At 54.5% G+C, this 68541-nt stretch overlaps 3 protein-coding genes across 9 annotated transcripts; 2 read left to right on the top strand and 1 right to left on the bottom strand.

Moving 5' to 3' along the window:
- The first annotated feature begins 15360 nt into the window (after positions 1–15360).
- On the top strand, positions 15361–27060 carry SLC1A5 (solute carrier family 1 member 5). Its single transcript, XM_082607097.1, has 8 exons — positions 15361–16562; positions 18884–18926; positions 19369–19416; positions 20631–20797; positions 22660–22893; positions 23669–23863; positions 24007–24141; positions 26205–27060. The coding sequence occupies exons 1-8, from the start codon at positions 15994–15996 to the stop codon at positions 26437–26439; spliced, it is 1626 nt and encodes a 541-aa protein (XP_082463223.1). The 5' UTR covers positions 15361–15993; the 3' UTR covers positions 26440–27060.
- Positions 27061–33450: 6390 nt separating this feature from the next.
- On the bottom strand, positions 33451–42020 carry FKRP (fukutin related protein). 5 transcript variants are annotated; one of them, XM_082606474.1, is made up of 3 exons: positions 42002–42020; positions 40373–40434; positions 33451–36238 (listed from the first exon to the last, which is right to left on the bottom strand). In XM_082606474.1, exon 3 carries the CDS (start codon positions 36196–36198, stop codon positions 34711–34713), a length of 1488 nt encoding a protein of 495 aa, XP_082462600.1. In that variant the 5' UTR covers positions 36199–36238; positions 40373–40434; positions 42002–42020; the 3' UTR covers positions 33451–34710. The 5 variants fall into 5 exon arrangements, with proteins under 5 accessions (XP_082462600.1, XP_082462602.1, XP_082462601.1 ...); XM_082606476.1 differs by lacking the exon at positions 42002–42020 and adding an exon at positions 41246–41304 and having other exon boundaries at positions 33451–36264; XM_082606475.1 differs by lacking the exon at positions 42002–42020 and adding an exon at positions 41246–41304.
- STRN4 (striatin 4) lies at positions 41645–67588 on the top strand. 3 transcript variants are annotated; one of them, XM_082606472.1, is made up of 18 exons: positions 41645–41943; positions 48988–49091; positions 49585–49658; positions 50615–50693; positions 52527–52724; positions 54964–55105; positions 58592–58751; positions 59336–59449; positions 59809–59903; positions 61709–61884; positions 61990–62037; positions 62377–62498; positions 63713–63883; positions 64032–64172; positions 64625–64723; positions 64904–64990; positions 66319–66554; positions 66825–67588. In XM_082606472.1, the coding sequence occupies exons 1-17, from the start codon at positions 41662–41664 to the stop codon at positions 66486–66488; spliced, it is 2262 nt and encodes a 753-aa protein (XP_082462598.1). In that variant the 5' UTR covers positions 41645–41661; the 3' UTR covers positions 66489–66554; positions 66825–67588. The 3 variants fall into 3 exon arrangements, with proteins under 3 accessions (XP_082462598.1, XP_082462597.1, XP_082462599.1); XM_082606471.1 differs by having other exon boundaries at positions 59788–59903; XM_082606473.1 differs by lacking the exon at positions 63713–63883 and having other exon boundaries at positions 59788–59903.
- The last annotated feature ends 953 nt before the right edge of the window (positions 67589–68541 follow it).

The raw sequence follows: 68541 nt of genomic DNA, 5'->3' as shown, positions 1-68541 counted from the left end.
TCTTATCCATTTAAATTAATAAATGACATTATTTTTAAAAATTAGCCCAGCACCTGGCACGAAATGAGTCAGAAACTGGAAGTGATGTGATTATAATGATGGGGAAACAACTGGGCCCCTTGGCTAGTTCCACATGCTGCCCAGCCCCCCTTCCATTCTCCATCTTGGAACACTCAAATCTGGGAAGCTGAGTCTCCTTGGAGCCTCCCTGACACTGGCCCGGCCCAAAGCCAGCTCTAGAGGTGTTTGATCTGACCACTTCAGAGCCTTCACCTTAGGCCTGCAGCCCATCAGAGGTGGCTGGCGCTGGGAATCCTCCCCAGAAGGGCCTTTGAGGATAAGATGAAAGAGGATGGGCATCCTCCCCAGATGAGCCTTTGCGGATGGGATGAAAGAGGCTGGGCTGGGTCAGGAAGAGGCATAGGCAGAGGGGAGGCAAGGAGGTAGAGAAGGCAAGCCTTCCTGGGGATGACCAGGGCATTTTCTGAGCACCTGCTGTGTACCCAGGCATGTGCTGTGCGGTGCTGGGAACACAGTGGTGACTGGCTCTGCCCTCAGAGGGCAGTGGGGCAGACAGGCCTGTGACCAGACAGCTCCAACTTAGAGTGAATAGGGTTAGGGTGAGTGTGCCTGACGCAGTCAAGGAGGGCTTCCTGGAGGAGGAGACGCCAAGCTCCTCACAGAGTCTCTGACATCCCTCATGGAAACCTACCTTTTCGGCCGCATCTGATGACACTTTCCCTCACTCCCTCAAATCTAGCCACACTGGCCTTTTTGATTCCTGAACTCTCCAAGCTCATTCCCATCCTCAACAGCCATTGCACTTGCTGTTCCCCAGTTCCTCAGCAGGCGGGCTCCTTCTCCTCTTTCCGACTGTAGACAACTCATTCTTGCAGCACTTAACTGTCTTTTAAGAATTCCCTTGTTTCTAGTTTCTGCTGACTACTCTACGCCCTGCCCTTCCCAGTTAGGATGTGACCTCTCAGCGCCTGCTCCCTCACCCCTGGCAGGGCGCCCGACCTTCGATGCCTGGTAAATCTTTGTGACGTGAAGGAAGGAAGCTAAGTTCTCTGGGATAAAGCAGGGGCCAGTGAAGAAGTAGGGGAAAGGAGTTCCAGGCAGGGGTAACAGCACGGGCAAAGGCGTGGAGCAGAGAGAGCGCTGGTGTTTCAGAGGCGCTGGGGGAGGTGGTGCGTGGCTGGAGGGAGGAGCCGGCGGAGGGAGGGGGAGAAGGAGGATGGAGGAGGAGGTGGAGAGAGGAGGGAGGGCAAGGGGAGGGGAGGGGAGGGGAGCCGGAAGGAGGAGGGAGGCTTTTATCCACCGGCCGGTTGCAGAAGGTGGCATCTTATTGGGATCTTTTTATGTAGCGGCGGAGGGGGTGGCTAAGGTGCCTTTTTGGGAGACCCGCTTTTCTGGCTGGCAAAAGCCAGGCCTGAGGGACAGGCCTCCCCTCTCAGAGCCTTCTAAGGGCTTCGTGTAGAACATTCCACAGCTGGACCTTCTGGAACAGGCCGTGAAGTACTGGCAACCCCATCCGGTCCCCGCTCCCAGGTCACTGCCCTGGCCTCCTGGCCCAGGCTCGCCCTCTTCCAGGGCCCAGCTCCCCACACCAGCCTGAGGGGGTGCTTTTAATAGAACACTTGAAAAAATATTAATAGGTAATTAAAGGCACATGGCACAGATTTTTAAAGGTACACGAGAGGATACAGTGAAAGCTTTCTCTTCTCCCTTCCCCCCTGGAGCCCTTCCTGGGAGGCACTGGGGCCACCAGTTTCTTGGATTTTCTCCCAGAGGTAGTCTATCATTTGTAAATACAGATAGGGGAATATTATTCAGGTTATTTACATGATTCGGCACCTTATTTATTTTATTTTACTTATTTGTTTTTTAAATTGAAGTATAGTTGATTTACAATGCTGTGTTAGTTTCTGGTGCACAACAAAGTGATTCAGATATATATATATATACATATACATGTATATATATATATATATATGTATATATATATATCTTTTCAGATTCTTTTCCATTATAGATTATTACAAGATATTGAATAGAGTTCCCTATGCTATACAGTAGGTCCTTGTTGTTTATCTATTTTATATACAGTAGTATGTATCTGTTAACCCCAAACTCCTGATTTATCCCTCACCCCACCCCCATTCCCCTTTGGTAACCATAAATTTGCTTTCCACGTGTGAGTCTGTTTCTGTTTTGTAAATAAGTTCATTTGTATCTTTTTTTTTTTTTTTTTGGCAGCACCATGTGGCTTGTGGGATCATAGTTCCACAACCAGGCATTGAACCCAGGCGCCAACAGTGAAAGCACTGAGTCCTAACCACTGGACCATGAGGGAATTCCCCATTTGTATCATTTTTTTTTTTGAGATTCCACATATAAATGATATCATGTGATATTTGTCTTTCTCTGTTTGACTTACTTCACTAAGTATGATAATGTCTAGGTCCATCCACGTTGCTGCAAATGGCATTGTTTCATTCTTGTTTATGGCTGAGTAGTACTCCATTGTGTATATATACCACATCTTCTTCATCCATTCATCTGTTGATGGACACTTAGGTTGCTCCCCTGTCTTGGCTATTGTAAATAGTCTGTGCTTTATTTTTTCCTTAAGTTTAGTCAACAAATATTTATTGAGCACCTACTATATGCCAGGCACTCTTCTAGGCACTGGGGATACAGCAGAGAAGGAAACAGTCAAAACGCCCTGCCTTCATGGAGCTGACATTCTAGTGGGGGAGACAGACAGTCGATAAATGAAATGACAAGTACATTTTAACATTACATAGTAGGTTAGATGGTATAGTCAGTGCTGCTGATAAAACAGAGAGCAGTCAAAGAAACTGGAGTGTGGAGGCGGCAGGAGGGCTTCTACTTCTTTACAGGATGCTCAGAGAAAGTCTTGATAAAGGTGACATTTGAGCAAAGGCCTGGAGGAGGTAAGGAAGCAAGTCATGTGGTTATGTGAGGGGAAGAGTGGAACAGCAAGTGCAAAGGCCCTGAGGTGGGTGTGAGACTGAAGTGTTCCAGATCCAGGCTGGAGAGGAGTAAGTAAGGCGGAGAGTTTGTGTGTGGGGGTGAGATACAGTCCTGTAGATCCTTGTCCATAAATTGGCTGTGCTGTCCCATCTTGGAGCTGTCTCAGTGGTGTGCGGGGGCTGGCTTGTAACAGTTTGTGAGGGCTGATTGCTAAACTTCCGGGAATTGTGCAAGCCTGTTGTTAAACATAGCTTTTACTAAAACTTAAATGATACAAACTTACAACTGAATACATTCTATTACACAAGACGATGAGAAGTAGTCAATTGATCACTTCCTAACTATTCTACTACATTTTAATGCTATCTCTGTTCTAGAGGTTACGAAAATCCCACATCGTGGTGAGGTATTGAGGATATCTTCCAACTCTGCATTCAGTGAGGTCACATTGGTAAGCTTAAAATCAGCCGTGATGGGAGTATTTTACACCACAGACGTTGGCAAACACTACAGATCAGGACTGTTTTCTCCCCAAAGAGCCGATGGTTCAACGTTTACCAGCACACCACCGAAATGCATATAGATCTGGCTTACTCTTTTTTTTTTTTTTTTTTTTTGCAGTATGCGGGCCTCTCACTGTTGTGGCTTTTCTGGTTTCAGAGCACAGGCTCCGGACGCACAGGCTCAGCGGCCATGGCTCACGGGCCCAGCCGCTCTGCGGCATGTGGGATCTTCCCGGACCAGGGCACGAACCCGCATCCCCTGCATCGGCAGGCGGACTCTCAACCACTGCGCCACCAGGGAAGCCCTGGCTTACTCTTTTGTAAAGCTGCATAGTATTCCAACTGCATGGATGGGTCATAACGTCTTTTGCTGGTCCCTTCCTGATGGCTGCTTGGCTGGCATCCAGTCTCTTGCAAACACAAACAGCACTAATTTCCCACGTGTGCGACTATAACTGCAGAATCAACCCCTTGAAGAAGAACTGCTGTGTCAGAGGGCATGGGACCTTCTAACGTGAATGCCTGTTGCCTAATGCCTTTCCATGGAGGCTGTACCCATTTCCACAGCCACCAGCAAATGGGTCAGAGTGCAGAGGCTTCTAATAAGGATGCAAATTTGATTGTATCACTCTGCTTCTTAAACCTTCTGATGACCTCCTGCTGCTCCTAGGACGAAGCCTTCAGGTCCTCCCAAGGCCTAGGCCTCCCATCGTCAGGGCTTGCCCCTTTCTTTTTGCAAGTGGAAGGTTGCACCATGACCCCACTGTGACCCCTCATAAATTCCACATTGCAGCCACCTTGATAATCTGTTGTCTGTCCCCTGAAATGGGCCATGTCCCCACCCACTCTTGTTTGTTCATGCCTGTCCCTTCTCTGGGAACTTATTGCCCAGCACCTTAATCACCAGGCTAGCTCCCACTCCACTGGTTCTGTCCCTTTTTTTTTTTTTGGCTGGCGCCACATGGCATGTGGAATCCTAGTTCCCCGCCCAGAGGTTGAACCCATGCCCCCTGAAGTGGAAGCTCGAAGTCCTAACCACTGGACTGCCAGAGAAGTCCCAGTTATGTCCCTTTTTGTTTCAAGAGGCTGAAAACCCCAGCGTAACTGTCTTCGGCAAAATCAGGAATTGATTGGCTCATCTGAGTGAAAAAATCATCGAGTTGGCTGGCTTCAGGCATAGCTGGTTTCAGGAGTTCGGACGATCCCATGAAGCCAGTCTTGGCCTGTCAGTTCTGTTCTCTTCCACAATGGGACCCTTTGGCAGCTCCTGCCTTTAGAAATCCCCCTCATGGTCACAGGAGGCAAAGAGCTGGGAGGTGGAAGGGAAGGTTCCAGGCAGAGAAAACAGTCCAGAACTGGTGCTAGTAAACCCAGATCCTGGACGGGCATAGCGGACAACCTGATAGCCGCATAGCATCCTGCAGGCTGAACTCCAAGGGGAAGACAAGTTCTCGCCCCCATGCTAAATTCTTCAACTGAGAGGCAAGGTAGGAATAGCTGCTTGGGCTCTGGAGGTAGAAAAAAACTGGGATCAAATCCTGGGTTGATGAAAAAGTTTCAGAACTAGATAGTGGTGATGGTTGCACCACCCTGTGAATGTGCTCAAGGCCACTGAACTGTATACTTCAAAATGTTTAAAAGTGTCAGCAACATGTTATGTATATTTTACCACAGTACAAAAATAATGAGGCTGGGACTTTCCTGGTGGTCCAGTGGTTAAGACTCCACGCTTCCACTGCAGGGGTCACGGGTTCAATCCCTGGTGGGGGAACTAAGATCCCACATGCTGTGTGGCTCGGCCAAAACAAACAAACAAACAAAACAGGCTGACGGTGCTAAAAAAAAATAATAAAAATAAAAAGGAGAGAGAAAAGCCTGACTCTACCACTTACCAGCTGTGTGACTTCTCTGTACCTCTGTTTATTGGACTATAAAATGAGGACAATAAAAGAACCCCACACACCTGCTTATTGAGAGGCTCAGGTAGGTTAATACATGCACAGTCCTTGGGGTAGTACCTGGGATATAGTTAACTGTTCAATAAGTGTTAGTTATTATTGTTAAATCAAAATATTGGGTGGATTGCCCAGTGAAATAAGCCAGATGCAAAAGGTGACTGCCTTAGCTTGTTCGGGCTGCTACTATAACAAAATACCACAGATGGAGTGGCTTATGAATAACACAAATGTATTTCTCACAGTTCTGGAGGCTGGAAGTCCAAGATCAGGGTAAATGGTTGGGTGAGGGCGCTCTTCTGGGTTGTAGACTTCTCACTGTGTCCTCACATGGGCAGAAGGGGCGAGGGATGTCTTGGGAGCCCCTTTTATAAGGGCACTAATCCCAGTCTTGAGGGCTCCACCCTCATGACCTAACCACCTCCCAAAGGCCCCACTTCCTAATACCATCACCCTGGGGAGTTAAGTTTTTTTTTTTTTACATACATATATATCTTTTTTTTTTCAGATTCTTTTCCCTTATAGGTTATTACAAAATATTGAGTATAGTTCCCTCTGCTATACAGGAGGTCCTTGTTGGTTATCTATTTTGTATATAGTGGTGTGTATATGTTAATCCCAAACTCCTAATTTACCCCTACCCCCTTCCCCTTTGGTACCCATGTTTGTTTTCTATGTCTTGGGTTCATTTCTTTTTTGTATATAAGTTCACTTGTATCATTTTTTTTAAGATTCCACATATAAACGATATCATATGATATTGTCTTTCTCTGTCTGGCTCACTTCACTTAGAATGACCATCTCTAAGTCCATCCATGTTGCTGCCAATGGTGTTGGTTCATTCTTTTTTATGGCTGAGTAATATCTCATTCTTCTTTATCCATTCGTCTGTGGATGGACATTTAGGTTGCTTCCATGTCTTGGCTATTGTAAATAGTGCTGCAATGTAGGTTTCATCATACAAATTGAGACAGAGGACACAAACACTCAGACTATCACGATCCCATATTGTATGATTCCATTTGTATGAATGTCCAGAATAGGGAAATCCATAGAGACAGAAATCAGATTAATGGTTGCCAGGATCTGTGGGGAGGGGATGGGGAGTGACTGCTGAATGGGTGTGGGGTTTCCTTTAGGAAAATGATGAGATGATTTGGAACTACGCAGAGGTGATGATTGCACAATGCTGTGAATGTACTAAATGCCACTGAGTCATACACTATAATATTGTTAATTTTTATGTGAATTTCAACTCAAAAATTCTTTTACGGGCTTCCCTGGTGGCGCAGTGGTTTAGAGTCCGCCTGCCGATGCAGGGGACATGGGTTCGTGCCCCGGTCCGGGAAGATCCCACGTGCCGCGGAGCAGCTGGGCCCGTGAGCCATGGCCACTGAGCCTGCGCGTCCGGAGCCTGTGCTCCGCAATGGGAGAGGCCACAGCAGTGAGAGGCCCGCGTACCGCAAAAAGAAAAAAAAAAAAAATTCTTTTACATTGGTACTTTGTTTTTTGTTTTTTTAATTAATTAATTAATTAATTAATTTTTGGCTGTGTTGGGTCTTCGTTGCTGCACGCAAGCTTTCTCTAGTTGCGGCGAGCGGGGCTACTCTTCGTTGCGGTGCATGGGCTTCTCACTGCGGTGGCTTCTCTTGTTGCGGAGCACGGGCTCTAGGCATACAGGCTTCAGTAGTTGTGGCATGCACGCTCAGTTGTTGTGGCTTGCAGGATCTAGAGCGCAGGCTCGCAGGCTGTGGCACACAAGCTTAGTTGCTCCGTGGCATGTGGGATCTTCCTGGACCAGGGCTCAAACCCGTGTCCCCTGCATTGGCAGGCGGATTCTTAACCACTGCCCCACCAGGGAAGCCCTTCATGGGTACTTTGAAAAAAGAAAATTGGATGGAATGTAGCCTGATGTCCTTCTCAGGCTGTGAGACCTTGAAGGTTTGTTATCCTGGATGGTTCGGGCCCTTCTCTCTTCCAGGCCTGGTACCCGACCTCCTCCAGGGGCCTTAGCTGGCATGGCTCACGGCTCCTCCCCTGGCTCTTGCAATAATTTGCTGCGGGTCTTTGAACTCAGTTTCCTTGTCTGTACCAAGAGGGCATTGGACCCACTGGTTTCTTTTCTTTTTTCTCTGTTTTTGTTTGTTTGTTTGTTTTGGCCACGCCGCCAAGCTTGCAGGGGATCTCAGTTCCCCAACCAGGGACTGAACCCTGGGCCACGGCAGTGGAAGCGCTGAGTCCTAACTACTGGACCGCCAGGGAATTCCCTGGACCCACAGGTTTCTAACATGTCCTCAGATTTCATGGGCCCAGGCCTTACTTGAGCCCAAGGTGGTAACCCCCTTCACCCTACCCTTTCCACCCCCAAGTGCTGACTCTCTCCCCCAGCTCTGGCAGGACTTTGCCCAGGGACTGTTAAACGGCCTTCAGACCACCGCCCTCATCTGGGGCTGCAGACTCTTAACACCTCTCAAAGTCAGGCCGCTGGCCCCTCACTCCCCTCAGAAAGTGAGGCAGGGGCTCTTTGGGCTTTCCTCCTGGGATCCAGCCGGCTGCGCACGGTGAGGCGAGGCGAGTGACCTCCAGGTCTCTAGCCCCAGGCAGTCAGAGGTGGGAATTGTCTGCAGACTCACAACGTTCTAGGCCTTCAGGCCAGCCGCCCTCAGAGGTGGTGCCCACACAGTCCCAGGAACACGCTGTGTGACTATCTGCCCACAGAACTGGCTCCTGCCAGGGCCTCGTCCTTCACACCCCCAGGGCAGGCCTGCGTCCCCTCGGCCTCCCCCTTGCACGGGGCCTGGCTCGCCTCTGACCAGGGCTCTCTAAAGGGAAATGCTAATGATCACAGGATTAAAAGCCTCCCCAATATACCGGCTCTTATTACATCGTCCAGACCCATGCTAAGGGCTTTTGTCATGTGGTTTCGTTTCATTCCCCTGCCACCTCTGGGGTAGAAACTACCTTCATCCTGTTTCAGACCTGAGGACCTGAGGCTCAGAGGCAGAATCCTTTGTCCAAGGTCAGCTAAGAAGTGGGAGGGCTCATCTCTCTGGCCCTACGCCCATGCCCTTGCCCATTAGCCTAGCCTGTCTCCCTGGAAGCATCAAATGTCTTTCTCTCCAGGTCACCCGAGCCCCTGGACACCTCTGGGGTCCCAGGGCAGGGCCTGGAGTGGTGGCAGGGGCAACTGCCTTGGAAAACAGCTCTTATGGCCTTGGCTGGATCTGGGGGGAGGTGTGGAGGGCAGTGCCAGACACACCCACGCTGGGCCTCAAGAAACCCGAGTTACACGGTGTACCACAAGCCACAGGGGCTGGACAGCCTGCAGCTGGGGGAGGCGGGGCAGAGCAGCCCAGACAAGCCAACTTTTAAATAAATAATTAGAAATGTAGGAAGGGAAGGTCTGGGCCAGTCTCCAGTCCCCCAGGCTGCAGCTTCCCAGCCAGGCCAGAATGCATGACGTTCCCATGATTCTTGGCCCGGATGGACCCAAGTGTTCCGCTTCCTCCTTTCCTTCCTGTTTCTAAAAGACTCAACCCACATTCCCAGAGTCCCTACTGTGTGCCTAGCCCCATGCAGGGCAATGCTGGGGGGACTCAGCGGTGGTTGTGATGGTTCCCATCCCTGGCCCAAGGGAGGGCACAGACCCATCCCCAGATAGTGACCACCCAGAGTGGGCAGGGCTGGGATGGGGGCGTCCAAGGGGCTGGAGGAGCCTTGAGGGACACCTGAGCCAGCCTCAGGGTCTTGAAAACTCAGGGGATTCCTGAGTGGAAATCTGAAGATCTTGGTAAAGTGAGGAGAAAGGCATATGAGGAAAAGAGGACTAAAAATTTAAGGAGGGGGCAAATCACGCAGGGGTCCACAGACCACTGTTTTTCAAACTGTTTTGAATTTGAGACGGTTGATACACAATAGAATGTATATTTTGCTTGCAACACAGTATGTGTATGAACAGGTGTGCACACACCCATGTAAATTAAAATGTCGCGATACAATAATTACTTGTACAATATGCTCTATTTGACATTTTAAAAAATTAACTGCTTGAGACTCCCTACTTTATTTCATGCCCTACTAATCGGTTGACACCTGAGGTTGGAAAATATAGATGTCCAGGCTGTGCTAAGAATGCTTGGACTCCAATCAAAGGAGCAGAATTCTAGAATCAGCAGGTGTGATGTCTTCAGGGCTGTTCACCGATGCTCCCATCCTCCTCTCCTTCTGGGCACCTGGTGGGACTATACTTGCCTCCCTTTGGAAGGTAGCCTTGGAGCCCAGGAATCTGCATTTTAACAGACAATGGGAGCTGTGAGACTTGGGAAATTTAAGAAACAGTGACATAGGTGATAAACTCCATGAGGACAGGGCAGAACCCGCCTTGGCCACCGCAGAGACCCCAGCAGGACGCAGCACAGAGCCAGGCGCTTAGGTAAGATGTGTTAAATGAATGATTTTTTAAATTTTTATTTATTATTTATATATTTATTTTGGCTGTGCCGGGTCTTCACTGCGGTGCGCAGGCTCCTCTAGTTGCGGCGCACGGGCTTAGTTGCGGGTATATGGGATCTTAATTCCCTGACCAGGGATCAAACCTGGCTGGGCCCCCTGCATTGGGAGCGTGGAGTCTTAACCACTGGACCTTCAGGGAAGTCCCTAAATGAATGATTTTAACTTCAGTCTTTTTATTTCTGTCTACCTGATCTAGCTCACCGTTCCAACTTCATTTCACAGCAGTTTTCCCCAATTTCCACTGTGACCAAATGGAACTATTCTTCGTTTCATAAATTTCTCATCTGCAGGTCTTTGCCCTTGCTGTGTCCTCTGCCCATACCTTCCCTTTTCCTCCTCCCTTCACTGGCTGGCTCTGATACCCTTCCAAATTCAGCTCCGATGTCCCCTCCTCCAGGGAACCTTCCCTGACCCCACTTCCCAAGCTGCGTTTCCCCTCGGAGCTCCTCCATTCTAGCCCTGCTCACTCTGCATCATCACTGTCTGTCTGTCCTGCTGACCTATGAACCTGGGAAGGTGGGAGCAAGGCTCGTCTCAGCCACTGCTGGGTCCCCAGTACCACTCAGCACAGGGCTGGGCACACAATAGGTACTCAGAAAAGGTTTGGTGAATGCATGAATGCAAATTTGAGAGGAGAGGCTTGTTCACAGGTCTGATGGAGAAGGCTGGAGCCCTGGAGTTTACTCAGTCCCTCCTGCTGTCAGACACTCGTTCTTCTCAGGGAGGGCAACGTTCACAATACCCTTTTCACAGGTGGCAAACTGAGGCCAGCAAGGGCCTTCTTGCTCTGTGGGGTTCAGATTCCCACCGCTCAGCCCAGCCTCCTCCTGGACCCTCTTACCTCCTTCCTGGAGTCTTTTTTTTTTTTTTTTCTGATGATGAAATCTGAATCTGGGTAGGAGGTCTGGCTGATTGGGAAGAAAGCTGGCTGAGACCAGTTGGTCTATTTCTCTCTCCAAGCCTGAGGAGGGCAGGGGGTGGGACATGCATGGCCAATCCTGAACCAAACCCTCAAACCTTGCCCTCTTGGCCCGGACCCACTCTGCACTTCCTGAAGGTTCTGGGATTCTAGGGTCCCCTGAGTCCTGGAGGCTTCTCCCTCCCTTTCCTCCCTGACACCCCTGTAGGTGGGCAGTGACTAGACTAAGCCCGGCCCACACCCCTGTCACCCAACTGGCAACATGGGCCACTTCTCCATCCCCGGGGGGCCCTGATTACCAGGAGGGGTGCCAGGAGCTTGCTGGCCCCCAGCCTGGCCACCAGCTGCCGGGTCCCAACTGGGGCCTCTCAGGCTCCTTTGCTCAGTGGTCCCTGGGGCCTGAACGTTCCTGCGGAGGAACACCAGCCTGTGAGCCTGTGGGAACTCAAGGAAGAGGACCTTTTTACTTTCACCCTTAGGTATAATGTTGATCTCAAAGGGTCATCACAGCTTAAAATACAATGAGGCTGTGATTTGCCAGGCACCAACCAAAGTGTTTTATACACATGAACTTGGTTCACCCTCCATGACCCTGGAGGCAGATGCTACCCTTTAACCCTATTTCACGGTCAAGCAAACTGAGGCTGGAGGATTGAGTGACTTGCCTGAGGTCATTCAGCTGCTAAGCCGTGAGACAAGAAGACAGTTTCAGGATGCCAGTGCTGAACTGCAAAGCCACAGATTTCCTTCCTGAAAGCTCCCATTCTGAGCAGTTTCTGTAAATTCTTGCAGAGATAATCAATGCATTTGAAACAGAGGTTGTTATATATAGTTTTTTCCCACAGGTGATAGGGTGCCCTGTCCTATATTCCCCCCCCACCCCGTACCTTGTCTTTACCTCCTTAGCAATATTTCTTAATTTCTTAATTAATTAATTAATTAATTTGGGGCTGCATTGGGTCTTCGTTGTTGCACTCGGGCTTTCTCCAGTTGCAGCGAGCTGGGGCCACTCTTCGCTGCGGTGCGCTGGCTTCCCATTGCAGTAGCCTCTCCCATTGCAGAGCACGGGCTCTAGGCGCGTGGGCTTCAGCAGCTGTGGCTCTCAGGCTCTAGAACGCAGGCCCAGTAGTTGTCAGTAGTTGTAGCACACGGGCTCAGTTGCTTCGCGGCATGTGGGAGCCTCCCGGACCAGGGCTCGAACCCATGTCCCTTACATTGGCAGGTGGATTCTTAACCACTGCGCCACCAGGGAAGTCCCTTAGCAATATTTCTTGACCACCTGATTTGGTACTGAAACCTGCCCTCCACCCATTTCCCCATCTGTCTCATTCTATTTGATGCCTCTCAGCATTCCGTTCACTAGATGTGGTTTGTTGAATGATTGAAGGAATGTAGTACTGAATAGACAAATGCCTGGCTAAAGAGTTTGGACTTTATCCCCAGGGAAGTCACTGGGGTTACTAGATTAGATCTGTGCTTTCGAACATTCCAGGCCCTTCTCAACTCTGAGGCTGTGCGTGTACTTGTCCCTTTACCTGGAATAATACTCTTTCCCTGGGCTCGGTCCAAACCCTCCCTATCCCAACTGGGATTCCTCCTTTTCCAGGAAGCCCTCCCAGTCCTGGTCAAGCATCCCTTCTGGGCTCCTTCATCCCAGCCCCACTCACTCTGGGTTGTCACTGTCTGAGGATGGGTCTGTCACCCGCTCTGGACTGTGCTTCCCCAGAGGATAGGGCCAGGACTGTCTTGATCGTTGCTGGGTCCCTGGCACCTCCCAACAGAGGGCCCAACGCTGATCAGAATAAACTATGGTCCCTTGAAGGAAATGTCCCTGCTTGGGGAGGAGCCAATTGCAGGGTAGCTGGCGTGTCAGATAAGGGTTGAGGATGCAGAGACACCTGAGGTCAAATCCCTGCCCAGGTTGCGGTTAGGCCACAACAAACCTCATTATCCTGTCTGCTTCCAAGTCACTAAAACAGGATTGATCGCAAAGATTAATGAAGATATGATAACGTTTTTTGTTTTTTTTTTTGTGGTACGCGGGCCTCTCACTGTTGTGGCCTCTCCCGTTGCAGAGCACAGGCTCCGGACACGCAGGCTCAGCGGCCATGGCTTACGGGCCCAGGCACTCCGCGGCATGTGGGATCTTCCCAGACTGGGGCACGAACCTGTGTCCCCTGCATCGGCAGGTGGACTCTCAACCACTGCGCCACCAGGGAAGCCCCCTGGGTTTTCATTTTTAATTTTTTTCTCACTGTGGAATCCCCAGAACCTTAAACAGCAGTTGGCCCTTAGTAAGGGCCCGAGGAATGTTTGTGGAGTGAATAGAGTGCTCAGGAATTGTCCCCTCGTGTTTTGATCGAGGGTCACCGTGTGCACCATCAAATTTACGCTCACACTGACTCTAGGACAAATGAAGAACCTGATGCTTAGCTGGTAAGTAGTGGCGCAAGGATTCGAACCAATGTCTGTGTGGCTTTAGTGTCCGTGTTCCCGGTGCCTAGCACAGAGCCGAGCACGTGGGAGTTTAACGTGAGCTTGTTGAATGAATATGACCTCAGACTTGGAGGGTGGAATGGGGAATGGGGGCTTTCTGAAGTAGGTGGCATGGAAGCTGGGAGAATTTGGGAGGGGAGAGTGTCCAGGAGACACAGGAAGGAGGTCTGCAAGGCCACTGGTGCCTGGGTGGTAGGTCCATCAGATCCTGGGCAAATTCTCAGCTTGTCTTGGCCCCTCAGATCCTGCACGGTGTCACCACAAGCTCTCAAAGCTCCTTCCCAAGCAGGTCTAGGGCTAGGGCTGGCAGTGACCAAGTGACAAATGCCCAGCAGTGTCTGGAGCTGGTTGGGGCCCAAACCATGTTCTTCAATAACAACGACAATAACGATAACAGTAGTGGTAGTTAACTTTATTAAGGGCTGACCTATACCCTGTCCAAATGCTTTGAACATGGGATCTCATTTGCTCTTCAGCACCCAAGGAGGTCTGAGCTACTATTATTCTTCCCATTTTACAGATGTGGAAATAGGCTCATAGAGGCAGTGACTTACCTAAGGCCCCACAGCTGCTTCAGAAGGAAGCCTCTGATGATCACTATCGATCTTCTTTGAGCAAGTGTGAACACCTGATATGTTATCAGAGAACAGGCCAGGTGGAGAAGGAATTAGGATTTCAATATTGCCAGGAGGAGTAGCCAATCACAGCTGATTCCCTCTAAGGTTAGGGCCTTGAGAGGCAGGCTTGCAACTCCCAGCCTCCCCAGGTGTGGCCTCAAGGTGAGTGACTTCCTCTTGCCATAAGCCCCAGTTTTGCCCATCTGGAGAATGGGTAGAATAGTGGGCCCAACCTCACCAAGCAGTTATGAACATTCCAGTGAAATCAGGCATATGCATTTGTCAAAAATCAGCAGATGTCACTTACGGTTTGTGCATTTTGTGAAAAAGAGGACTGCAGACAGGTAATTCCCTGGCGGTCCAGTGGTTAGGAGTCCGTGCTTTCACTGCCCAGGGCGTCGGTTCAATCCCTGGTCAGGGAACTAAGAAGACCACATAGAAATATTGAACTCTGATTAATAAATGCATACATACTGAAGTGTTTAGAGGGAAAGTGCGCTGGTATCTGCAACTTTGACATGCATCAAAAGGAGGTAAATGGGTGGATGGCTAGAGAGATAGATGAATGGATAGAAATTTTATATAGAAGTACCGTGAAATAATTGTAGACGCTAGGTGGTGGATATATGGATGTTCACTCTAAAATCCTTTAAACTTTTTTGTAGGTTTGAAATTTTTAATTAATTTTTAATTTTTAATAATTAAAAAAAGGAGAAAATATCTGGTGAAAGCAAAAGCATTAGCACAGTCATTAAACTGAATTATAATTTTTTAATGGATGAATTGCAAATTGCGTACCTAGGGGGAAGTGGATTACAATCCTAATATAATAACTGCCATTAATTGATACGTGTGGGGCTCTGAACTGAGAACTTTTATTTTGAAAATTATTAACATTATTAAGTAAATCACTCCATCTCATTTAACTCTTACACCGATCACGTGAGGGATCTGTATTTTACATTCGAGGAATTGACGAGAAGGGACAAAAGACCGGAATTTAGGGAGGAAGAGAAGTTTCAGGCTAAATTGATTTGCAGACCCGCGGATCACCTGGCACTTTCTAGAGACCCTCGCGCCAGGCACTTTTGTGGCTTAAAGGCCCCCAACACAATACCCTATCCTCCGGCAGGGAAAAGCCTCTTCCCAACGCCCCGCCCCCTTCGGACCCTCCACCCCCACCCACCCGGACCCCGCCCCTGAATGTAACCATTGTTTTTCTGCCTTCTATCGGGGTGACTTGGCCCTACTCCAGCCAAAGCCCCGCCCTGGAGGGCCCTGAACCCGACCGAGCCAATCGGCACCGGTGGGTTTGTCCCCGTTCTCTCAAGCCTCGCCCCGGGTTCTTAATCCCGGCAGCTTCCGCCAAGCAGTCTCAGAGCCACGCGGCGAGCCCGGGAGGTCCGGTCTCGGCTAACAGCTGATTCTTCCCGGGATCCCGGGCCACCGCCTTCGGCACCCAGGGGACCGGATCTTCCCGCCTGGACCCAAGAGCCTGGCCCCCCTCTTCCCGGAGCTCCGTCTTCCGGCCCCCAGACTCAGGCTCCCCAGCTCTCCGTTTCCAGGACCCAGGCACCCCAGGTCCCCGCCTCCCGGATCTGCGCCACCAGGACCTAGCCTCTTGAAGACCTCTGCCGCCTGGGCGCCTTCAGCCTTCCGGAGCCAAGGACCCTAGGTCCCAGCTTGAGAAACTCCCGTATTCCTAACCCCCAGGGTAAAGAACCCCAGGTGCTCCCACCTCCCAGCTTTCAGCGCCGGGCGCAAACGAAGAGCAGAGGAGCCCCAGCGCCCAGCCTGGGGAATCTCAAACACCCCAGCTTCTAAGAGACAAGGAACTTAAGCGCTGTGGACTTACAACTCCAAGGAACCCTCCAAAGTTCCAGCCTCCAGGCTCTGTTAACTCAACAAAGTTTTAAGGAACGAGAGCGTCCTGGGAAGGAGCCCCAAGCGCTCCCAGCTTCCAGGCTCTGAGGAACCCCGGGGCGTTCATCATGGTGGCCGATCCGCCTAAGGGAGACCCCAAGGGGTACGCGGCGGCGGAGCCCACCGCCAACGGTGTCTCGGCGTTGGTCCCCCTAGAGGACCTCGGCTCGGCAAAAGGCGGCTGTTGCGGCTCCGGGGACCAGGTGCGCCGCTGCCTTCGCGCCAACCTGCTGGTGCTGCTGACAGTGGTGGCAGTGGTGGCGGGAGTGGCTCTGGGGCTGGGGGTCTCGGGGGCCGGCGGCGCGCTAGCGCTGGGCCCAGCGCGCCTGGAGGCCTTTGCCTTCCCGGGCGAGCTGCTGCTGCGCCTGCTAAAGATGATTATCTTGCCGCTGGTGGTGTGCAGCCTGATCGGCGGCGCGGCCAGCCTGGACCCGAGCGCGCTCGGCCGCCTGGGCGCCTGGGCGCTGCTCTTTTTCCTGGTTACTACACTGCTAGCGTCGGCGCTCGGCGTGGGCTTGGCGCTCGCACTGCAGCCGGGCGCCGCCTTCGCCGCCATCAACGCCTCGGTCGGGGCCACGGGCTCCGTGGAAGAGGCCCCCAGCAAGGAGGTGCTCGATTCGTTCCTGGATCTTGTGAGGTCAGACCCCGCCCTCCCGGTGGGGAGGTTGGAGGAAGGGGGTGGGTGCTTCAGCCTCGTGGGGAGGGGACGCGTGTTAGGGTTGGCCGGAGTCGCCACGTGGACGGAAGGGGGGTTTTGGGTCCTCCGTGTCCGGGACATCCCCAGGGCCTCAGGAAAACAGGATGGGATAGTTGGGGGGGAGCTCTGGCCCCTTGAGGGTCAGGGTACAGAGGGTGAGAACAGGCTCCTGGAGGAGATTTCTAAACATGGGGGCCTGCGTACATAAGCGGGACCCCACAGGAGGGTGATAGGGGCGTGGAAGTCTTATAGAGGGAGAAGTGATGCTTTGCGGGGTTGAGGGGGACATAAGAGGGTCTCTGCTGTGAGGGGGGAGGATCCTGAGGGGAACTTGGAAGGGGATCTTTGGGTGGCCAAGGGCCCCAGGATGGGGCCAGTGTCTGGATAAAAGTTCTGGGAGCCCTGGGCAAGGGGCCCCTGCAGGACCTGAAGAGATCAGAATGACCCCCCACCAGGCCCTCTTCCCACGTGGTTCCCCACACCACGTGTCCCCCAGACAAAGCCAGGTCCTTTTTTCGGCCTCTTTTCCCCACCCAGTTCAGCTGGGCAGGACCCTGGCTTCCCCTTTTTATGTTCCTGGTAGGTAAGTCCCGCCACCTCCACAAACTTTCCATCCCATTTCCTACTCTGTCTGGTACCCGGCCGCCCTCCCCTCCCACTAGGCTGCCCAGAAAGGGAGCAGATTCTTTTCTTTTGGGCTTCTGCTCCCCTGCCCTCAAGAATGGCTCTCTCCCCCCTTTTAAGGAGGGCAGGCTGCTGGATCCACATGGCCTTGCCTTTGAGGCCTGCTGATTCAGTGTCTCCAGGTTGGTTGGGGACTTCCTGGAAGTGGGGGAAGGAAATGATGAGTCACGGAACAGGGTTCCCCTCAGTCTCTTGGGGCATCAGTGCAGGCCGATATTGGGGGGAGGCTTGGTGTCCAGAAATTACAGCGGGTGGGCACCTCCTGGCTGGGGGAGATTAGCTGTGTCCTGACCCAGCCCTGGCTGGCCTGGGTGGGTACAGGCCGACCTGCAGACGGGCACACCCACTTGAAGTTTGTTTATGTGTTCAAGCTTCCCCGTCGTGCCCAAATCCATGTAGCTCATTTGGCCAGCCACTCGGCGACTTAGCTGGAACATCTCAGAGCCACCCAACTTTATAAGCCACTGACACACAACTGGACACGGGCACGCAGACGCTCACTGATGCCGCTGACCGCACCAACATGTGTAACACTGCCTAAACACAGCTCAGGAGCACATGCACACTCACATACGTGCCTACAGGGCCATACGCGAACAGGGTCACACGTATCTGAACACTAACCTGCACCACCCAACCGGATACCAACACCCGATAAACGACCAACCACCACCACCAGCTGCGCACCCACGTCTTTGTGAGAAGGAGGATCCGAGGTTGCCGAGCGGTTCGGACTGTGGCACCAGCTGGCCGGTTTCAAATCCCAGTTTTGCCACTTCCTAACGGCAAGTTTCTTCACCTGTCAGTGCCTCAGCTTCCTTTTCTGTGAAATGGGGGTAATAATGCAGGGTCCTGAGGGCTGTCAGGAGAATTAAATGAGTTGATTTATATAAAGCACTTAGTACAGCGCCCGCCCGTAGTCACCTTGGCTGTTATTTTTGTCTTGCCCTGAGGCACACGGGGCCACTGTCCGACTCCCTCTCATGCTCAGTGGGGTTTAATGCACGCTGCTGCACACTTAGTCACACCCAGACATCCTCGCATGAGAGTGGCTGCATAAACACAAAGGCGCATTCACAACAACACAGTCAATCCTTGTCACTTTCTCACCACCTCTTCCCTAACACACCCAGATCTTCCCCACAGCCTGCAACCCACCAGGCAGCCCCCAGGGCCAGCCCTTTCCTCAGCCCTCCCAGGCCTCCAGGAGGAAGTGGCTGATGCAAGATGTCCAGAGTATTGAGGGTGCTGAGTGTGGGATGGAGCCAGGCCCCGTAACCCTGCCCCAGCCTGCCTTGGGAAGCTGGCATTCCTCACCCTCAATCCACATTCCCTCTGGGCTAGAACACCAGCCTCCTGGGTCCCAGGGTTCCAACTGAGACTCTGCACACCCTGGAAAGATGTGCAGGCCCAGGTCCATCTCTGCCTGGCTGAACCTGGCTGAGGCATGGGTGAGGACCACATTTGGGTACAGATGGGGCCTCCAAGGTTCCCCTCACCCCAAGAGGCCAACCCAGCCCCCCTGACCTCCTCCTGTGGTATCTAATACTCCCCCCCCACCATGTTTATCTCTGCAGAAATATCTTCCCCTCCAACCTGGTGTCCGCAGCCTTCCGCTCAGTGAGTCCTCTGGGGTGTCCCTCAGGGTTGGGGGGTGGGCAGGGAGGGAGACAGCCAGTTCCAGCCCCTTGGTGCCTGATTTTGGGTGGTGCCTGGAAAAACGAACGTGCCCACATATTTACAGGCCATATTGCAGGGCTCCTGGCTGATTTCTGAATGAAACCCATCCACGCCCCTCATGAGAATATGGGTTCTGAGCCTCCTCTGGGTTCGAATTCTTGCTGTGTGACCCTGAGCAAGTGCCTTTACCTCTCTGAGCCTCACTTTACACCTCTGGAAAATGGGGGTATGAATAGTCTTACTGCAGCAGGGTTGCTGGTGGGATGGAATGAGATCACGTTTAAGGGAAGCTTAGGGCGGGCTTTGAGTATTGTCAGTGCCAGGATGGGGTGGGGGAGCCTCGATGACAATTGATGCTGACTCTCCCCAACCCCACCTGCAGTACGCTACCTCCTATGAGGAGAGATTGTTCAACGGAACCCAGGTGAAGGTAAGAGCTGGGAAGGTGGTGGGGGGCCCTGCACCTTGGTTTTTCCATTTTGTTCTTACCCTGGTCTCGTCTGCTCTCTGGGTCTTCTTTTTTATTTATTATTTTTATTTTTGGCTGTGTTGGGTCTTCGTTGCTGCGCTCTCTAGTTGCGGCGAGTGGGGGCTACTCTGTGTTGCGGTATGCAGGTTTCTCATTGTGGTGGCTTCTCTTCTTGCGGAGCACGGGCTCTAGGTGCGTGGACTTCAGTAGTTGTGGCACGCGGGCTCAGTAGTTGTGGCTCGCGGGCTCTAGAGCACAGGCTCAGTAGTTGTGGCGCACGGGCTTAGTTGCTCTGCGGCACGTGGGATCTTCCCGGACCAGGGCTCGAACCCGTGTCCCTTGCACTGGCAGGCGATTCTGAACCACTGTGCCACCAGGGAAGTCCCCTGGGTCCTCTAACATTTGGGCGCAATCTGTTTTAAACTCTCCGAAGCCCCTCCCCAATTTCTGTCTTTTCTGCCTTTCTGGACTCTCCATTGTGCCCTCTCTTCTCCGTCCACACAGCCACACTCAGGTCCAGGCCCCTCTTCTCCCCTCCCTTCCCACCCCCTCCCACCCACCTTCAGCCTGGCAGCTGGAGTATTCTTTCCAGAGCACAAACCTGACCCAGCCTCTCTCCTGCCTAAAGCCCTGTCATATTCCCTAGTGCCCTCAGAAGAAAGCCTAGGCTCCTCGCCATAGTCCCCGGGGCCCCTGTGAGGTCCTGCCCCTGCCCATCCACCCACGCAGCCTCATCCTGTGACTCTGCCTGGTCCATTCTGCTCCAGCCACAGTGAATTTCTTTCTGTTCTTTGAATGCCTAAGTTAGAGTCATTTCAAGGTTGTTGCATATTGTTAACTCTCTCTAGAAGAGGTAACAATACCCCTCCCCTCCTTTTACCTTGTTCACCCCTGGTCTCCGGGTCGTAGCCCCTTCCTCCAGGAAGCCCTCCCTGATTCCCCTCCTCCAAGCTTGGCAGCACAACCTTCCTTGGTTCCCATACTCCCCTGGGTTCCCCCGTCCCAGCCCTGTCCACTCTGAGTGGTCCCTGGACCTGGACTCTGAGCCTTGGGAGGATGGGGCCCGGGGAATGGTCCTGTCTCTGCTGGGTCCCAGCAGTGCGCAGGACAGGCCCTCAGTCACTGTGCAGGTTGACTGAATGGCCCCTCCCATCCCCATGTGTTCTTGCCCAAAGGTGCCTGTGGGGGGTGAGGTGGAGGGTATGAACATCCTGGGCCTGGTGGTGTTTGCCATCATCTTTGGCGTGGCCCTGCGGAAGCTGGGGCCTGAGGGAGAGCTGCTCATCCGCTTCTTCAACTCCTTCAATGATGCCACCATGGTGCTGGTCTCCTGGATCATGTGGTAAGTGGTGGGAGAGGGGCTGGTGAGGCGGGGTGGGGCAATCCTCTGTCTGCTCCTTCGAACCAGACGGCCTAGATTCAAATCCAGCATCGACTATTCCCTGGCTATGTGACTTCAGGCAAGTGACTTACTCTCTCTGTGCCTCAGTTTCCTCATCTATAAGGTGAGGACAGTGCTGTATGCCGTGAGAGCTAATACTGATCCTGGAACCTTCTTGATCCTATTGGAAGGTGACAAAAAGACCTCTGAGCTGTGGCCGCAGCCTGGCTAATGCATCTCAGTTTCTGAGATTTCACTGTCATCAAATGTTTACCTTTGGATCAATAATGGAAAATAGTGCCTGCTTTATAGGGTTATAATTAAGATGACATGAGTGACTGAGGTGTAAGTAAAGCACTTAGAAAGAGTTTTAAATGTCTAGCACCTACTGAGCATTCAGTTAATGTCAGCTACGATTATCACCATTATGCATGAGCTTTTGTTAAATGGCCTCAGATAATGAGGGAAAAAAACATGTGCAGAGGCCTTCAGCTTCACCCTTGCTACCTCCCCTGTCTCATCTCCACATGGTGTCACACTGATTCTCAGGACCCACCCTGGGTCAGAAGGTCAGAAATCAGGAGGTGAGGTAATCAGGGTTAGGGCTGCTGCATTTTTACCAAATCTCCCCCCACCCCAACCCTGATTCCAGGGTAGCTGACATCTAAGAAGCTGCTGTGTGGAACTCATAGAAACACTTGGTGTATGGCTAAGAGCAGGCTCTGAAGCTGGGCAGCCTGAGTTCCTATCCCGGCGCTACTACTTCCCAGCTGTGTGCCCTACGACAAGTTACTTATCCCGCCGTGCCTCAGTTTCCCCATCTGGAAAACGGCGTTGATAGTACCAGGCACGAGTTAATACATGTAAAATTCTTGGGACAGTGCCTGACCTACAGCGTGCCTACAGTAAACAAGCTTAGCTAATATTTGTCAAGTACTTGTTTAATTTCTGGGCACATCTGACTGGCTAGAACTTGGGCATTTGGCCAAACCTAGGTGCACAGGTGGCTGGGAAATGGTGCTTTTCTTCTGTAACTAAAGAGGAGAAGGGGTTTGGAGACAAGTAGCCATAGCGATCAGGCAATCAGGGAAGTGATCTTGGGAGCCCTCCTGGCTAGGAGACACATGCAACCCCTGGGATCTTCCGTCCAGGAGAGGGTGATAATAAATCCCAGCGGAAGTCTATAGACTTCACTTATCGTGTACAAAAAGCTTTCAACTCATTTCAACTGGCATCTCATTTCATCCTCCCAAGATTCCTATGAGGTTGGTAGCATTCTGGCCCCTGTTTTACAGACCTATTTGATTTTAATTCAATGATAGCAGCAAGAGACGAAAAATAGGAGCTCCCTTGTGGGGTTGTGGTGAAGATTCAATCCCGTTCAAGGGCTCGGTACATCATAAACGCTTCATACCTGGGAGTTGTCATTAAGACGTGAACCACGGTTTTTATTTTTCATGGTGAGAGAGTGTATTGGTTTATGTCATATTAGCTGCTGTAACAAACAAACCCAGAATATGTAAATGATATGCACGGCGGGTGTTTCTTTCCTGGTCATGTGTTAAGTCCACATCTGGTGGGTGACTCTACTCCAAGTGGTTGATGGAACCACCCAAGCTTCTTTTATCTCCCAACGGCACTGTGTTCAATGGGAGAGATTGGAGGATGGCAGGGGAGGTGCCCGAACCTCAGCCCACATTGCTGTGGGCACTTCCTGACTTTGATGGAGGCTGAGAAATGCGGTCAGGCCATGTGCCCAGCACAATGCCTGGCCCTGGGTGGGCACATGGTCAGAGGTGGCAAGCTGTCTCCTGGGTAATTAGGTATGCCCCTGTGGGCATCTTGTTCCTGGTGGCCGGCAAGATCGTGGAGATGGAGGACGTGGGGATGCTCTTCGCCAGTCTCGGCAAATACATCCTGTGCTGCCTGCTTGGCCACGCCATCCATGGGCTCCTGGTGCTGCCTTTCATCTACTTCTTCTTCACCCGCAAGAACCCCTACCGGTTCCTGTGGGGCATCATGACGCCGCTGGCCACTGCCTTCGGGACTTCCTCCAGGTGTGACCTTGGGGCAGACCAAGGCAGGGGTTTTAAGCTTAAGGGGCCTGGAGCAGGCATCAGATGTCTAAAGACCCCTGAAATTTTGTCTAGGGACATGGGATCTGGGTACAGGGAACCCCCACCCCCATTAGGAAACTACTGCCTTGGAGATTTATTCCTCCCTTCCTGAGAACCCCTCCCCACCCCAAGGCCTGGCCTTGGGGGACTCTAGTGCTTTACCATGGATCCAACCTCTAAAAGCTCCTTCCACCTCTCCTGAGTAGTTTGTCCGTCACTGCTGGCCCGGTCCCCTCAGGATCCAACCCTCCCTATAGCAGCATCCCCAAGAGATAGTAATTCTTAGTCGAGGTCTGTTATTGGTAGAGATGGGGAAGGGGTGTGAGTCAGTGAGCGCTCAGACATTCTAGAATTTAGTTATGAATTTTTATGTGTATTTTAAGGGGTAGCCGTTGGTAATCTCCCAGGGGTCCAAGATTCCCTATATTTTGGAATGCTTCCATTCTGTGGGATCCCTAGTGCCTTCGGGCTCTGAGAAGAGAAGGGCATGGCGAGCCGGGGAGGGCTAAGGGGTGTGGGTGGAGGCTCGGGGTCGTGGGAAGCAGAGGTCTAGGCTGGTGGGCAGAGCTTGCGCCTGAGATTAGGTGCTGTGTGGGCGGGGCCTGGTCCAGGGGATGGTCAGGGGAGGTAGGTGGGGCGTGGCTTGAGCAGTGGGCGGGGCCCGTCGGTCTGGCCGGGTGAGCTCGCGCTAACTCAGATCTGCGGTCCCTGGTAGCTCCGCCACGCTGCCGCTGATGATGAAGTGCGTGGAGGAGAAGAACGGCGTGGCCAAGCACATCAGCCGCTTCATTCTGCCCATCGGTGCCACTGTCAACATGGACGGTGCCGCGCTCTTCCAGTGTGTGGCTGCAGTGTTTATTGCACAGCTCAATCAGCGATCCTTGGACTTCGTGAAGATTATCACTATCCTGTGAGTGCGGGGGTGCTGCGGCTAGGACCCTCAAGGCACCTGACCCCTCCCTTGAGAATGGACACGAGATGGGAGGAGCAGCCCCACCCCCACAGCTTCTCCCATTACCGAGCGGCCTCTCCCTGACCTCTCTCCTCCCCCAGGGTCACCGCCACAGCATCCAGTGTGGGCGCCGCGGGCATCCCCGCCGGAGGTGTCCTCACTCTGGCCATCATCCTCGAGGCGGTCAGCCTGCCGGTTCACGACATCTCCTTGATCTTGGCTGTGGACTGGCTAGTGTGAGTGTGGTTCGGGGGTTCGGGGGGCTCAGGGGTACTCCTGAGAAAGGGGATGAGCAAGAGGGTCATTGAGAGCCTCTGAGCAGAAGAGAGGAAGGAAGGGGTTCTAGAAGAAAGGGGAGGGGACCTCACCTTGAGTGTTCCAATCAGAGGGAAGAAAGGGATCTTTGGGGTTCCAAGAGGAACCCCAGAAAGGTAGCATGTCCCAGTGGTTAATAGAGCAGACTCTTAGACCAGGCTCCCAGAGCCACTGTTGCTAGCTATAATGACCTTGGGCAAGTACTTAATCTCCCTGTGTCTCAGTTTCTCCATCTGTAAAATGGAGAGAATAGTTTCTCCTGGAGGATTAGATGACTTAATACACACAGCTTTCTTAGAACAACTACTTAGAACAGTAAGTAGAAAATGCTACGTAATTGTTAGCTATCATGATTAAGCTGTTAAGAGTGTAAAAGATTAGAAGACAGTCTGGCTTCAAAAGTTAAATAGAGAGTTACCATGTGTCTTAGCGATACCACTCCTAGGTTTAAACCCAAGAGAATTGAAAACATGTCCACAAAAACTTGTACGTGAATGTTCACAGCAGCACTTTTTTTTTTAATTCAACACCTTTTTAAAAAAAATTAATTAATTATTTGGCTGAGTCAGGTCTTAGTTGTGGCAGGTGGGCTCTCCAATGGTGCATGGGTTCTAGAGCACAGGCTCAGTAGTTGCGGCACATGGGCTTAGTTGCCCCGAGGCATGTGGAATCTTAGTTCCCCGACCAGGCATCGAACCTGCGTCCCCTGCATTGGAAGGCAGAGTCTTAACCACTGGACCACCAGGGATATTCCCCATAACAGCACTATTCCTAATAATGAACAGGTGGAAACAACCCAAATACCTATCAATTGATGAATGGATAAACAAAGTGTCATATGTCCACACAATGGAATATTATTCAGCAATAAAATGGAATGAAGCAGTGATGCAAACGTACATACTACAACCTATGACCCTTGAAAATATTATGCTAAGTGAAAGAAGCCGGACAAAAAGGACCACATTGTATATGACTCCATTTATATGAACTGTTCAGAATAGGCAAATCTATAGACAGAAAGTAGATTAGTGGTTGCCTAGGGCTGGGGGATGGGAGGAAATGGGGGATAACTGCTTAATGGGTACGAGGGTTTCTTTCTGGAGTGATGAAAATATTCTGGAATTAAATACTGGTGATTGTTGCACAACCCTGAATAAATTAAAAACCACTGGGTTGTATTCTTTTAAAGGGTGAATTTTATGGTATGTGAATTGTATCTCAATTTTTTTTTTTTTTTTTTTTTTTTTTGCATTACGCGGGCCTTTCACTGTTGTGGCCTCTCCCGTTGCGGAGCACAGGCTCTGGACGCGCAGGGCCAGCGGCCATGGCTCACGGGCCCAGCCGCTCCGCGGCATGTGGGATCCTCCCGGACAGGGGCACGAACCCGCGTCCCCTGCATCGGCAGGTGGACTCTCAACCACTGCGCCACCAGGGAAGCCCTATCTCAATTTTTTTAAATGGCACACACACCCACACAAAAACTATATAAAGAGGAAGGAAAAAGATCTTGAGGATTCTAGGGAGGAGAAGGGCCTGAGGGAGAACTTAGTATTTCAGAAGAAAGAGGCATTGATGGATCTTCTGGGGCCCCAAGGAAAGGGAGGCATGATTTCTTGAGGTTCCAGAAGGAACAAATCTTGTATTTGATTGGAAGAAGGATCTTTGGGGATCCAGGGAGGAGGGAGGAGATCTTTGGGGTCCTAAGGCAGAGAGAAAGCCTGATGGGACACTTGGGCTTCTAGGGGAAGGAAGGTGGGTAGGAGGCTTCTGGGGTTCTAGAGGAAAAGATATTTAAGGTTCTAGAGGAAGGGATATTTGAGATCCTGGGAGGATGGAGGGATGAGCTCCTAAGAGGCGTAGAACAGGGTTCTGTGAAGGAGGCCATGGTGGGGACTTGAAGGTACCAGGCAGGGAGAGGGGAGAGAGTTGGGCCCTGACCCTTCCCCTCCCCCTCACTTCCCCCTCACTGTTCCCCCTTCAGCGACCGGTCCTGTACTGTCCTCAACGTGGAAGGTGACGCCTTTGGGGCAGGACTCCTCCAAAATTACGTGGATCGCACAGAGTCCCGCAGTTCAGTGCCCGAGCTGATCCATGTGAAGAGTGAGGCCCCCTTGGCTGGGCTGCCGGTCCCCACTGAGGAAGGGAACCCTCTCCTCAAACGCTGTCCAGGACCTGCTGGGGACGCTGACACCTGTGAGAAGGAATCAGTCATGTAAATCCCAGTAGGGACCTTCCCTGCCCCATTGGGGGGGTGCTTTGGACATTGGGATCATGCAGCATGGATGAACGGACTAACAGGGCCTCTTGGAGAGTCCCGCCCACACAGTCGGGGAGCCACAGGCCTCAGCTTCCCTCCCTGCCATGAGATCTGGGAGGCCTCACTGCTGGGGTATATGCGTTTGCTTGTGTGTGTGTGTGACTGTCTGTCCCCAAATCTCCCCAGTCCTCAACTCCTGTCCCCACCCAAGGCTAGAAAACAGTAAGATGGAGAAGTAGCGGCCTCCACACCCCATCCTGGGAGCCTGCATGGCCTCGTGTCTCAGGACACAGGGCACCATGGGAAATTCTTCTCTCTTGGAGCAAAAGGATGTTCTGACAGGTTGCTGGCTCCTTTGATGGTTATTTTGGTGGCTGTAGCTCTCGGGGGCGGGCGTGCGTGCGTGCGTGTGTGTGTGTGTGTGTGTGTCTTCTGTGACTCTCCACAGTACAATCCCACCTTGTCCCCAGGCCCTCTGTTCCCTTCACAGTAACAGAAACACTCCCAGGAGCCCTGAGGGGAGTTACTGCTGTTACTCCAGAGGATGTTTTTCAGCAATAAAATTGTCAAGTATATCTAATCAGATGTTTTCAAGAATTTGACTAAAAGTGCTAGCCACACAGAAAACAACAAACAACAACAAAATGATAAATTGGACTTCATTGAAATAAAATATCTGTTCATCAAAAAACACGCAGCCAAAAAATAAAAATATATATATACACACACAACACTGTTGGAAACCACAGTGAGATACCACTACACACACTTACTGGCATGGCAACACACAAAAGCAATACCAAGTGCTGATAATGTGGAACTGGACAGAGCCCATGCATTGCTGGTGGGAATGCAAAATGGTCCAGTCACTTTGGAAAATCACTGGGCAGTTGCTTATAAAAACTGGGCACTTTAGGGCTTCCCTGGTGGCGCAGTGGTTGAGAGTCCGCCTGCCGATGCAGGGGACATGGGTTCGTGCCCTGGTCCGGGAAGATCCCACACGCCGTGGGGCGGCTGGGTCCGTGAGCCATGGCCGCTGAGCCTGCGCGTCCAGAGCCTGTGCTCCACAACGGGAGAGGCCGCAACAGTGAGAGGCCCGCATACTGCAAAAAAACAAAACAAACAAACAAAAAAAACCCTGGGCACTTTAATATCAAAGTGTATTTTAAAATATCTACTTACCATGGGGCTCATGAGTCCCACCCCTGGGTATTTGCCCAAGAGAAATGAAAGCTCCTATTCACACAAAAGCTGGTACACAAATGTTATAGGTGCTCTCTGTAATTGCCAAAATTTAGAAACAAATCAATTGGATTAGCTGGTACAATCATCATTCGATGGAAGCCTGCTGGGCACAAAAATTATTGATACACTCAACACGATGCATCTCACAGATAACGTTTTGTTTTGTTTTGCGGTACGCTGGCCTCTCACTGTTGTGGCCTCTCCCGTTGCGGAGCACAGGCTCTGGACGCGCAGGCTCAGCGGCCATGGCTCACGGGCCCAGCCGCTCCACGGCGTGTGGGATCTTCCCGGACCAGGGCACGAACCCGTGTCCCCTGCATCGTCAGGCGGACTCTCAGCCACTGCGCCACCAGGGAAGCCCTGTCCTATATCTTGATATGACTGATGCTTACACAGATGTAAACGTTTGGAAAAATAAACTAACCAGTACACTTAAGATGTGTGCATTATGTACCCTAGGTATGTTAGCTTCCAGTTAAAAATTTTGTACCACCTGTGGTCAATTCATTTCCGACTATAACCACCTCCATAGGAATGCAGTTACCCCTTGATAACTCCCACTATCCTAATAGTCCCAATAATGACTTGCTCTTTTTTTTGTTTGTTTTAAACCCCTAATTTGCTGTTTGAATCAAAAACCTGTTCTGCAACTGTTTTCAGTTCTCTTTGGGTCCCGGACACGGACGACACCAGTCAGGACTCACCTGTTCTAACAGGATCCTGTCTTGTGCATTGTTGAAGCATGTTACTCGTGACTGATATTCTCTCCCCCTTCCTAGGTCCCTATGTGGACTTCTGCCAGGTGCCTGGAGGCACCACCAATTACAGATGTTACAGCTTTAGCACCTTTTTTGGGTTTATGTAGTTATTTCTGATCATTGCTGTGTGGCAGGGAAATATCATTCATATCTGATTCTGTGCAAAATTGTGTATTGCACAAAAACATAGCCACTAATGAGTTCATTAAGTGTTGAATAAATTAAGTAATTGTTTTCAATGATTTCTATTATGCCAGGAACCTTAGTGGGTTGTTACAGAAGTGTTTAATAGGAGTGTTAAATGATATTTGGGGAAATCAGTTGGGGTTTTTGGATGGAGCTAGGAGTGCATTATTTTCCTCACTTGAAATAGCTGTTTACTCCCCAATTTTCTATTTCATGCTTTTGGGAGAATGGATGAGATTTAGATGATGAGGGATGCCTATTTAAAGAGATACACACCTACATATGTAATATTTTGCATGTACAATCTATGTAGAAAATATATGTACATACAACTGGGCCATATTCCACCAAACAGTACTTACCCATTTTTTAATTTTCTTAAAATTTTTTTTTTTTTTTTTTTTTGCGGTACGCGGGCCTCCCACCGCTGTGGCCTCTCCCGTTGTGGAGCACAGGCTCCGGACGCGCAGGCCCAGTGGCCATGGCTCACGGGCCCAGCCGCTCTGCAGCACGTGGGATCCTCCCGGACCGGGGCACGAACCCGCGTCCCCCGCATCGGCAGGCGGACTCTCAACCACTGCGCCACCGGGGAAGCCCTAAAAATTTTTTTTAATTAAAATTTTTTTTTTTTATTTTGGCCACGCTGTGCGGCTTGCAGGATCTTAGTTCCTCGACCAGGGATTGAACCCAGGCCATGGCAGTGAAAGCGCAGAGTCCCAACCACTGGACCGCCAGGGAATTCCCACTTACCAAATTTTTTCTATTCCATTTTTTAAAATTGAAGTCTAGTTGATTTACAATGTTGTGTTAATTTCTGATGTACAGCAGAGTGATTCAGTTACACACACACATATATATACATTCTTTTTCATATTCTTTTCTGTTATGATTTATCACAGGATATTGAACATAGTTCCCCATGCTATACAGTAGGACCTTGTTTATCCATTCTGTATATACCAGTTTGCATCTGCTCATCCCAAACTCCCACCCATCTCTCCCGCACCCCCTGCCCCCTTGGTAACCACAAGTCTGTTCTCTGTGTTTGTGAGTGTGCTTCGTAGATAGGTTCATTCGTGTCATATTTTAGAAAAATATGGAACGCTCCACGAATTTGCGTGTCATCCCTGTGCAGGGGCCAAGCTAATCTCTGTATCATTCCAATTTTAGTGTATGTGCTGCCAAAGCAAGCACTCTATTCCATTGTTTAAAATTGCTGAGCACATGCCATTAGTTTGCCTAAAATGCTGATCTAGGTCATATAGAAAGACTGGAGCCATGTCAAGCCTCCTTGGTATTGATAGGGCCTCAAGTGACTCCCAGACCCTGTCCCCACTAGGATGTGCACTCCAGGAGGAAACCACCTTTGTCCTGCTCACAGCTGTGTGTCCAGAGCACAGCAGAGGTCCTGGCACATAGTAGGTACTCAATATTTGCAGAAGGAATGAATTGGGCTCCAGCTACAGAGCCTCCTCGCTACAAGAGGCTGTTACCCTGGTGCAGACCCTGCTTCTGCTACCTACCAGCTATGTGACTTTGGGCAAGCACTGCCAGGTGTCACCATCTGGTGACAATGGCTGTTACGCCTCACCCGAAGGCAGCTGATGAAGGTTACATAAGAGCAGAAGAAAAAGCCCTGGAGGGCCACTCTCTGGAGCCTAGCCTCCATCTCCCCTGCCCCACCCACTCCTATTATTGGGACACCCCTCTTGCTTTTTCCTAAGGAGCCTGGCATGGGAGGAAGGGCTCGGGCTGGCCTTGGATTGGGCTCGGGCCCGGGTTCAAGCTCAGAGTGACAGTCTGGCGGGCAGGCAGCGTCATGACTCAGCTTTGTCTTCTAGTGACAGATCAATGTTTCTAGGCCGTTTGGCCCCTCTCCGCCATCTGCTTTTTGGGGGTCAACCTCATTGAGGTATAATTTACATACAATAAATTGCATCCCTCAAAGCAGACAACGGGATGGGTTTTGACAGATACATATACGCTTGAAAAACCACCACCACAATCAAAACACACAGCATTCCTACCCGCCCCCAAACTTCCTCGTGCTCCTTTGTTGTCTTTCCCTCCGTCCCCTCCCAGGCCCAGGCCACAACTGATCTGCTTTTGGTCCCTAAGGATTCGTTTTGACACTTCTAGAATTTCACATGAGTGGAATCATATGGCATATGGCTTTTTGCTTTGGCTTCTTTGACTCAGCGTAATGCTTTTGAGGGTTAGTCATAGTTTTACATGTATCAGTAGTTCATTCCTCCCCCCCACCGTGGCCCCCCCAACCCATCTTAATCACTGAGTATTCCATTGTCTGGATGTACAGTTTGCCTCATGCGTTCACGGACATTGGGTAGTTTCCAGTTTGAGTTAACGTGCATAAAGGTGCATTTGTAAACACGTCTTTGAGCGCCATTCACTTTTCAGAGCAAATATTTTGTAATGTCCAGGGGTGATACCCGGAAGACTTGTTACTTGGTAAATGCGTTGGCTCATCCCACAGTCCCTGGGACCCCCTTTCCTCCCATTGTGCCTAGTGTTAACCCCTGGGCTGCTGGGTCAGGGGGAGACCCAGGGGGTCCCCAGGGAGAGCCAGAAGGGTAATAGTAGGGGACTCTTGGCAGTGACCATTTACCAATGGATTAATAACCCACAATTTAATGCTTCTATGTTTAAACCACAGGCATGGCCACACCAGTGCATGTGCTGGCTTGAATGTCAGCTCTGGGAAAGTCCTCTTGGCTCTCCTGAATTGAAGTTCACAGATGATATAACCCATGGGCACATGATATTAAAAATGATTCCAATAAACAAGGTCCTACTGTACAGCACAGAGAACTAGATTCAATATCCTATGAAAAACCGTAATGGAAAAGAATATAAAAGAAGAGAACGTATATATATATAACTGAATCACTTTGCTGTACAGCAGTAATTAACACAACATTGTAAATCAACTATATTTCCATAAAAAATAAAAATAAATAAAAATAAAATAGAAGCAAATACTTCACACACACACACACACACACAAAATGATCCCATTGCCCCAACTGTAAGAAAAAGGAGAAACAAAAGGATAGGAATTTAAAATATGCATTTCAATATGCAAATGTGAGGGGCCACCTTCCTAGAACCCGAGGAGGGAGACATTTACACCTGAAACATAGGCAGCTCCTAACGCGGCTGTAAACATGCGGTGTAGGTGTTGAATTACCAAGAACCAGGTGGAACGTGGTTTTCTGATATTGTTGACAATCCTTGGCCAAGTTTCGAACAAAACACGATACAAGCTTCCCTCATCTTACGTGGTAGTTGCACTTCCTGGAAAAGTCAGAACCTATGAAAACCATCCAAAAATGACTTTGTGTTTGCCTAAGGAGAGTTAGGTTCTAGGCTCAAATCATTCTTAACCAGGTGTTTCCAAGTAAGGCTAAAATTTTGTTAGTTTGCACTTATGGATGGGCTGGTTGTTAAAGTATTGAAATACTTCTGGCTGGTGAACAGTATAAGAGTGAGTGAGAAAGCATAAAATTCAATAATACATATTGCAATAAATTAGTTCGTTAGTTGTTGTGATGGGTTTTCTGTCATCCCATTACTTAGTTGGTAATAAACATATTGAATAGACAAAACTATTAGACAATATTTTAAGAGCTAGAAAAGTTTCAGATGTAATTGCTGTTAGTTCAGGAACAGCAAAGAGAGGAGAAAAACACCAAAACACTGCAGTTGCTGCTAAGAGAAATTCTTTATCTATTGAGATCTCAAGTCCTAATGATTCTCAATTTAATGGGAAGTTGCTAAAAGCATTTGATGCGGTTCCCTTATCAAACCACAGCTAAGACAAGGTTATTTTAAATATACATATGTACATATGTAACATGTTATTTTATGTATATACGTATATACAGCTGTGCCAATCAAGAAATCACACCAACAATTTCTAAATGAAACAAAACCATTACAATAATTTAAGAGTGATTTGAGCTTCAACTTATGTTCTTGGCAACAACTTAAAGAAACATGTATATATAGATAGCTAATATTGATTATTTTGAGAATTAAAAAAATATTTTAAGATGTGATGCAGATATGATTTATGTATTTATATTACCATACCAGTTGCAAAATATTTTGAACATCACCGTCCTTCATGAATGCCCAATGGGACATTTTAAAATAGTATGTGACAAGGGACCCTGCTTCATTGTGTGGAGGTGCCCTGCATATATTATAAGACATCTCCATCCCTGGGCCATGCCTTCCAAGAGCCAAGAGCATGGTCCGATCACAGAAATAACCCAAATCATCCCCATATGTTTCCAGAATGCTCCCTGGGAACCCAACAGACTGCGAGCCATTGGCAGGTTCAGTGGTTAAAAAGAGGCTGCATTATAAGTCAGGCTTCGGATGTCTGAGTCTCAGGAGTCTGGGCCAAATTGGCATTTATCTTCTCTTGCTGGTCTGTGAAGCCCCCTCCTCCAAGGGCTTCACGCTTCTGCAATATCACCAATCCCCGCCACCCATTCAGTGAAGCAGTGACTTGCCTAAGGTCACAAAGAAAGTAAGTAGCCAAGCCAGGAGCCACACCCAGCCCTGACTCCCGAACCCTTTACCACCCAAGTGCCTCACAGCACTCCTGTGGGGCGAGGGTCACCATTAGCCCTGTTTCCCAGGTACGAAGCCAAGGTGAAGGGAGTCAGAGTCACTGGTGGCCCAAGTTCACAGTGGGAATTGGATTTGAAGCACTTGGATTTGAACCCAGGCCTCTCCCACTTCAGAGCCTGTGGTCTCAAAGCCAGGTGCATACACCCAAGGGGTGTGCAGGACAAGTCACTGGGATGAGGCTGGTAATCAAAACCCTCTCTATTTATTTTTAATTTTAAAATGGAATAATTTAAGCCTTATTACTAATATACAGAATGCTAGTAGTACCTGAATATAACTTATAAATAAATATACCTATTGGAGGTACGTGCCCAAACAGTATTTCCTCTTAGGGGCACGATCACGAGAGGAAGGCTGCTGTCGCGTTACCTGCTAAGCTGTGTGGCTTCCCAAAGCCCCTCTCGGGTACTATCACCAGAGAGGGGCATAGCAGGCAACGGCAATGCAGGCTACAGACGGACAGCCAGGGTTCAAGTCCCCTCTCTGACACTTCCCAAGCTGTCTGACTTTGGACAAGTGGCTTTACCATTCTGGCCTGTTTCCTCATCTGTGAAATCAAAATAACAGCAGCTCTCACCTCAGAGGGTCAAGGTGAGGGATAAGTCAGTTATCCCTAAGTCAGTGAAATACTGAGAACGATGCCTGATACACAGTAAGTGCTCAGAAAATGTGAGCTATGACTATTGTTTACCCCGCCTTGCGAGTGGCTAATAGGTGCAGAGAGCTAAAATAATGAGGTAACAGTTAAATGGAGGGGGCCGGGATCCAGAACCCGGTTCTGAACCACAGCCGCACCTCAGAGCCTGTTTGCTTCTCTGCAAGATGGGGTTAAGAGCAGCATGCACCTCACAGCGCTCTCCCAGGAGGGAAGGAGGTCGTTTTCTGAAAGAAGGGGATTTAGTCATCCTGTCCCTCCAGGCACAGGAGGCTAGAGGGAAGACCAAAGGCTCAAGAGACGTGAAAGCCGTGGAACAGAGGTCCCGGGCTTACATTCGCCTTGGCCCCAAGGTAGGACAAGGGCGCCCTCTAGTGGCGGAAGCAACCCCAAAGGCCAAGTGTCCTGGGGCTCTTTGTGTGCTAGACCCTGAGGGCACACACTGCATCCCGGAGGAAACCGAGGCGCAGAGAAATTGGGACACAGCAGTCTGGCCCCAGAACCTACACTCTTTCTCCCTCTCTTTCCAAAACTCTGCCCCAGCCCTGGAGCCCCGGTTCTGGGAATTTGGGGCAGGGCACACCTTTGATGTCCCAGGCTGTGCTGGGCCCAGCAGGGTGGCTTGGCATCCCTGGCCCGCCCGCCAAACGCCAGCAGCACCAAGACAAAGGACAATGCCCTGTGCCTGAACGTGCTCCTGACTCCAAGATCAGGTGCTGGAGCTTCAGCTGCTTCCTGCCAAACTCAGGAGTGCGGGGTTGGGGTATTCGGGGTTCTCGATGACCCCGGGGCCGAACTTGAGCTCCAGGAAGCGGCGGTAGTTGTTAGGTGCCTGCGCCACGAAGCCGGCGAAGGGCAGGGGCACGAGAGGCTGCAGGAAGTGTTCGGGGAACTCGACATCCTGCCGGTGGTCCAGCCACGTGTCCTTGGTCATGACCCCGTTTCGAGGGTAGAAGGGCCACAGGTCCACGTGCAGGTGGTTGCTCTCGCTGTACTGCACGCGGAAGAAGTCGCCCTCCACAGCCTTCTCCCACACGAAGCCGCGCTCATCCACCACCGAGCCCGCCTCGGCACCCCGCAGCTGCTCGCAGTTGCCCACGTCCTCCAGGTAGATGCCCAGGTCCACGTCGTAGTCCCACGGGATAATGTCCCCGTGGCGGGCCGCCCCCAGCAGCGAGCCGCCCTCCAGCCAGTAGCGCACGCCGGCCGCCTCCAGCACGCCCACCACGTAGCGGGCCGTCTCGCGCAGCGCACGCAGGCAGCACGGGGGTGTCCAGCGCTCCTCGTACAGGTAGGCCGGCGTGTCGCCCACCACTGTCCCGAAGCAGCGCGGGGTCTCCTTGTTGCATCCGAACCACTCGAGCCGCCCGCCCTCCCAGCTCACCAGGCGGATGCCCAGTGCCCGCAGCAGCGCCGCCCGCCGTGCCCGCCCCTCGCGCTCCGCCTTCCAGCGCGCGTGGGCCGTGGTCAGCGGGGGCTGGCGCGCCCTGGCGAAGGGCAGGTCCAGCAGCTGCACCGTCCAGCCGCGGAGGGCGGTCTGCAGGAAGAGGCCGGTGCCCACGGGCCGGGCCAGGGGCGCCGAGAGGTTGAAGAGGTCGCGGGCGCGCAGGAGAACCACAGCGTCCCCGTCCAGGGCGTCACAGCGGGGTGCGGAGGGTGCCGGGCCGTAGCGCGCCGTCCACTCCCGCAGGCTGACGTTCAGGGCCAGGCACCGGGCAGGGTTGGCCGAAGCAACGGGAGCGGCCACCAGGCGCGCGCCTCCCGCTCGCAGCACCTCGGCCATGCGCTTCAGCTGGCCCGGTGCCTCGGCCCTCGCCCCGTCGGGCACCAGGGCCACGTACTCGGTGGCCACGTAGGTCTCGGGGCGCGAGGCTGCAGCGGGCCGGTCCAGGGCGGGCTGGAGCAGCGCCAGGCGAACGCTGGGGATGCGGGGCAGGGCGAGAGGCGGGTAGGGGAGCGTGTCGGCTGCCACCACCACCGGCTGGGCTGGGTCCTGCTGCAGGAAGGAGTCCACCAGCTCTGGCACCGCGTTGTCAAAGGCCTCGAACTCCCGCACCAAGATGGTGACCCGGGGGCCGGAGGCAGACCCACGGCGGGAGCCCCTGGCCGGGGAGTACCTGGGCTGGTGCTGCAGCCACGAGACATAGAACAGGACCAAGAGGTTGAGGGTGATGGCGGCTGCCAGAGCAGCCTGGCAGCGGGTGAGCCGCATGGGGCTGAAGTCAGGCCCTTAGCTGGGCTTCCCGGGTATCCTGGGGAGCGGGGATGAAAGGGGAGACTGGAGCTGGTTGTCAGAAACCCCCCCAACCCATCCTCAGCCTTGTCTTCCTCTCCCAGCCTTTTCCTTATTTGGTTTCACTTCCGACATTTCCTCCTCCAGGAAGCCCTCCCTGATCCCAGGCTGGGTCATGCAACCCCCTCTGGGCTCCTTCAGACCTGTGGGTTCCCCGACTCTAGCCTACCACTCTAATTCAATAGTGAGTAGGGCCCAGTCTGTGTGAGGGCAGGTCCGGAGCCTGTCTTGGTTACTGTTGGGTACCTAAGGCTACTCAGCACAGAGCCAGGTACACATCAGATGCTCAGGAAGTTTTTAACCAATGAATCACCTTCCCTTCTTCCTTGTTCAGTCCCACCCTTTTATTCATTGCCAACTTCTCATTCAGATTCGGGTTCAGTTATAAATGCCCAGACCCCATTCATTCCCTGCTCTCACCCCTGATCTCTTCTTCCCTCCCCCCACCCCACACCCTGGCCCTGGGGTCAGAGCCTTGGCCACCAAGCCCCTCCCCTGCTGCCTCCTTCTCACTTCCTCAAATCCTCTGCCATCTGGCCATTTCTTTCCTGATGGTCAGCCAGATGTTTTTAGTTTTTGCAAGGAAAGCTAGAAATGTTTTCTTAAATCATAGAATTATTCCAGTTTGTAATGTTGGCCACTAATTAATTTTTTTTTAATGGAATGGGTCAAACTCATAGAAACAGGAAGTAGATGGTGGTTGCCAGGGGCTGTGAGGAGGCAGAAACGGGGAGTTGTTGTTTAATGGGTATAGAGTTCCAGTTTTGCAAGATGAAAAAGTTCTGGAGATTGTTTGCACAATAATATGAATATAGTTAACACTACTGAACTATACACTTGAAAACTGTTAAGATGACAAATTTTGTTATGTGTATTTTATCACAATTAAAAAATCTTTTTTTTTTTTTTTTGAAGTAGAGTGGGCTGCATCCAAAGAGGCTGTGCTCCCTCCATAGGGCACCTCCACCTCTATTCATGGGCCACATTCCTAAGCAACCCCCAGGTGGCGCTGTCTCTATGTCCCCATCACAACTTGAAGACTTGGCTGGTCTCCAGCACAGAAGGAATAATTAACTCTCTCTTCTGAGCAGATACTAAAGTTTCCCCATGAAGGATCTTCATAGGTTCTGCCCCTCCCGGAGAGGAGGACGTCAGAGACCCCGCTAATCTTCCTACCTCCTAAATACTTCTGACCCACCCCCTCCCCATTCCCACAGCTCTCCCTTCAACCCCGGTTCACCCAGATCCCCACCCAGCCTCCCATGGTCTCCTAAGTCCCCTCCTCGTGGCAGCCAGAGGGGTCTGCATAAAGCACAAATCTGACCTCTCCCTCTCTCGCTCAGAATCTGCCATGGCTCCCTAGTGCCCTGGGGAGAAAGTCTAAGTTTCTTACAAAGTCCCACCAGGCCTCGTATGACCCGGCCCTTGCCTGCCACCATTCCAGCCCCATCTCCTGCCATGCATCCTCGAACTCTGTGCCTAAGCCATCTTGGACTTTTCTTCAAACAGATCTTATTTCTAAACCTTTGTGTATCCTGTTCCTCCTGCCTAGAAGAGTCTCCTCTCGAACACCCCTTCTCCCTGTGCCTGTTTTCTCCTGGAGAACTCACTTATGCTCAGGCTTTAGCTCAGATGGCCCCTCCTCCAGGAAGCCCTCCCTGAACCACAGGCTGAGTCAGAAGTCCCCTCTGGGCTCCCGGAACCCCTGGGCTGCCTGTTCTGGTTTGGCACTGTCTGGGGATGGCTCTGTGTGCCCCACTAGACTGTGAGCCCCAGGAGGGTAGAGCCAGGACCGTCTCAATCACCACTGTGTTCCTCCCACATGACTGGGCACTGAAAATGCACTTGGTGAAAAGATGATGACTGGGGGCAGGGGTTTTGTGTGTCTGTAAAGCCCACTCAGGTCCCCAGGGCCAAATTCTGCACTGTGGCCATGCACCTGGGGCCCTGCCCTGGTCTCCCTGTCTCCTCTCTCTCTCTCTCCCTCCAGAAACGCCCTCTTATCCCTCTTCACCCATCCCAGGCCTGCTTGCCCTTCTCTGACCCAACTCAGATGGCACTTAAGAGTCTGAGTTGCACTTTCAGAGCGACTTGTTATTCTTCAGAACCTTGGAACTGCCTTCTGGACCTTCGATCAATCCCTCCTTCCTTCCATCCTTCCAGGTTGTGGAACTCCTACAACATACCATGCACTGTCCTAGGCCCTGGGGAAACAGCCGTGGACACATAACACACAGGGACAGACAATACCACTGAGCTTGGGCAACTCACATTACTTGGGTGGTGGGGGAGGAACCGTTGGGACCACAGAATCTTCAGGGTCTTAAAAATCTTAGAATTTTAGCGCTCAGGTACACAGAAACAGAGAAGAGACCTTTAGATGGTTTCAGAATCTTCTAACAATTCTAAAGAGACCTTCCTCCTGCTTCGGCCTGGTCTCCTATGGTCTGTGCCCCACTCAGAGCCCAGAAGGATCCTGTTCAATCTTCAGTTAGATTCTGTCCTGCGTCTGCTCAAGGCTTCTGTGGCTCGAGACTCACTCAAAGGAAAAGCCAAAGTCTTCGCTGAGACCCACAAGGCTCCACGTGATCCCCCACCCTCTCCCACTTGCCTGCTCAGCTGCAGCCACGTGGGCCACCAAACACCATTCTCCAAATACACCCAGGAGACCCCAGCTGTGGCACTGGCTGTCCCCTCTGCCTGGATGCTCTCCCCCAGGTAGCAGCTGCATGCCTTCTCCCCTGGCTTTCAGGTCTTTGCTCAAATGTCACCTGTAGAGTGATCCCTTCCTTTGGCCACCCTACTTAAAAATGCCTCTCCCTATCACCCACATACTTCCTATGTCCCATCCCTGGGCTATTTTCCTCCCCTAGTAGTTCTCATGTAGATTTTACTTATCTTGTCTCTTGTTTTGTCTGTTTTGTTCCCTGCTGTACACCCAGAACACGGCTCAGTACCTGGCACACAGCAGGTGCTCAATAAATTTGTGTGGAACGAATGACTGACTCCTGTTATTCAGATGGGGAACCTGCGGCACAGAGAGAGGAAGGCCAGAGGGAGCAGAACCCAGGTCTCCGCCCCCGGAACCTGGTTCTCACCACACGCTATCTGGCTGACTCTGGGCCAGGAGGTGCCCAAAAGGACAGAGGACAGAAGCCAGTTTCTCAGAGACCAGCAGGTATGACAGCCAGATGAGGAGGTGAGGGAACCAGAGTAGAGAGAGAGAGGAATCATCTAGTACCCTGACAAGGTCAGTCTTGGCTTCCCCAACTGTAAGGACTCAAAACTCCTTCACTGGGGCAAAGTGGATGAAACGGTGAATTTGAAGGATCATAATAATATCAACAATTCTAGCTGATCTTGATGTGCCAGTTCCTGTTCTAAGCATTTTACCGATCTTAACTTGTTTAATCTTCACATTATGATCACATTTAAAGATGAGGAAACTGAGGCCCAGACAGGTGAAGTCACTTGCCCAAGGTCACACAGCTGGGAAGTGGTGGACCTGGGATTTGACCGGGAAGCTGGCTCCAGTGTTGTGATTTCAGCCAATAAACTCTGCTGTCTCTTTTGGGTCCACAAAGACAGTCCAACTTTCAACCCATCTTCAGTGAGATAACCCCTTTCCCTTGCCCTCACTTGACAGGTGCTTTCAAAGCTGAATATGGCCCATTAATTAATTAATTCAACTCATTAACTCAACAAACATATATTTATTGAGTGCCCTCTGTGTTCTGGGGACACGGGGTGAACCAGGCAGTGGTTGGGCAGGCCCTCCAGAGGTAGGAAGACAGACAAAATCCCTGCAAACAACTTACAGATAGAGCAGGAAACCAGCAGGGAGCATGAGAGAGATAAGGTGGTCAGGGGAGGAGAGGACAGTTAAGCTGAGACTTTGTCTCTCCATTGCCCACAAAACAAGGTAAGTGGATCCACATTCACTTCAGGCTAGACTTCACCTGGCCTGAGCCTCAGTTGCTGCATCTGTAGAATGGGAATGTGATGGATAGAGAAAATGAGTGATGTGTGGAAAAACCTTTGGGGACAAGGGCAGTTCCCACGTGAGTGCAGGTGACACTGAGGGGCTTCTTACCTCCTAGGTTGCAGGCTGAGGGAGCTCCAGGGGGGCGGTTCCAGCCCAGCTCAGCTGCACTGCTGAGGGAAGGAGAAACCAGAAAACCCCAAATCAGCCAATTTCACACAACAGAGCACAATTTCATTTTACCTACAAAAGTGGCAACGAGAAGGTCAAGGAATCATTTCTCTTGAAATCTCATAAGCTCAGGGACCACCTGAAGCATCTGTGAAGGGAAGGAGTGAAGGGAAGGATGTCATAGCAACCTATAACCATCCCTTCTTTCATAAATGTGTCCAGAAAGGTAAGGCTAGAAGTGACAGGTGTTACCATGACAACCCCTTTCCTAGACACACTCCATCCTGAGAGACAATCCTAAAATGTCCTGTACCTTGGTGGGCCTGGTCCCTAGGGTCACTGGAAGGGGGACTGCCCCCATTACCATAGTAACCAGGACTTGGCTTTGCTTGTTTCTTACCTCCCTGGGGATGGTCCAGGCCTTGTAACCATAGCAACTACTCCTCAGCAGAGCATCTCGTCTAAATAAAAACACCTGGTTGGTTTGGTCCACAGACCTCCCACTGATGGGAAAGGGGGAGATGGATGGTTACCATGGTAATGCCAACTGGGTGGCTGGGCGGAGGGGTTGGGAAAGAGATGTTTCCCTCAGCAGTGTCCTTGGGGCTGGGGTCCTTTCTACCTGAGTGCTAGGTGAGGTTGCCATAGTAACCAATGAGGGTAGGGGTATAAGGACCACCAGGGCTTGGGTTACCTTAGCAACCTCTTCCTGGTGCAGGGCCAGGACAGGTTTGGAGCTCCATAACCACAAAGGTGGAGGGGAGGGGAGGCTAAGGGTGTTCCCGACTGGGAAGTGTTACCATGACAACCGACCTGGGCCAGGAATCTGGATGGGGCCATTGCTGAAACCACCGTTGGTGGTCGCTCTGTCTCTGAAAGAGTGACAGTGATTGTCGAGGAGAATGGTGTTTGGGTCTGGAGAGGACTAGAGTCTTTCTTTGGGGTGAAGCGTGAGGAGGGGGGCAGAAAGCGGCCCCTCCTTAAGTCCCGCGCTTCCCAAAGGCAACCCTCGCGCCGGGCCTGGGTCGCGTTTGCCCTCCTTCGGGCGCGCGCCCCTTCCCGCCCCCCACGCGCGCGCCTTCGGGGTCGACCCGAGTGGGCGAGGCGCGCATCCGACTTCGTTCCCGTCACCGGCCCCCCCGGCCCCCACCAAGCGCGCGCGCGACTGTCGGCGCGGCCGCGCAGGCGCGCGAGGCACAGCGGGCGCGCGGGCCGGCCCCGGGGCCTCCATGATGGAGGAGCGAGCGGCCGCCGCGGTCGCCGCCGCCGCCTCCTCCTGCCGCCTGCTGGGCTCCGGCGCGGGCCCCGGCCCGACGGGGGCGGCCCCAGTTTCTACCCCCGCCCCCGGGCCCGGCCCGGCTGCTAAGGGAGGCGGCGGTGGAGGGAGCCCCGGCCCCACGGCGGGGCCGGAGCCCCTGAGCCTGCCCGGGATCCTACACTTTATCCAGCACGAGTGGGCGCGCTTCGAAGCGGAGAAGGCCCGCTGGGAGGCCGAGCGCGCCGAGTTGCAAGTGAGTACCGCCCCGGGACCCCCGACCCCCCGCCCGGCCCGGCCCGGCCCGGCCTCACCCGCCGCCGCCGCCGCCGCCGCCGCCATCTTGGAGCAATGGCCGCCGGGACGGCCGGGGGGGCGGGTAGGGGACCGCGACCGGCCCCGAGACGGAGTGAGGGGCCGTCCGACGGGGGTCCTAAGGGCACCCGGGCAGCTGGAGGCGGGAGGGGGGCCCAGGGCCGGGACCGCGGCCGCCGAGAGAAGGGGCGCAGGGGAGCAGAACCGGCTGGAAGTGGGAGTGGGAGTGAACGGACCGGCAGAAGGATTCCTGAGAGAGTGGCCTCGGGGCCCCGAGGGGACCCCAAGAGAACTCAGCAAAGGGTGATGAGAGGGGATGGAGGAGTCTTGTATGCGAGTGAGCAAAAAGCTCCAAGGGTGCCGAGGGACTCCCACTCCGTCCCCGGCCAGGTGCGCGTTGGAGGTGGAGCCCGCTGGGCCCCGGGTGGGAGAGAGGGGGCGTCGGGGAAACTTGGGATCCGTTGGGGACGAGAGCGGGTCGGGGCGGGTAACCCGGGTGAGTCGGAAGAGGAAGTCAGGGAGCTCGGGACGGATGTGTTTTGGAGCGTTTGGACAGGAGGGACTGAAAGACGGCTGTGTCGAGGACTCGGGGGATGAGAGCAAGGTGTCGGGGGGTCCCCGATGAAGATGTGTGCCCTCCCCTCCGAGGAGGAAACGTTGGGGAGCCCTGGCAGGCGTGGCTTGGGAGGGCAGGGGAGGGGGTCCCTGGGTCGGAAGCACGGACGGGGCCAGGACGTGCCTCAAGAATCTGTGTTGGAAGAGCCTGAGAGCCGAAACTCTTTCGGGGTGTGGAGGAGTGGGGACTCCCGCCCTGAGATGGGAAGTGTGTAGGAAGTCGGATGGAGAACCCCGAACTGGAGTGGGGGAGGGTCAAACATGTCCAGCGGTGGAGATGGGAGGCGGGATGGAGAATGTGAGGAGGAATCCGGGGGACCTCAGGGATGGCAGGGGGAGCATTTTGTAGAGCAGGAAGGCAGCCAGAGGAAGCATCTCAGAAGGATCCTGGGGGGAGGTGTTTGTGGAATTTTCTGGGAAAGGACCCTATGGTTTGTGGAGTAGCTTGGGGGAGGGATGTGCCCTCGGATGATGATTGGAAGAGGCTGAGGCTGGACTGGGTTTTGTGACCTTGAGAAGTGTGGGTCGATTGGCAGAGTGTCCTGAGGAGCCTGGGTATCAGAGTTGTGAGGATTTGAAGGGTCCCTGGGCTGGGGTGTTATTAGCAGAAGTCAGTACCTGCTTCTAGCAGCTCGTCTTTCCCCTTCTGATTTGCTGTTTCCTATCTAGTTGAGGTGGGGACCCAAGTAAATACCGGATTAGAATTTTGTCCTTAGGATGAATAAAGAGAGCATCCCGCAATTCTCCCACCCCAATAGGGATCTTAGCTGTGTGGTGGCTGAGGCTTGGAGTTGGGGTGGGAGAGAAATCCTTATGTAAGTACCCCTTGCTTTGGTGTCCCATGGTGTCCCATCTCTACTTACAGAACTCTTTCCCAGGGTACATCTTATGAGATCTTCTCAGTGCCCCATTATGGAGGCAGGGCCAGTGGCATTGCCCTCACTTACCAATCATGATAGCAGCTGCTGTTTGTTGAGCACATATTATGTGCCAGGCGCTGTATTAGGCACTTCAGATACATGGTATCATTTAATCCTTGCAACATTCTGGGAGGGCAAGTGATATTATTCCCTCCTCCACCACCACCCCCCTTTTTAAAAAAATAATCAGAAGAAGAAATGGAGGCTTTGACAAGATCAGTGATTTATCTAGGGTCACAGCCTGTGGGTGGCAGGGGTGGTCTGTGGGCTTTCAAGCCCATGTATTATTACCTCTCTGATGCCCAGGACAGATGAGAAGCCTGTTCCAAGGAAACCCAGTGGCCTCCCCAGGGTCATCCAGCACTCGTAACAGACCAGCGTACCCTACAGCACTCACCACCCCGCTTCCTCATCTTTGAGACAAACGAGAGAAAACGTGTCTGTTCCCGCATTTAGTGGTCCTTCTTGGCGTTTGAGAGGAAGTTGTAGATAGCACCCAGTTAGGCTTTCCTTTGTCTAGGCTCCAGCATCTCTTACTTTGTACTTTTATTTTCTTTCTTTCTTTCTTTTTTTTTTTTTGCGGTACGCGGGCCTCTCACTGTTGTAGCCTCTCCCGTTGCGGAGCACAGGCCCTGGACGCGCAGGCTCAGCGGCTATGGCTCGCGGGCCTAGCCGCTCTGCGACGTATGGGATCTTCCCGGACCAGGGCACGAACCCGTGTCCCCTGCATTGACAGGCGGACTCTTAGCCACCGCGCCACCAGGGAAGCCCTGTACTTTTATTTTCTTTTGTTCTGTTACATAAGTAAAAATGCAAAGATCTCAGAAGCGTCTGCGTTTATAGATGTGTACACACGCGTGCGCGCGCGTGCGCGAGTGGAAAGGGAAAGCCCCCCCCACTGTTATTGCTATGAAAGTAATTCACTCTGTGTGTAATACATGAGATCATACTACATGTATCATTCAGTGACTTTTTTTCCCCACATACTCATGTGTCTTTGTGTTCCTTTCACATCAGCAGAGACAGGTCTTATTATTATCGAAAACTCCATTCCACTGGTGTCTGTACCGTAGCTCATTTAGTTTGAGCCCTCTTGCTGAACTTTTAGGTTGTTTCCCGTTTCTGCCCGTCGGAAATGGCTGCAGTGAATGTCCCTGTGTTCCCCTGTGAGTATACAGCAGAATAGATGGGTGGAATGGTAGAATAGATGTGTTTATAAAGGGGTGATTAGTTGTGCCAAGTCGCCCCACGTTCACAGTCCCAGCAGCAGCACCCCTTTTGATACACTTCTACTCGAGCCCTTATCACTTAGGGACGTGTGACTTCTCCTGTGAGATCCTTTAAGGCCTGGACTGCGTCAGATTTTTCTGATAAACTCTGAATACCTTTTCTCCAAGTAGCTGCGTGCAGCTGCTCCTGGCACAGGACCCACATGCAGTCAGCGTGTGGGGAGCAGCAGAAAAGGCAGCCTCTCGTGAGGTCCTGCCAGGAGGCGCCCGAAGATGGGAGCAGGGAGGTGGCATCGATGTGGTTGATAATAAGCAGGACTTTGCCAGGTAGGGGGATTCCCAGAAGGAGGTGACGTGGTTTCTGCCCTTCAGAAACTTCCAGGCTAATAGAGAAGGCTGGTTTGTGCAGGAGGTTACAGAGAACTGTACACACTGACGCAGTTGAGTCTTTGATTGCGTGGCTCTGCCCACGATCTCTGGTACTTCTGCAAAGGGGAGCGAGCTCTTTGAGGGCGAGAGGGACCTTGGGGGCGGGGCCTGAACTGGACACATGTAGGAGCAGCTGGTGGAGAAGGTATGGAGCTGGCCCATCTCCACTGCCAGCCTCACAAGGGGCTCTGGGGGATCCATGGGGACTCAACCCTGCCAGGAGCCCCCCAGACCCTGGGGAGGACGAGTGGAGTGCAGGAGATGCAGGGCCAGATGGGACTGAGCCGGGACGGGGAGCGGGCTGGGACAGAAAGGTTGGGGTACAGAGAATCATCAGCGGCCCCTGGGAGGGCTGAAATGCTCAGGCCCCTCTGGAAGCTTTTTCCATGCCGCCTGGGTGGAAAGGGAACAGCCGGAGGAGAGGCGGCGGCCCTGTCTCAGAGTGGCAGTGGGTGGATGTGGTGGGTAGAAAACTTCCAGATCCCAGCCTTACCTGCCAACAGATCAGGCAGCCGTGGCTGCTGGTGTTTGTGGGGTAGGAGGGACTAGCCACCAGCACTTCCCCTCTCCGTGGTATTCCACCAACTTGGGACACTTCAGCCACATGTTTCTGGTTCTCTTTTTTCCCTTCTTTGCCAGAGGAACTGGGAAGAGGCCCACAGAGCAAAGTGAGATTATTTTTGACCACGGCGCATGGCATGCAGGATCTTAGTTCCCCGATGGATCAGGGATCAAACCCGTGTCCCATGCGGTGGAAGCGCAGAGTCCTAAGCACTGGACTGCCAGGGAAGTCCCCCTGAGTGAGATTCTTGCATCATCATTAGGAGAAGGGAAATCAGGGCTTGCTATGGGGCAAAGGGGGTGCGGGAGGCTGAGCAAGTGTGAGGTCTGAGCGTGATTCTGGACCCTGCTTTCTGCCCCTTGACTCCACTTTCTTCCCCCATAGGTGAGGGTCACCTCCTTATTACCTTAAATCCACTCATTGCCCGCCTGCCTGATCCTAGTCTGGGCCCCCGTCATTTCTCCCTGGGATTCTTGGGATTGCTTCCTTCTGTGACTGGTCTCTCGGCCTTTAGCTTTGCCCTCCCCTCACCCCCTGCAGCTATCATTTCTCCACATTATAGCTTGCGGAATTACCTTTGTAAGATGCAAATCTGATTATATCTCTTCTCTGCTTAAAAAACCCTTCCATAGCTTCCCCTGTGCTCTTAGGATGAATTTCAGACTTGCTCACATGGTCTGCGATCCTTTGTCGGGCCTGCAAGCTTCTCTGATTTTCCTCACTAACCCTTTTACACATTCGGATGCAGGCATCCTGGCCTCTGTAGAGTTCCTTAAGCCCACCTTGCCACCCTTGTCTCTGGCCTCGGCCAGCTAGATGCTCCAGCCCCTGGCCGACTGCTAATCAGCCTTCAGGTCTTAGCTGAACTGTCACTTCTTCACTCCAGAAGTGGGTTGGATGTCCCTCCCCTAACCTCCTCTGCTCGCTCTTTAGGGTCCTAGTCATGTCCTGTGTTAGTTGTGGCTGCTCCTGTCTGTCGCTTGAGCCAGACTGAGGGCTCTGCCGGGACAGGAGGCACTCGTCTTCTCCGTTCCTTCTCCGGCACCTCACATAGAACCTGGCCCGTCACAGGCGGTCACCGGTGTCAGATACTGAATGTGCGTGGGCTCAGCAGGCCGCGCAGGCACTGGGAAACAGAAGCTCACGGACGGAAGCCCAGAAGGGTGAGGGCACAGGGAGGCCGTGACCCCGGACTTGTATTTGGTGATGGACCTTTCCTTCCCCACCGCCCCCCACCTTCTAACAAGTCACGGGCAGAGTAGACCTCAGGGTGATGAGAAGGTGCACAAAGGACAGAAATTCACACTTCCGAGACACTGATCACGTGTGAGTCTGCCTGTCTGGCCTTAGGTGTTTATGTACATACGTATTGATTTAAAGTGTAGAAAGAAAAAGGTATTGGGGGGAGTCCCTTTCTCTCAATGGACAGATGAGGTTTCTTTTCCATAGCGTACCTGTGACGTGTGTTTATGTGTTCGTCGGTTTCCCCGCACCCTCCTCTAAAATATAAACCTCACGTTGTTCAGTGATGTATCCTTTGTCCACAACTGTGTCTGGTACATAGCTGGGACTCAGTAAGTATTCGTGGAGTGAATGAATGAATGAGTGATACTTTTGTCATACATTCGTATGCGTATATGCCTTTTTATTTGTCCACAAGGAAGCCTACCATTGCAGTTATGCCTGTGGGGTAAACTCCTTAGCAGTGGAGCGGCTAGGGCAAAAGGCGTGTGCATTGAACGTGTTTGTGGGTATAGCCAGATTGCCCTCCCGGAAGGGTTTGTCAATTTATGGCGCCACCAATGGTGTCTGAGTGTGCCTGTTTCCCTGGCCCCCGGCCCTGGCCAGTGCTCGGCAATGCTTAGCGCACATTTGGTTCTCTGCTAATCTGCGGGAGAGATCTGGTCCCTGGAGCAGGACAGGGGTGATAGGAGGCCTGGGGGCACAGGGCTGTGCTGTGCTCCAAGTGCTGGGGGCAGATAGGTCAGGGCCCTTTGAGCCCCAAGGCGAGGAAGAGGCGTGTTCATGGGCGTCTGAGAGGCCACCAACAGTGGACAGTCCTTGAGCGCGAGGCTTTGGGAATGTTCACCACCTAGAAAAGGTATCTGGGGCGACTGGGGGCTTCTGGGGGAGCTGTTGAAGTTCTTCAATAAGCATTTGGTGTGTGAGGATTGGCCCCAGGAAGACGCAGCTGCCTGTGGGGCAGGAGGCCTGTAAGCCACAGACAGCTCTGCTCGATGGGCCTCAGGTCTGAGAGGGATCCTAGCTCTCTTAAAGAACTGGGCCCATTTCAAGACCCTAGAAGAACAGACAGGGAGAATAAAAATAGTAAGAGGTAGGAGCTGGCATTTGTTAGCCTTTCTTCTGTGCCAGGCTTTGGACTGAGAAGAACTTAACACATGAGGGGAAACGGAGGCTCAGAGAGGGCCAGTGACCTGCCTAAGATCATGCAGCGAGTAAGTGGCCGAGCCAAGCCTGGAGCTCAGGCGGTCCTAGCCTGGAACAGATGAGCCTTGGGGAGAAGCCAGGGAGGAGCCCTGCGCTCAGGGCTTTGGCACTGGGCTTCCGGAACCTGGTCAGAGGCCAAGATCCTGCCTCGAAGGCCGTTGACCGGGTGTCTCCAAAAGACCTGTTGACAGACCAGAGCAGACTGGGGCAGCCCGTGCCAGCAGACAGTGTGAAGTGGTTGGCAAGGGCCCTGGGTCGTGGCTGTGGCACGTCTCCCTCACCCTGGGCAGACTCCGGTGGAAAGGTTGGTCCCCACCATGGGGGTCGGGTGGGGAAGCTTTCGCGCTGCAGCGGGAGCTGAGCCGAGCCGAGCCGCCCGCTCTTGTCTCTAAACGCCAGAAGCAACTTCCCACGCCTCCCAGAGACAGATGCTCTGGTAGGAGTAGTGGCACGCCACCTCCACCAGCAACCTGAGGGACAGCACCTGCCTGAGTGGGGGGAGGAGGCGCCCAGGGCTGTTAATGGCCCAGGCTGTCCCTATTTAATTTCAGGGGTTAAGGGCTTCTCTTCAGTTGTTTCATTGCGGGTGACATGGAGACAGATCCAGCCGCCCTTTCACTGCTCCATGGAACCCTGGCTCAGGGTCTTCACGCCTGAAGAAGTGGCTGCTGTGTGTTGCTGTGGGGGCAGGGCTGGAGCTGATTGTCCCTGAGTGAGTGAGGGACACATGTCAGTGAGCCTGAGCCCTGCTGTCTTCCTGTCTCCCTCTCTCCCCCGCACAGGCTCAGGTGGCCTTCCTCCAGGGAGAAAGGAAGGGGCAAGAGAATCTCAAGACAGACCTGGTGCGGCGGATCAAGATGTTAGAATATGCGCTGAAGCAGGAAAGGTGAGCCCTGCTGTCCCCCGTCCTGCCTTCAGGGATCAAGCCTTTGGGGTCAAGCGTTCTCTTCCCCATCACCCAGTCCTGCATGGTTCCAGGAGGGGGACAGAACAGGAAATAGTGGGTGGGATTCGGGGTAAACAACTGACAACAGTATTCATAATGGTGGTGGCCCACTGCATGCCAAACACCATATGTTCATTGTCTCATTTATCGCTTCCAGTGGCCCAATGGGTACAGGTGAGGCTTCCGGAGGGTGATGACTTCTTCAAGGACTCTGGAGCTGGGATAGCAACCCAGTTTGCCTAACTCCAAAGAGTGGGCACTTCACAGGCCATCCGTGATGCCTTCTCCACCCGGGCTGCTTCCTAATCGGGCAGCTCAGCTTCAGAGGGAGGAGAGCTGATTAGAGAGAACCTGGGGTCTGGGATTCCCGAGGTGGGGGCTGGCCCCGTCTACTCTTCCGCGTCTCTCACTGGTTAATCGCTTGATCTTTTAGGGCCAAATATCACAAATTGAAATTCGGGACAGACCTGAACCAGGGGGAGAAGAAGCCAGAACTGTCGGAACAAGGTACCCACCCCCGATCCTCCCCTCTTGCCCCCTCCCAACAAAACCGAATGTGACAGAGAAGAGCTGAGATGGGCCACGTCTCTCTCACCGTGCTCCACAGAAAGCAGGCTCGGCCGGGGTGGGGAGGGGTTGGGTCTCACTCTCAGCGTCCCTCCCCCGTGGGCTGCTCTGCCGGGTCCTGTGCTGGGCGCTCGGGGGAGTGGGGGCAGGGGGTGAAGAAGGCTGGGAGTCCTGCCTGCTGTCCCTGTGTGAGACAGACAGACACACAAGGCCCGACAGTCTGCGCTCCTGGAAGGAGGCATCAGTTCGTCATCAGGGCAGTAGGGAAGGCACTCCAGGTAGAGGGAAGGGTGTACTGGAGCACGGAGGCGTGGAAGAGTGTGGTGTGCTCACGGGGTCAGGGCCTTCCAGGCCAGGCTGACGGTGATCTCTGTTCTTCATGTCAGACTCCTCCGACCAGAGTGTGAGTTCCACCAGGGCAGGGGTTTTGTCGACTGAGGTAGTCCAGGCACCTAGCCGGGCACATAGTAGATGCCCGATAAATATTCGATGAATAAAACAAACAGATTGTCTCATTTAATCCTCACAACAATCCCAAGAGGTAGGTGCTGAGATTATTAACTTCGTTTCTCAGAAGAGGAAACTGAGGCTCAGGTAAACTAACGTGCTCAAGGCCACACAGCCGGGAAGTGGCAGAGCCAGGCTGGGACGTGGTCGAGTCTGCCTGTTCGCTCAGAACTGAGCCCATTTCCCGTGTGGGAAAATAACATAAGTAGAGTCTGAGGATAGTCTGGGAATGGTTGGGAAGTGACCCAGAGACTAGAGAGGAGGAGCACAGGGTCAGAGAGAGGCTTCAGACGCTCTCAGGAAGGGGCTCCAAGGTCGATGGAGGAGGTGATGGGCGCGTGGTGGTGCCCTGACCGAGACAGCCCGCCTCCCTTCTCTCCACCCTCCAGTCTCCAACGGCCCGGTGGAGTCAGTCACCCTGGAGAACAGCCCGCTGGTGTGGAAAGAGGGGCGACAGCTTCTCCGACAGTGAGTGTGTGGAGGGCAGGGTGGAGGCTGGGGGGCGAGAAGACATGTTTGGCTTGGGAGATAAGCCCGAAGACTCCACAGTCCTTCCTGTCCCCACTGGGGACCCTGAGCTGTCAGGATCCCTGCTGGCCACAGCTGTTACCCTGTCGGGGAGAGCAAGGGAAGACTCCCTGCAGAAGGCACGTGTGGAAGGCGACCCCAAGTGCCTCTGTGCCTTTTTTTTCCCCAGGGGTAATGTTAAATTGTTTTTTATTAAAGAGATGTGTATGTTTTAGAAAACTTGGGAAACATAGGGAAGCAGAAAGAAAAGAATAAAAATCACTCATAATTCCACCACCCAAGGAATTTCATGCCCCTGTAAACATTTTGGCACATATGCTTTCTTTTCCGTGGATATGTATTTGTGCCTGTGTGTGTGTGTGTTTTATAAAAGCCAGGGCTCCCCCTTTGCAGTTTCATAAGGCATTGCTTTTGCTAAGTGTTGTGAACATCTTCCCACATAAATTAGTTATGTTGCCTCATTTCAAGATCTGTATAATAGTCTGTCACATGGATAATCATAACTTCCTATGGCCAGTCTCTTGTGTATTTCGTTGAAGGTGTTTTTTTCAGTAGACAGTGTGACAAACACCAGGAAGTTACTTGTCCATATCCTTGATTTCCTTAAGCTGAATATCTGGGAGTGCAATTGCTAGCTTAAAGGGTGTGCAAACAGTGACAACAGAAAGGTCATCACAGGCGATGCTTGCCAGGTACCTGTTACGAGCCTGGCACCGCGCTAAACTCTTTGCACCCAAGGATTCCTCACATAAACCCCCATGTGGTGTAACTGCTAGCATTCCCCTCGTTTTCACAGATGAAAAAACCAAGGGGCAGAGAGGGTATCTGTTTATGGAAGGTCACAGCTAATCAGCGGAGGGTCTAAGGTGTGATCTCGGGCAGCCTGTCCCCAGAGCCCAACTCCTTCCGCACCACACTTTCCTGCCCCTCCGCTGGTGGGGAGGGGAAGCGTCGGACACACACAGGCGCCCGAGATGAGATAGCAGGCCAGCCAGCAGGCCGAGGCAGGCGCTGTCTGATGTTCCCAAAGGGACAGGGTCAGGCTCAACAGAAGAGGCTCTGGAGGCGCCTCCTGAGGACCAGCATGGGACTCATTGTCTCCAGTCTTTTGAAGCCACAGATATTTTCAGCTTTTAGACCAGTCCCAGCTGGCTTCAGTTCTTGTAATTGCAGAAGTAATAAATGCTCATTTGTAGAAGTGAGTGGAGTAAATGCCAGAAGTTCCTATTAATATCCCCAGTCTCGCTCTCCAGAGGTCACTGCTCTGAAGTTTAGTGTGTGTCTCTCTAGGCCTAGCGAGGGGCGTGATACAAATGTGTGTTTGTGTGTGGTCTATACTTACATGCACATTCTTTTTTTCCCACAAACATTTGAATTGTAAGGAACACCTAACTTAACGGTTTTTGTTCCACTGTTCATCATGGCCCTCTTTCCTTGGCACTCTGCTCTGTTTATCTTGTGCGTAGTGTCCCAGCAGTCATTTGCCTCCACAGTCCTCAGCAGCGGACGTGTAGTTTGGCCCCTGTGTTTTGGTTTGCCCGTATGTGTGGTGTCTCCGCGAGCATCTGTGAGAGCACAGTGCCTGTGTAGAAAGGCTTCCCCTGGAAATAGTCTCAAGGGGAAACGGTGGGGTCAGGGGTGTGCTGCTTTGAAATTGTGATGTATAGTCTGAAGCTGCTCCTCCAAAAAGCCTGGCCCAATTTGCATCGGCCCCCCGCAGCTTATGAAGAAGCCACAAGGCGCCTGACCCACCCTGGTTCTGCCTCCCTGCAGGTACCTGGAAGAGGTGGGCTACACCGACACCATCCTGGACATGCGGTCCAAGCGCGTGCGCTCTTTACTGGGCCGCTCGTTGGAGCTCAACGGGGCCGTGGATCCCAGCGAAGGGGGCCCCAGGGCCACGCCGGGCCCCGGGGGACTCAGCAGCGGCGAGTCGCTGCTGGTGAAACAGATCGAGGAGCAGATCAAGAGGTGAGCCCTGGGGCTTCCCTGGTGGCGCAGTGGTTGAGAGTCCGCCTGCCGATGCAGGGGATGCGGGTTCGTGCCCCGGTCCGGGAGGATCCCACATGCCGCGGAGCGGCTGGGCGCGTGAGCCGTGGCCGCTGAGCCTGCGCGTCTGGAGCCTGTGCTCCGCAACGGGAGAGGCCACAACAGTGAGAGGCCCGCGTACCGCTAAAAAAAAAAAAAAAGATGTGAGCCTTTGGGTCTGGCGGGTGCATCCCTGTGTGCCTTCTCCGTCCTGAGGACGTCAGCCATGCTCTGGGGGCCGCTTCCTTCCTGGGGTGTATCGCGGGCTCCTCTGTCCCTTCCTTGTGGAGTGTCCACGTTCTGTCTTGGGTTCCCCTGGGTTCCCCTCCCCTGGCGTTGCCTTGGTGCTGTTGGGCATCACAGCTCCCGCTGGCCCGGCCCCCCGTGAAGCTCAGGCCTGTGTGCTCCCCAGGAAACACCGAGCCCCTGCTGAAGGCAGACCCCGGGCCACACGCCAGGACCGGGGGGTGAGGGGGGGCACAACATGTGGTCTCCGCCCCCAGGGAGCTCTCATTTGTTCATTCTCTCATCGGTAATTGTAATTTGTCAAAATAAATAATAGGTGGTGAAGTGAGGTGCTATATAAAAGGCAGTGAGAAAGAGTGATGGGAGAAGTAGTACTGCTTCGGATGGGGTGACATTTGGGCAGAGAACTGCATGGAGTGGAGGCTAAGCCACCCAAGCAGCTGGAAGGAGAATGTTCTAGGCGGAGTGAACAGCAAGTGTAAAGGTTCCGGGACGGGCAGGGCCTGGGATGTTCGGGAGCAGCCACAGAAGCCGGTGTGGCTGCAGTGGCGTGAGCGCGTGGGGGCTGTGGTCTGCGGTGCGCTGAGATCTCAGGAGTCGGATCACACGGGCCCTCAAGCGCCACAAGAAGGAGCTCGGAGGCTGGGGTTGTGGGAAGCCAGTGGTTTCGAGCAGGGGTGTGACATCATCTGATATACTTGGTCTGCTTGGAGAAGGAGAGGCTGACAGAGGGTCGGGGTGGGAGCCGGGAGGCCGGGTAGGAGACTCCTGCGGACGTCCAGGTGAGAAATGATGGACATTAGCAGTGGAGGGGTGAGAAGGGGTCCGCTTCTCAGTGGATTTTTAGGGTGAGCCGACACTATTTAAAGGACTGCCTGTGGGAGGAGAGGAAAAGATACTAGGGGTGACTGAAGGGCGTGGTCTGAGCAGCTGGGAGCAGCACTGACCCAGATGGAGGAGACGAAGGGTGGGGGGGTTCAAGGGGGCCGTTGAGGGCGAGTGGAGTTTGAGGTGCCTGTTTGGCCCCCAGGGTGAGGGGTGGGGGCGCTGGACTCCTAAACGTACCTCCAGTTCACCAGCACACGGGCGGATTTGGAAGCCACGGGACTCGGCGGTCACTGAGGCAGAGGGTGTTGATGGTGCCGAGAGGAGGTCCGAGGACCGAGCCCTGGGGGTGGTCCAGCAGGGGAGGCCAGGCTGAGGCAGCTAGTGAGCGGGGGGAGAGCCTGGGCACAGCGACCCGGCGGAGTGGCAGCCATCCACCCGGGCAGTTGACGAGAACTCTCTGGGGCATCAGCCCAGTGGCAGAAGAGGAGGCTGTTGGCATTTATCTGAACTTCAAATTCTACCCTCCTTTCTGCCCTGGAGTCAGGTTTGGAAAATAACCTCCTTCGCTAAAACTTGTCATCCCGATGGAGCCGTTAAACAGCGGCCCGGGGTGGACAGGGGAGCGCCGTCTGTCATTGGGGAGAGTGCAGGCTGTGAGGGGCCCGAGTGACCGTGCAGTGACCGGTTCCTCTTTCTTGCTGGGTTTGTCCCCGCCACTCACCTGCTCTGTGCTTGTGGTTTGAGCGGGCCGTGGGAACGGGGGCTGCTGAGTCAGTGGCGCTTTGTTGTCTAGCTCTCCTGACTCAGCATATGCCAGGGCCGTGCCGTCAGGGTTGGGGGCTAGTCTGGAACTCAGGGAGGGTCAGAACTCAGTGAGGGGTTGGGCCTGGTCTGTGGTCCCAGTGAGCGTTCCAGCTGGGGTGTGTCAGGCAGAGGCTGGGCTTGAAGCCCTGTGTGTGATCAGAGTCAAAGTTCCTCTGGGGTCAGGGTGGGCTTGGCACTCCTGAGAGCCGGGTCCAGCCTCTGGTCCCCGAGCCTCAGCGCTCTCCCATCTGAGCTTCGTCGCCTGGCAGGACTAATGCCCCCTCTGCCCCCTTGTCGTGGGCAGGAATGCGGCCGGCAAAGACGGCAAAGAGCGCTTGGGTGGCTCAGTGCTGGAGCAGATTCCCTTCCTGCAGAACTGCGAGGATGAGGACAGTGATGAGGACGATGAGCTGGACAGCGTGCAGCACAAGAAGCAGCGCGTGAAGGTGAGCACGTGAGCTCGAGGGGTGCCCCTCCCCCTTTCTGCAAGAGGACGCTTGCTGTGTGTGCAGAGCAGAGCGCCTCTGTGACTGCTCTGGGGCTGCCTCGAAGGACTGGTCTGTGTCCTGATCACATCCCTTCCCTGGGTCCCCATCTCCTGTCCCGCCGTGCCATTGCCTCAGGTACCTTGGGAGGTGCCTAGGTCTTTTCTATCAGGGCTGGCCCCTTCTCCACCTGCACCCCCGTCATTCTCTCCATCCTCTCTCCTTGGGCTCAGATGTTCCCAAGAGGCCTTTCCTGAATCTCCAGGTTAGGCCAGCTCTGAGCCACCCTCTCACAGTGTGCTCTCCTTCGGGCCAGCCTGACCGCAGTCGGACTGAGAAATGTTCTGGTGTGACTCTGCCTCTGTCTCCTGCAGTAGATTGTGAGCTCCACGAGGCAGGGACTGTGCGAGTTTTTTACTGTTCCCTCCCCAGCACCCTGAGGGAATGTGGCCGGGCCCAGAGCTCCGCCTGGAGCCAGGTCGGGGGACTCCAGGGGGGACTTCAGAGGATGTAGGTGTCCAGTCTGCTGTTGGTGGCAGGACCCAGGCCCAGGGACACTGCCCGCAAGGTAGAGTCCACATCTCCGCAGCTTGGCCTGGAGATACAGCTCCCACCGCATTTCCCCCACTCCTTAACTGCCAGAGCCCCGTGCTCCCGCCATCCTGACGGCGCCATCCTTACGTGGGGCCAGGTCTCATCTGTCCAGTAAACATCCATGTGGGCCTCCCTGGGCCAAGCTCTGTGCTGGCACTGAGGACATGGAGACGCTGAGGCCCGGTCCCGGCGTGGAGGAGCTTGGGGCCAGTGCGGGCTTCTAGGTAGTCACAGGCAGAGGGACGCGCCAGGAAGGGGAGCCTGTGGGAGACGGCCTCAGGGGCTTTCCTTGACCCGGCCTTCCCACCCGAACTCCAGCCCTCCCTCCTCAGACTCACCTCAGACACCCCCCTCCTCCAGGAAGCCTTGTCTGACCCGCCCTTGCTCCTCTTCTCCCCACAGGGTCAGGAGGCTCCTGTGGGCTCCCCCGTCCTGACCGGGACCATTCTGGGTCCTCCCTGTCTGGTGTCAGGTCTGTCCTGGCCTCAGCTCTGTGTCCAGTGTCCCCGGCATGGCTCAGTGCAGGGTCCCGCACGGGTCAGGCACTCAGGGAACGCACTGAGGGGAATGGAATGCACAGAGCCGGCACACTGGCACTGGGGTTGCAGGAAAAGCAGGGTGTCACTGAGTCCGGGGTCTCTAAGCTTCTCCCCTGGTCCAGAACGCCTGGTCCCTCCTGCCCCCTGTTGGGATTTTCACTCCTTTTGCAGGTCTCGCCTCAGCCTCCTCTGGGAAACCTTCCCAGTCCTCTCCGCTCCTCCCATAGAAATGATCGCGTACTCCCTTCGGCCTTTGCATCAGTCACCGCATGCCGTGTCAGGTGGCTCATTATGTAGGGGTCCCATGCTTCCCCAAGCCCCCTGTCTCCACACAGCACACCTTCAGTGACCAGACTCTGATTCAGAAGACCTGCCCGTGACTCCCAGAGTGGCCATGGCCTGGCTCTGTAACTGTGGGCACATGATTCTCTTTGTCTTGGCTTCAGTCTCAGGGGCTAATAGTCCCTGTCGGGCTTCCCTGGTGGCACAGTGGTTGAGAGTCCGCCTGCCGATGCAGGGGCCATGGGTTCGTGCCCCGGTCCGGGAAGATCCCATGTGCCGCAGAGCAGCTGGGCCCGTGAGCCATGGCCGCTGGGCCTGCACGTCCGGAGCCTGTGCTCTGCAACGGGAGAGGCCACAACAGTGAGAGGCCCGCGTACCGCAAAAAAAAAAAAAGTAGTCCCTGTCTCTGGGTCGTTGAGGAATGAATTAAAGTGAGTTCATGCGTACAAAGCCCTTGGCTGCACGGTGGCTGCCAGGCCAGGTGCTCAGCGGCAGCAGTATTAGCAGTGCTTGGCAGGGGCCTGGCACTCACAGTCCCAGGCAGTGACGGCAGGACGGAACTGCATAGGGCCCCTCTCGTGGACTGACCCCTGCCATCATCTCTCTGGGCAGGCTGTCTGAACCTTGACCCTGGGTCTTCTCCCAGGCCGGAAGAGGAAGGCACTCACGTCCCATCCCCGTCCTCCCACACAGGCCAGAGGCTGGCCCTCCACGATGCCTGAGCCTGAGCGTAGCTGCTCCAAATTCATACTCTCCAGACCCAGCTCGGGATGCTGAGCCTCTGGGAGGAGGGGCGTCAGCCATGCCCTCGAGGAATTCACAGTCTGACTGAGGCTGGGCCCAGGCAGGGAACACTTAGGAGGGAGAAGCCTTCCTGGAAGAGGTGGTGTTTGGAACCAGTGGTCTCCGAAGCACTTAAAGCAGAACTCGGATTCAAAACTGTATTTGAAAATTCTGAAGCTCCCTTAAGCCATTTAAGTGCAGCCTTTGAAGTGCCAAGTACACAGCTTCCGGATGGCACTTTATGTAAAACACAGTGATGCTTACGCCACAAGAGGGTAAAGAATCATACGCAAGATGTCACTTCATGAGGCTGCATCTCAAAGGTGTCCGTGTGGGGAAACACAGGTGTGATGCTGCTCCTAAATTCACAAGCCTGGGATTCGGTCCAAGCTTGTGAATTGAGGAAAACAGGATGATTTGGTTCTTGCTCCTGGTTAAGACCGACTGTGGGAAATAGCACTCAGTGTCCACTCGCCCAGCACTCTGTTTCTCAAAGTGGAGGAATTGGGGTGTTTTCTCTCATTCTAAAAGTAGCTCCTGCTTGTTATGTAAGAAAACAAAAATTCAGCCAGTGTAGAAAGTTATGAGGAAGACTTAGAGAACCTCAGGTAGTGTATAAGGAACAGCTTGGACCTGGTGACCTGGGCAAGGGGCTTCACTCTGCTCAGTCTCAGTTCTCCTTACCTGTAATATGGGGATAATAATTACAATAGTAATTATTCATGGGGTTGTGAAATCACATATGTGAAGCTTATTCAGTGCACTGAATAACCCAGAGAGGCTGGCCCAGTAAGTGTTCATTATCATTACTATTGTACCCATGGATCTGTTCTCACTTTGAGCACCTCCTTCCACTCACTTACCCCCGTAGACACACATATATCTTCCCTCGCCCCCGAAACAGGCTGTCATATTATCCGACACTTTTTCATGAGAAGTACTGTGCTGGGGGGTGGCGCATGGGGGAGCAGGAACAGCCTGAGTGAAAGCCAGGAGGAGGGCCCTGTGCGGGGATCACTGCTGGAGGCAGCAGGAGCGGAAGGGGTTTCCAGAGCCAGGCTGGGGGAGCAGCTCCTCCAGTGAGGAGCAGCCCTGAGTGCTCCCAGCAGGGGGAGCACGGCCTCAAAGTGTGGGGCTGGGGCGGACCCTGCGGGCCGAGGCCAGGAGGCTTGGTTTCTCTGTTTCTGGAGACTGGGTGGGCTTGGGCCCATGCAGGAGCCCCTGACCCCTGGTTGTCTCCACGCCCCAGCTGCCATCCAAGGCCCTGGTTCCTGAAATGGAGGACGAAGACGAGGAGGACGACTCAGAGGATGCCATCAACGAGTTTGATTTCCTGGGCTCAGGAGAGGACGGAGAGGGCTCCCCAGGCCCCCGGCGATGCGCCGGCGAGGGGACCCACCACGAACTGGGTGAGCTGGGGGTTTTCTGGCCCACCTTCCTCACTGCGGGCACACACAGCCGCCTGCAGCTGCTTCCTGCCCCAGGGTCTCCACCGGACGGATACACTTCCTGAGAGGACGGTGGCCAAGGAGAGCGGGAGGCCTGCACCACGATGGCCAGGCCTTCACTCCTTCCCTGGAAAACCCCTGCGGGGACCCAGGCAGGCCCGGCTCTTCCTGAGGCAGGGCCTCCAGCTCCACTCGAGCAGCCAGTTGTTGGCGGACCTTGGAGGGGGCGGGGTGGACAGGATGCAGACCCAGAGTGGAGAAGGCAGACGGGGCAGTGCTGCTGCTGCTTCCTGTCCTGTGACTCCAAGCTACGAGGCCCTCGGGGGTCATGTAGGATGGCTGCGGACTGAGGCCCCAGCAAGGGCGGCCCATGGAGGGTCCCACCTCAGTCTGTCTCCTCTGCCTGTCTGCCATCCCTACCCGGAGCCCAGGGCTTCCCGGCCTCCCCACAGCTGCAGGAGAGCTCTCGGTGGTGGGGAAGGCATCGCCCGCACGTGGCTGAGTGAACCAGTCAGTAACTCCTGCCCTGTGCCTTGTCCCTTCAGAAAGCCGGCGGGTCAAACTCCAGGGAATTTTGGCCGACCTTCGGGATGTGGATGGGCTGCCACCCAAAGTGACCGGCCCACCTCCCGGCACACCCCAGCCCCGGCCCCACGAAGGTAAGAGGCCCCTCGACCCTGGCCCAGTCCTGAGGGGCCCACGGCAGAGGGAGGCTGCAGTGCTAAGCCCAGGGCTTCTGTGTCCTCAGGGTCGAGGCCCAGCCTCTAGTCTGCAGCCTCCCTGTCCCAAAAGTTCGTCTGTCTGTCTCTGTCTCCTCTCTTTTTGTCTGTCCTGCCCTGTCTGTCTGTCTCTCCGTCTCTTTCTTTCCAGCTGTGATTCTTGATCTTGTCCTCTCCCTGTCTCTCTTTCTCACTCCTTACCTCTCTCTCTGCCTCTCTCTGTCTTTCTCTCTTTCTCCTTGCCTCTCTCTGTGCCCTCCCTCCCCTCTCCCTACCAGGTTCCTTTGGCTTCTCCTCAGACGTTTTCATCATGGACACTATCGGGGGCGGGGAGGTGAGCCTGGGGGACTTGGCAGATCTCACCGTCACCAACGACAACGACCTCAGCTGTGATGTAAGTTCTCAGGGTGCCCACCCCCTACAGGCCCCCATGGGGCGTCGGCGCAGTGCCGGGACTGGCAGAGCTCTGACCATGTGCCCGGCCTGTGCCCAGCCCCTCACACACAAGGACGATGGGAGATCATTCGCCAGCTCACTGTTTCACAGAGGGTGCCAACACAGGCGGTGGGACTTGACTGGGGTCACCGAGGTGCCTGGCCTGAAAGGCTCTGGCGCCTGTGTTTTAATCATGCTGCCAGGCTCCTTCTCCCGGCAATGCTCCCTCCCACTCTGGGCTTCCACGCACCTCAAGACCAGGACCCACCGCAGACAGGAGGCAGGGGTGAAGGGGGTGCTGGAGGGGGCTTCGGGCTGGTGGCGGTTCGGGTGAGAAAGTCTGTGCAGTAGGTGAGAATTGAGCTGACTTTGGAAGGGAAGGTGACTTTAAGCCACAAAACAAAAAACCAGGCCGATCTGGTATGTTGGGCTGGAATGAAGGGAGACCTCAGGGCCAGTGTCCTGAGATCCGTGGCCGGGCCTCTGGCTATCTGGGCATCTCTGAAATGGGCACGTGTGAGCAAGTTCCTGTAGCAGGACATTTACCACAGCTTCTAGCAAGATTTCAAGTGATCCCAGCAAGGGTAGGACACTGCTGTGGGGTGTTGGGAAGCGAGACCGGAGCGGAGGGTTTGAGCAGGGAGCGCGCTGCAGGGCCCCTCTGCTTGCCCCGAGGTGAGACCCACCCCCACGGGGCAGCGTGCGTGGGAGGGGGCAGACCCCTCCGGCCTAGACCTCTGTGGCAGAAGTGGTGACCTTGGGGGACAGAGCCAGGTGAAGGGGTGCCTCGGGGACACCTCATCTCGGGGCAGAGCGCTGAGGCCTGGCCGACAGTCCGCTAGTCTCCTTTCCCGAGTGGCCCTCCCCAGGTACCCCGCCTGGAGAGCAGCACCCTCGTCCGCCAGGACCTGTGGGGTGTCTCTGGGACTCTCCCTCAGAGGCCTATTGATTCGGCTTCCCAGTCTCTCCCCACTGTGTGCTTGTCCCCATCTCCACTCCACAGTGTCTGGTCTGCCTCACCTCTCCCTGGGAGACTTCCCTCAGGACCTCTTTACCTCTCTCTCTACAGGCACTCTTATCTTCCCCAGTCGAGCCCCCCCACGGGGCGGCCCGAAGAAGCTGTGTCATTTCCTTGCTCTAAACCCTTCTGTGGCTCCCCTGTCGCTTGGGATGAGCTGCACATTCCTGAGCGTGGGCCACTATTGTGGCTCTGGCCAGCCCTTCTGGCCTCATCTCCTGCCGCTCTCTCCCTTGCTTTCTGCATCCCAGGCCTCCTCTCAGGCTCAGGATCCGCCCTTGCTGCCTGTGCCTCAGGGACTTTGCACATGCAGTTTCCATCCTCTGTCCCCCCCCCCCTTATCTGGTTACGTCCTGACGGCTTGTCAGTTCCTCAGGAAAGCCTTATTGACCCCCGCAGAGGGGGGCTGCCCCTTACCTCCTCTCAGTCCGTGTGTAATTCGTGGTGCTGCTTGCAGTTCATGATCCTCTGTGCTATGGAGACGGTCTGAGTGTCTCCCCCAGGCTCCCTCTGCATGGTGAGATCCCCAGGGTTTGGGCTCCCCTTTGCCTCCCCAGAAGCCAGCCCAGGCCCTGCACACTGCAGGCACTTGCTGAGTGAGTGAGGGGACACAGCGGGCAAGGAGGAAGTGGGAGAGGGCCGGGCTGGAGGCCAGTCTGTGAGGTGCCCCGTGTGGGGCTGGGAGTTGGTGTCTGCGGGATGGCTGAGATGGACGAGCAGACACTGAGGCAGCTTCCCCACCGCAGCTGTCTGACAGCAAGGATGCCTTTAAGAAGACCTGGAACCCCAAATTCACCCTCCGCTCCCACTACGACGGCATCCGCTCCCTGGCTTTCCATCACAGCCAGTCGGCTTTGCTCACTGCTTCCGAGGACGGCACGCTCAAGCTTTGGAACCTGCAGAAGGCGGTCACAGCCAAGAAGTGAGAGCAGCAGCCCCGGGGTGGGGGGTGGGGAGGGCATCTGGGCGCGGGGGACAGGGTGATGAGGGGCTCCCAGCGACATCCAGCCCCTCTGTCTCCCCCCAGGAATGCCGCGCTAGACGTGGAACCTATCCATGCCTTCCGGGCTCACAGGTAGGGAAGTGCCCCCCAAGGCAGCCACCCTGGGGGCTGAGCCAGGGTGGCAGGAGGGCTCGGAGTCCCTGTGACCCTCTGCACGCACCCCACCTCGCTCCTGGCGCTCTGCAGACTTTCAGTGCCCCCGTAGCTGGTTCTCAGCACAGCCTTCGGAGGAGGAAACAGACACGGGGAGTGGGACAGGCGCCTTGCCTGGATGGCACCACCAGAGGTCCAGACGCTGGATTCCTTTTTGCCAGCCTTGAAAAATGCTAGTGGGGCACTTCAGGGTCCCATGGGGGAGGGGGAGCCTGGAGCTTTTCGTCTCCCCGCTTCACCCAACTTGGTATCCTCCAGGGGCCCCGTGTTGGCAGTAGCCATGGGCAGCCACAGTGAATACTGTTACAGCGGTGGGGCGGATGCCCGCATCCATAGCTGGAAGATTCCAGACCTCAACATGGACCCGTACGACGGTTACGGTGAGGACAGCTCCCTCCCCTGCCTTCCTCTCCCCCACCCACCTGCCACCAGGGCCTGTTGGTTCCCGAAGCCCCCAGGCTTCACACTGGGTGCTGGGGGTGTGCATGCCGAGGGCTCCCGGTCTGGTGAAGCACCGGCCAAGGCGATTCAGCACGTGCCCAAGGGTGGGACAAGACCAGCAGCAGCGGGGGTGGTGGGGGAGCCTCTCGCAGAGGAGCTGCTTGGGGCGGAGCTTTGGGGCCGGGACCAGCCCCGGCGAAGGCGTCCCCGGCAAAGGCGTGGTGAGCCTTGGCAGCTCTCCGCGCTCAGCTCTGCCCACGCCTGCGTGGTCGAGCGGAGGGAGCCGGCGAGGAGCAGGTCGAGCAGGTGAGACGGAGACTCTGGCTGGGCCAGGCTGTAGGGAGTTTGGCTGTGTCCTTGGGCCACCTCTAAGATTAAGCGGAGAAGTGACCAGGCTGTCACGTCTGTTCAGTGTCCGTGTCCCTGCCCTCTGACGCCTCTTCTGATAACCCTTTTGATCACACACATGGCTCCATACAACAGGCTGTCATGGCAGAGTTTAGAGGTCTGTGTCTCCTCTCAGAGAATGTATACTGTTTTCTGAAGAATAGTCTCACCCTTTCAGAGCTCAAGGGTCAGTCCCAGGCAGTATCTGCTCTAGGCTAAGCAAGTTGTCACACGTCGGGTGTCAGCAGGACCCAGCCAGAGCACCCTGTGTGGACTCGAGTGACCAGGGAGGCAGTGGTGGGAACGACCAGAGGGCTTTGGAGAGACCGGGCAAGGCCATGCTCTTGGGCAGAAAAGACCGCAGGGACCGAGGGTGGGGCTGACCCACAGGGGCCAGGCTGCAAAGGGTCCCAGGGTCACAGAGCCACCCTTGTCCCTCGTCCCCTTAACTAAGTCCTAAAAGGTATGTCTCGAGCAGCAGCTTTGTGCCAGGCACTATCGCGGGCCTGCGGGGACGCAGGGAACAAGGAAATCCCTCCCTTCTGTAGCTTTCACTCTGGGGCGCCTTCAGAGCCCTAAAAGCTTCACAGAACAGCTAGCCGTCAGAGCGGGAGCAACTCTGAGGGCGTGAGGATTTGGGGACGAAGCTGGGCGAAAGGGCAGCTCAAGCTCAGTGCCTGCGTCTTGGCAGAACTGGTGCTCCTGGGCTGTCCCGGCCGGGGCCGGCGGCCCTGACGCAGCCCTTCTCTCCCTCTGGCGGGTCCAGACCCGAGCGTGTTGAGCCACGTCCTGGAGGGCCACAGGGACGCAGTGTGGGGCCTGGCCTTCAGTCCCACCTCCCAGCGCCTGGCCTCCTGCTCTGCCGACGGCACCGTCCGCATCTGGGACCCCAGCAGCAGCAGCCCAACCTGCCTCTGTACCTTCCCCACAGCGAGCGGTGAGTTGGGGGGACGTGGGGGCGTGCGGGACCCTGACAGGTGGCACAGGAGCCGTACAGAGCCGGAGGCCCCCAGAGGGGGCCTGTGCCCCCCGCACCCAGGGAAGAGTGGGGCCGTTAGGCAGCCTTCTCTCCCCTCCGCCTTCAGATCATGGGACCCCCACCTCAGTGGCCTTCACCAGCACCGAGCCTGCCCACATTGTGGCCTCCTTCCGCTCTGGCGACACCGTCCTGTATGACCTGGAGGCTGGCAGTGCCCTCCTCACACTGGACTCCCGGGGGAACAGCGGTAAGGGAGGCCCCAGGAATGCCTCCAGGGCCCCAGTTTCTCCTGTGGCTTTGGTGACCTGCTGCCCAGTCAGTGGAAAGTGGCTGCCCTGCCCCCTTGGGGGTTCTGAGAGCGACGGAGATCAGGTCCCGGTCACTGCCATTATGGACGGCACAGGGTGCTCGGGGGGGCTGACTGGAGAGACGTCATGAGGGACTCGCCCATGGGCCACTTGGTGGAACAGAAGGACCGTCTTCGTGTTTGTCATCCCTCCTGCTCGCCCCAAGGCCGTGCGGTGTCCATTGCACAGATGAAGCACTGGGCCCAGGAGGGAGCGGCCGGAGTGCCCAGCCCTGCTCGCTGTCTGAGCAGAGGATGGGCATGGGATGGTAGTTCTCCTCTTACCTTTGTGCCGGTCTACCTGATTGCCTCCCACCCTTGACCTCTTCCCCTCTCCCTCCTTTTCCTGTCAGGCCCAACCCAGATCAACCAGGTGGTGAGTCATCCAAACCAGCCCCTCACCATCACCGCCCATGACGACAGAGGCATCCGCTTCCTGGACAACCGGACAGGTGAGGCCCAACCTTCCTGGCCCCCCCTACACGTGTGCTCAGGGGGAGCAGGGGTCGACCAGGCTCAGATGGCAGACCTGGTGTCCACGTTGAAGGCTCAGTGTCCTTTCTAGCCCCTTCACCTTCTCAGGCAAGGCGCAGAGTGGAGAGTAACCTGCTGCCCACCCTCTCTCCCCTCAGGGAGATCCGTGCACTCCATGGTTGCCCACCTGGATGCAGTCACCTGCCTAGCCGTGGACCCCAATGGCGTATTCCTGATGTCAGGAAGTAAGTCGGGAGCCTCCTGGCTCCTCAGGAGTGAGGCGTGTGCCTTTTCCGGCAGGCTGGGGGAGAGGAGGAGGAAGAGACCCAGGCTCTGGTCTCGAGGGAGTACTCCGGGGGCTCCCTGAGGGTGGGGAGCTGGTGGGAGTGCTGTCCGAGCAGGGGCCTGGAGCCCCTCCGTGGCTGGAATGACAGCGGCCACGAGGGTGGGGACAACAGAGCACTGTGCGCTGGAGCCCGCTGTAGGCCCTCCCCCACATCAGCTCAGTGGATTTGAGTGAGGTTGGTACTGTTATTCCCACTCCACGGATGTGGTGACTGGGGCTAGAGAAGTCATTTCACTTGGTCACAGCCCACTGGGTTGCAGGAATTGAAGTTGAGGTTTATCTGACTCAATCCCCACGAGAGATTTTAGCATTTGGTGCACCTGCTGTCTGTGGATAAAGGCACTGAGCCCCAGTGAGTGTGGGGCTGCGCCTCAACGGGATGGGCTGGGACTTGGGCGGATGGAGAAGGGGGCTGAAGCTCCCCAGGGGGTGAAGGGTGTGCGCTGGCGGTCACGGAGGCCTGACCAGACCGAGCCTGCCCCAGGGTGTCAGCGAGCGAGTGCACACACAGGCGTGAGCAGTGGCAGTGGAGGGCGGGGGTGACCCAGGACGGTGCTACAGCTGTCTCCAGGGAGGACGCCGATTGAGGGAACCGTCAGTGAGATCAGGCCCAGGCAAAAATTCAGTACAGGGCCCAGGTCCCCCCACCGCAGCCCACCAGATCCCGGTAACGCCTAAGTCCGGCGGTCTCCCCGCAGTGGCTCATGGCCCCAAGGCCTGGCGCAGTCTACTCCCCACCCCCACCCCCCACCTGCCTGCTCAGGCTGTCAGTCTTCAGGACCTGCCCCTGGCTGTCCCTGCTGCCTAGAAGTTTCTTCCCCCTGCCCTACCCCCTGGGCCACACGGTCCTCACACTGACTGACTGGTGCTCACAGCACTTGTGACCACCTGGCCTCGTTTATCCTGTTCTCTTGTTGACTGTCTCTTGCACACTGGGACGCAGCACCACAGGGGCAGGGAGATTTGCCTGTTTTGTTCACCACGCCCCCGAGTGCAGGACACAGTAGGTGCTCAGTGAACACTCGGTGCCTAGATGGCTGGATGATAGGCTGGTCAGAAGGGCAGTGCTTCACACTGGGCATCTGGAGGCAACTGGGCAGAGGAGCGAGCCCCACCCAACTCCCAGGCCTTTGGACGAGGCCAGGTTCGGGGGGCAGGTCTGGGCAAGGAGGCGGGGGGACCCAGAGCTGCTGGGTGACGGCCACAACTGCTCCCACATCTGCACAGGCCATGACTGCTCCCTGCGTCTGTGGAGCCTGGACAATAAGACATGCGTTCAGGAGATCACGGCCCACCGCAAGAAGCACGAGGAGGCCATCCATGCTGTCGCCTGCCACCCCAGCAAGGCCCTCATCGCCAGCGCGGGCGCCGACGCCCTGGCCAAGGTCTTCGTATGATGCCCACCTGGCCCCACCCAGGCCTCCACGCTGGCTGGGGAGTGGGGCTGGGCAGGTGGGACTGAGGTGAGGGGCCAGATGGGAGGGAGGCTTGGCTTGGGAGGGCAGAAGCCCCCTGCATCCTCACTCCCGATGGGGCCCTCACAAACACCCCTTCGCCTGGCATTTCCAGAGGGTGCCAAGACCCGAAATCCTAGTCAGGATGCCCTGTGAGAACTGCCAAGGTAGCCCCTGGGCATTCAGAGGAGGGGCTGGGGCCTAGAGAGGCTGGAGCTGCCTGGCCTCTTGCACCCTGGAGGTCGTGGTCCAGTCTCCCCTCCCTTCTGTCCCCCATAGGTGACTCCAGCCTTGGTCTGGAGGCCCCAAGGCCTGGCTTCTTCCTGCCTGCCTTGGAGCCTGGTGGTGCTAACTGGCCCTTTCTCCAGGAGGCCCTCCCCTCGGCCCGTCCTTCCCCGGGCATCCCACCGGGACATGGCCTCCTTCAGGAATCGCCCTCCAGGATGGTCTCTGGGAATTTTCTCTTCACCCTGACACCCACTCCAGGTCTCTGAGCTGCCTTCTCAGGGGCCGTACAGCCAGGGCTGGGTGTCCTTAGGGATTAGCTTTTCCAAGACGCCAGAAGGTGCCAGGTTCTCTCTTTGAACCCTTGACCCCTCCTTTCCACCTCCCTGGACCCGGGTGGGAGCTGTGCCGGGAGGAGCCCCCAATGCCCCTGCTCTGGGTCTGCCGGGGCCTTGGAGCCAGCTGCAGGCTGGGCTGTCCTCCGTGGAGGTGCGGGCCTGGCCCACCCCGGAGCGCGCCCAGTAAACCCCCTCCCCTCCAGTTCCCTCAGCACAGCTTTCCAGACACTACCCAACACCGCCAGGGCCAGTAACTGCCTGGGGAGCTGGTGATGCCCTCGGGGGAGGTGCCCACCCCTACCTCCCCCAACACTCCTCCAAGGGCAGCCCCCCAAACCCCCATGGGGTCACCCATGGGGAGAGATGGCCTTCTCTTGCCCCTTCGTGGCGCATGGAGGGTGGAGTGGGGTCCCCCGGGTCCCCCGTAACTCCCTGTATATCTGTATAAATAAATGGGATTTTAATGGAGCCCCACCCCCACCCATGTTGTTATCACTGTGTGATAGTCTGTCCGTCTCCTCTCCTGACCCTCCACTTTCTTCCTCTATTTATTTCACTCTCGTTTTTGGGTTCCACCCTGTGCCCTCAGGCCCCCTTCCAGGTTCCTGTTTATAAGCCCCATCCCCTCTGCCCTGGACTTGCCTGTGAACCTTGTCTCAATAAACCCTTTGGAGTAAGATGGGCGGCGGTGCTGACTACTGAGGGGACCGGGGACTCGCAGGGAGGAGTAACTGGCTCTGCCAGGGGTGGGTGGAGCTTGGTGAGGGGATGTGATGGGTTGGGGTTTCATGGTAGGGCGGGGGTGCAGAGGGGCCCAGATCTTGGGTGGGGTGTGGGTGGCGGGACGGAAGTGGGGGCAAGGACCGAATCTCCCTGTGCCCCTCCTTTCTGTCCCTAAGCGCTCCCTCCCCAGGGGCTACAGCAGAGCCCTGACTAGCAGATGAAACGATGTGGCGGTTCAGCTCCTCATCCCCCCCGCCCCCCGTGTGATGGTTGGCAGTGAGGCCGAAGTGCTAACCCAGAGTACTGAACGCCCCCCTTCTCTCCCTGCCCCACGCCTGGGCCTACATGGAGTGGGAAGGACGGGAGACCCTGGGACGTGCCCGCGCAGAGCACCTCTGCCCTGCTGGGAGGTGCCAGGGGAGGAGACGCAAGTGCCTGACCCCTCGCTGCAGGCGCCCTGAGGAGTCCATTCCCTTCTCCCTTCTCTGCGGTGGCTGAATCACAGTAGTCGACTGTGCCCTCAGAGCTCTTCACGTGCCATTTCACTAGGTCCCCACAACCTGAAAAAGTGGGGAGCGTAGCATTATGCACGCGTTACAAAGGACGAGAGATGGAGGTGGGGGCTCGAGGAGCTTGCTCAGGGCCCAGCAGGATACAAATCAGAATTTGTGTCCAGTCCCTTGTGACTCCCTCTGCTTGCTATGAGGCCT

Source organism: Mesoplodon mirus, assembly GCF_964341445.2.
Source record: "Mesoplodon mirus genome assembly, chromosome: 19".
In the NCBI taxonomy this organism is placed as follows: Eukaryota; Metazoa; Chordata; class Mammalia; order Artiodactyla; family Ziphiidae; genus Mesoplodon; species Mesoplodon mirus.
Note: the sequence above shows the minus strand (reverse complement) of the source record. Positions and strands in the feature narration are given on the sequence as shown.

Bases quoted from the DNA above. Each gene is read 5' to 3' on its own strand.
- SLC1A5 (XM_082607097.1), top strand. From the start codon at position 15,994: ATGGTGGCCGATCCGCCTAAGGGAGACCCCAAGGGGTACGCGGCGGCG. The intron at 19,417-20,630 runs GTAAGAGCTGGG...TCTTGCCCAAAG, and splicing joins TCAACGGAACCCAGGTGAAG to GTGCCTGTGGGGGGTGAGGT. The intron at 24,142-26,204 runs GTGAGTGTGGTT...TTCCCCCTTCAG, and splicing joins TTGGCTGTGGACTGGCTAGT to CGACCGGTCCTGTACTGTCC.
- FKRP (XM_082606474.1), bottom strand. From the start codon at position 36,198: ATGCGGCTCACCCGCTGCCAGGCTGCTCTGGCAGCCGCCATCACCCTC.
- STRN4 (XM_082606471.1), top strand. From the start codon at position 41,662: ATGATGGAGGAGCGAGCGGCCGCCGCGGTCGCCGCCGCCGCCTCCTCC. The intron at 49,659-50,614 runs GTACCCACCCCC...TCCACCCTCCAG, and splicing joins GCCAGAACTGTCGGAACAAG to TCTCCAACGGCCCGGTGGAG. The intron at 52,725-54,963 runs GTGAGCCCTGGG...TGTCGTGGGCAG, and splicing joins ATCGAGGAGCAGATCAAGAG to GAATGCGGCCGGCAAAGACG.